The following is a 72,089-nucleotide window of genomic DNA, read 5'->3' as shown; positions in this document are numbered from 1 at the left end:
GCGCCTGGAGCGAGAAAGCACTGAGGTCATGACATGGCGGGCAAATCCAAGCCCGCCCGCCAGCGATCTGGAGCGTTGCTCATGAATGCATTATTTAGAGTTGGGGCACACCATGAATGGAATAATACAGCCCAAAAACCCGTTATTGTGACTGGCAGGTAACTTACTTTTCTGCCACCCGCTACTGCACTTTGTCCAAATTTGGGATGATTCTGCCCTAGGAGTCACCAGTGACTGGTCTACCTCTTCGGGTTTCATTCAGTAGACAAGCAGGCAAGTCAGTTATCAACAGTAAACAGCAATGCTGGATTCTAGGTGTTGAACTGTCAAGTCTTTTACAAAGGGTTGGCTTATTGCACATATGCATCACCAGACAATCACTTGAAAAAACTTTTGCCCCCCAGTTGACAAGTTTGGTTTTTAATCTCAGTATGCAGATGGCAGATCCCAGTTCTCCTCACAAGCAGTATTATGAAGCAGAGCAAGTGGCCAGAAAAGATCTGAGCGTATTACCATAATTCTGCTGAATAAAGCATGGACACATACACTCTATCCCATCAAACGATGGCTGCATAAACAGAACTGGAGCAGTTATTTGTCTTTCTGCATCCCAATAATATAGGCTCTCAGCCCCAGACATATGATTGTGTGTGTCTTCAGGGAATGCCTTTGAGCAGTTGTCATCCCAAGTCTTAGGGATGTTTCATCAGATATACAATCCACATCTGCCTTAGTGGAAGAATTTTAACAAAGAACTGGTGATGTACAAGCCTTGTTGATGTACAAGCCTCGTGGATGTTCAATCCCACTGCCAGGCTTATGCACTACCAACTGCTTAGTACCTGGTCCCTTCACACATGGGGGATTTCCAAAGAGCTACATTCTTCGCGTAGGTGATTTCCTCTCAGGATACTTAATAAAAAGCTCCCCAGGTAGCCCACTCCCGACACATGTGAAGATTTTCTTTTCATTAAAAGACCACCTTCCAACCTGGATTCAGGCATTCAAATTGGAGGATTCTCTTCAGAAATATGCCACAAGTCCTGAGCCACAAAGAATGATTGAAATGGTCACTCATGAAAGGTCAAAAGACATTAACTCTGTTTCTCTCTCCACAGATGTTGCCTGACCTACTGACTATTTCCAGCATTCTCTGTTTTTTATATCTGAAATATTCACTGTTATGTGGTAAAGGATTGCCTTTCTGGGGATGGTATTCATTGCTTGCCATTGGTTACTACAAAGGGTGTTTTATATTATTAAGAGTGCTTGGTACTGGCATATGGAAAAAGTAGAATATGTATTTCCCCTCGCACTAACGTTACCATTAAATAAGAAGAATATTTGCCTAACCAAATGTAAACTTCCTAATTCCATGATGTATTTCTAATAGTGAATCTACCTCTAATAATAACAATTATGCTGTAACAAAGCGTACGTTCAAGAAAACATATATGCCAAAATTTGATGAATGAAATGACATGACTTTACATTCACATTATTAACACTGTCTGAATTGCTTAAGTATAAGTAGCAAGTAATGATTTACAAGAAGCGTAGTCAGTACAATGAAATATCTGATTATAATAAAGGAGAAAGAAACTGAACTGAAAGAATTTCATTCATTTTCTTTAATTTTACCAGAACAGATGTTCTTCATAATCCTAGTATTGAGATTAAATCAGATCAAGTTCATTTGGGAAGATTGTGTTTAATGGAACATTTTGGGTGAAATGAGATACCACTCACGATAATCATTATTCTAAACCGCAATCTGAACTGTAAGTCCCTGTGCAATGTCATCTTCTTCTCAATTTAAAACCCACTATAATTTTCTCACCAACTGCTTCCACAATGTGACTCACAAAAATATCTGACTTATGTTAATTAGGTAGTTGCAGTGATTGTAGGTATAACCTTCCTACTGCCTTTAGGGGTCACGTGATTGTCACTGACGAATGAGCCCTTAGCGCGGGTAATCTGAGGGACCTGGCTTAAGTATGTAGTTTCTAAAAGAGCTCTGTAATAAAATTATCTGTTTCAAGTAAGAAACTGGTACATCAAGTTCATTACAATTGGTGACGGGGATAAATAGCTCCATCACTAGGCTTTACCTTGAGAATGTGAGTACATCAGTTCTTAAGGAAAGAAAGAAAAGTATACTCACCAGTCATGCCACTCTTTGGCAGAATCTACCCTTATGACGTATCCCTGGAATACTGGAGCCAGTACGTTGAGCACCTAGGTTTTTAGTTTGTGGCGAATAAAATAAACATGGAGGAGAAGCAGAAAACAATTCTTTTGAGTGTCTGTGAAAACAAGACATATAACCTCATCTGCAGTCTGACGGCCCTGGACGCACTCAATTCTAAATCTTTTAACGAGTTGGTAGACCTTGTGAAGATGCATTTTCAGCTGAAGCCATCAGTAATAATGCAGAAATTTAAGTTTTACTCCAGAGTAAGGACCTCGGGAGAGTCCATTGCAACTTATATAGTGAAGTTGAAGCAGTTGACTGAGCGCTACGGCTTCGGACACACATTCAATGACATGTTATGGGACTGGTTGGTTTGTGGCATTCACAATGATGCCATTCAGCACCGTTTACTTGCAGAAGTTAACATCGATTAGAAGTGCGCCATGGAAATAGCGCTAGCCATGGAAAGTGCTGAGAGGGACTCGTAGGCTTAACAGAGTGTGCAACATGGTGCCGTTTTTCTGTTGAGGTGGAAACCTACCGCCAGGTGTGGTGCGAAAACCAGAGACAGCAGCAAAGCGGGAGACAGTCTCTGCTGCTCGAAAAATGAGAAGGCTTAGTGGAAGCATTTCCACAGCAACTCCAAAGTTAATCTGTTACAGATGTGGGGGTAAGCATGTACTGGAAGCCTGCAGATTCAAGGAGGCAGAATGATATTACTGTCACAAAAAAGGGCATATTAAAAAGTAATCAGACAGCAGACCAAGGTGATTGAAGTGAATAATATAATAGAACCAGGAGCTGTCGATACTGATATCTATTTCCCATACAATGTCAAAGCAGTAAAAACTGAACCAATAGCTCTCATCCTTCAAGTGAATGGGAAGCCTCTAGTCATGGAGGTAGACACAGGAGCCTCAGCCACAGTGGTGGGAGAATACACATATAAATACCTAAATGAGGGTACCCAGCCACTAAATCTGGAGCAAACCACGGCTCAACTGAAGACGTGCACTGGAGAATCCATCCAGGTAAAGGGCATCGCCACAGTACCTGTGTCCTATAGACAACAGACAGCCCAGCTTCCAGTGATCATAGTGACAGGTGAAGGACCTAGTCCACTGAGCTGCAACTGGTTACAGAAAAATTAAACTCAGCCAGTCTGAAATATTTCAACTGAGAACAGGAGGAGTTCCTGAGCTGTTAAGGAAATACAACTGTATGTTTCATGACAAATTGGGAAAGATAAAAGGCTTACCAGAAAAAATATATGTAGATTTGGAGGCAACACTCCAGTTCTTTAAGGCCAGACCTGTGCCTTATGCCCTAAAGGAGAAGGTGGATGTAGGAGTGTGCTGTTTAGGGAAGCTAGGCATCATCCAGCCAGTCCAATTTTCGGAATAGGCAGCGCCCAAAGTCCATGCGATGAAACCTGATCAAACTATTCGCATCTGTAAAAGTACAAATTGACTGTGAACAAGGCAGCCAAACTAGATAAATATCCTATCCTGAGGATAGAAGACTGGTACGCAAAACTAGCTGGAGCAAAATCCTACACCAAACTGGACATAAGCCATGCATATGAACAGCTGGAGCTGGACAGCACGTCTAGAGGGTATGTAACAATAAACATGCACAAGAGCCTGTACCAATATACACGCCTACCCTTTGGAGTATCATCTGCCTGTGCAATCTTCCAAAGGACCTTGGAAAGCCTATTGCAAGGACTCCCCTGAGCAGTAGTATACCTAGATGATGTCCTGATAACAGGGTCAATGGAAGCCGAACATTTGGCCAACGTAGAAGAGGTTCTAAGAAGATTTTTGGAAGCTGGTGTATAATTGAAGAAAGAGAAATGTACATTCTTTGCACCAGAAGTCACTTACTTGGGCCACCGAGCAGATGCCATGTGATTGCATTCAGTAAAGGAGAAAGCCAGGGCAATCAAACTCCTTCTAGTGTCACTGAACTCAAGTCTTTTTTGGGCATGATTACTTATTATAGTCACTTCTTGCCAAACTTGTCAACAGTGTTAGCACCTTTACACTTATTATTGAAAAAGAACCATCGTTGGTCATGGAATTCACAACCAAAGGAAGCCTTCATGAAAATCAAGAAACTATTACATTCATCATGTCTACTAGTACATTATGACCCATCAAAAGGATTAATATAAACCTGTGATGCATCTCCTTATGGTGTGGGAACTGTGTTATCACACAGGATGGAAGATGGTTCCGAAAGGCCAATCGGCTATCTCCAGAGCCCTCTCTTCAGCCGAGAAGGGTTATTCGCAACTTGAAAAGAAAAGTGTATCGGTGATATTTGGAGTGAAGAAATTCCACCAGTATCTGCATGGACGACATTTCACAATTGTGTCGAATCATAAACTATTAATGGGTTTATTTAATGAGGATAAAGCCATTGCTCTGATAGCCTCAGCAACATTGGGCTTTGATTTTATCGGCACGAGTCCACCTTTATGCACTGTCCTGGTGTGCATATTGCAAATGCAGATGGACTCAGTCATCATCTTCCGTTACCAGATAGCATTGTACATGCTCCAGTGCCACAAGAAGTTGTGCTTGTGTTGAATTTCTTGGACTTTTTGGCAGTCTGTACGAAGCAAATAAGGAATTGGACAAACAGGGATCCAATTAAGTCCGAGACCTGGTGTTGCAAGGATGGTCGAATTCACCAGTCTCTGAAGAGATAAGACCATTCCGTGCCCGTAAAACAGAGTTAAGTTGTCAAGTTGGAATCTTATGAGGATCAAGAGTCATCGTCCCTTTGCAAGGAAGAGACCCACTCTTGACAGAGCTCCATTGTGCACATCCAGGCATCTCGAAGATGAAGATGCTTGTGTGAAGATATGTCTGGTGGCCAGGCATAAACAGTGACATTGAAAGCATGATCAAGCACTGTCTCCAGTGTCAGCAACAACAGAAGTTGCCCGTTTCACCTCCACTGCATCTGTGGGAGTGGCCTGGTCGACCCTGGGTTAGACTACATATTGATTATGTAGGTCCATTCTTAGGTACCATGTTTTTATTGATAATCAATACGCATTCTAAGTGGATGGATGTGTATGAAGTTAGATCAACATCGTGTGCAACTATTGAAAAGCTGCGCTAATGTTTTTTAAATACATGGCCTACCAGAAGTCATTGTTTTGGATAATGGTACTGTCTTCACTAGTACAGAGTTTCAGAGATTAATGAATTTAAATGGAATTAAGCATATTAAAACAGCACCATATCATCCCTCATCAAAAGGGTTAGCTGAAAGAGCTCTGCAAACTTTCAAATCAGGAATGAAGAGGTTACGTGAAGGTACTCTAGAAACTTGACTTTCGCATCTTCTTCTGAACTATCATACGATTCCTATGCAACTACGGGTTCAACACCATCTGAATTACTGATGAAACACCGCCATACAAGGTTAATCTGGTGTTTACAAACTTAGAAGGGAAAGTAGAGAAGAATCAAAGTAGTCAAAAATTGAATCACAATATTCATAGCAAAGCTTGAAGATTTCCTATTTGGAGATACAGTTTTCATGCGGAATTTTGTAAATGGACCTAGTTGGGTTCCTGGTATAACTGCCTCTGAAACTGGACACTTATCATTCTAAGTGGAAGTGGAAGACTGGACTGTTCAAAAACATGTGGATCATCTAAGGAGTAGAGAGACATTCCGACATCCAGCTATTCCGCCTGTAATTGACGTTGAACGTTTAATCCCTGAGGTGACAGATCAACCTAGATTAGACATATCTGATGTTTCTGTTGAGTTGTCTAATCCTGAACTGCCACTTTCTAAGGATGTACCTGATGCTGCAGTTCCTGATCATGTCGATCCAGTGGGAGAATCTCAAGTGCTAAAGCTATGCCGCTCTAACCGAATTAGAGAACCACCTCAGAGACTTCAACTTTAATCACATGCCCTGTGTCTATGTGTATATGTTGTGGATTAAAATATTCTGTGTAAATAAGAAATGTAATAAAACTAAAGGGGGAGGAAATGTAGTGATTGTGGGCATAACCTTTTCTACGGCCTTCAGGGGTCAGGTGATTATACTGACGAATGAGCCCTAAGAACGGGTAATCCGGGGGGCGGAGCTTTCTAATCGGGACCAGGTTCAAGCATGTAGCTTCTAAAAGAGCTCTGTAATAGAGTCATCTGTTTCAAGTAAGAAATCTGCCTGGTACATCAAGTTCATTACAGTAGTGGAGTTAATTTTCCACTTCATCACCTGCACCAACACTGACCACACTTCAAAGTTACCTCATTGGCTGCAAAGTACTTTGGAATGTCCTGAGGTGATGAAAGGCGCCATAGCAATGCAGGTCTTTCTTTCTTAAACTAATGGAATAATCGCTTGTGTTTTATGCCATTTCTCTAATGGTAAGCGAATTGTCAGTGATATACATTTCGGCAGACACTGCAGTATATTAGAAAAAGTTAATTTTTTTTCTTTACTCTTTCATGGGTTGTGGGCATCATTGGCAAGACCAGTGTTTGTTTCCAAACTCTAATTTCTCTTGAACCTAGTGGCTTGCTTGGCCATTTCAGGGGCAATTAAGAGTCATTGCTGTGGGTTTGGAGTCACATGTAGGCCAGACCGGGTAAGGCAGATTACCTTACCTAAAGGACATTAGTGAACCAGATGAGTTTTCACAACAATCAACACAGCCACCATTACTGAGAATAGCTTTATATCCCAGATTCATTAATCAAATTTAAAATCCACCAGCTGCTGCAGATTTGAATCCATGGCCCCAGAGCACTAGTCTGGGTCTCTTGATTAGCAGTCCAGTGACATTATCACCACTGTCTCTCCCAATTTTTTGGCTTGAGTAGGATGTAAGAGTAGGACATGAAAATTAAAACATTTGTGTTGAGTTCACACTAGAGGCCTATTTTATGAAGGGGGGTGGGGGGGTGGGGGGAGGGTGCTGGTTGTCAACAGCATGCCTGGAATTATATGCCACTTCTGTTTTCAGTATCTGGCACCATTACAATTAAAATTAAAAGTGTCGGTGATTCAGTGGAGCCGGAAGCTGTTCGTTGGTGAAACCTGCCATCAGTTGACAATTCAGCAGATACGGTTGGACCATAAAAGAGCCTCCTGGTCAAACAGGGAGGGTCTGCACCATGGCCAAAGCTTTCCTGCCCAACTATGTTTCCATTAACATAAAACTTGAGAGCACAAAGATGGCATGGGTATTTTTCAGAATTAAATTTCACTTGTAAATATTTCACGTTACATTGGTTTCACTTTATTTATGGGTGCATCATTGTTATTTGTTGAGACTAACTTTGTCAGAGAACTATATGTACTGACACACCTCATGGTTGGCACACATTGATGTTGCAGGCGAGTTAAGGGTTTTGGAAGAAGCAATGTTGTGTTTTTTTGTTTACTCTCTATTGAATGTTCATGTCAGTGTTCAGTGTAGTACTCACCACTGTGTGGGACATGGCTGAACTTGTAGGCTCAGCTGGTCCTCCCTCCTATGCATTGTAAAAGAGATTATCCAAGATCACTCACAGTGGGGGTAATTGAAATGTTGTAGGTGAACTCAAAGCCCTGCAAGGACTCTGCCAGCCAACACTCTAAGGTAGATACACATTTCAACAGTGTTGACACTGCCCTTTAGGCCCCTCATTTCCTTACTTTGACTGACTGTTCCTACCACAACACTCCACCCCCACCCCCTCCGCCAAGGCCCCACCACACCCAGGACAACTGACCCTTCCTACTTCACTCCTCCATGCCCCCAACACCACCCTCCGTCCTCCCTTGGATGCCTCTTAAACTCCTCCATGATCCCAACCTCACTCCACACTCTTCACTGACTCATCCTTGCCAGTTCCGAGCCTCCATGCAAGCTGCCATTCTCCTGCTCCCCTCCCTGGTGCCGAAGAGTTAAACGAGGAAAACAACTGACCTTCCACAGGACTGCACTAAGGTGACTGGTGCTCGCCACCTTTAAACTAGCCAGGAGCGAGAATATTCTCGTGCCCTGCTAACATCATCTGGATGATTGGGCGTAATTGACAGAAGTTTTTAGTTAATGAATATTCAGGGAATGGGAATGTATTACAAATATGAACCTGCCACAGGCTGATGTAAGGCTCAATACAACACAAACACGTTGCTGACTATCTCTGCATCTCAACCGGCTGTTGGGGAACTGATATTTCACATCCCATCTAATTAAGTCACCTCACACACCACCTTTCCCGCTCTTGCAGGCTCGAGAAAATCCCATCCACATCACACCCTCTCCCCCTGCCCATGTCATTTTCGACTAGACAATGATTTAGACATTCAGTGCTCTTCCTGAATAACGAATTGGGGTCCTGCACTGGCCTCAGAATCTAATTGCTATTTTGGTTGCTATCTGCTTCGGTGTCAACAGTACTACAACTTTCCCACAATCCATTGTTGGTACAAATTGGGAGGAAACCATCTCAGAGATATTTAAAGGGGGCTTCAGCTGTAGGCCACTCCTTGTGAACTATACCACAGCTCAACAGTGGAATTCTTGTTGCAGTAATCCATGGGAAATGGCAAAGGGAAGGACTGGAGCTCAGATATGATGCTGCAGGACTGACTAGAAAACAAGAGTTGTGAATGGGAGTCTTAGTTTAGAAGCTCTGATGAGGTCATTGAATTTTACTGAATTCTTACTATGAAATACAATTTAATCTCATACACATTTTCTGCTCACAACTTTCACATTTCTCCTGCTCCTGGTGGCTCTCTCATTGACAGTTCCACTCTCTCCCCTACTGCAAAGTTTGCTGTTACCTCATTGACTCTTGGTGCCTCCTTTACTGCTGCTGTTCCTGCTCCGACTGATTCCTACTCCTTCTCCTGCTCCTATTCGCTCCCTTGCTGCATCTCCCTCTTCTGCTGTCTCCTACTATCCCATATTTTGCCTTCTGCTCCTGTTGGTTTGCTTACCACCACTCTTGCTCCTGATACTCTTTTAATGATACCACTTCACCTGCAGTTTATTACCTGGGGTACTAGATTCCTCCTTCCCGCGCTGAGTTCAGCTTATAATAACTAGCAGAATTCTGATGGCTTACTGTTGATTATCTGGCTGCAAGTAGAGTTTACTTCAAGCTGGCTGCTGGTAGTAGTTGGTTGATTTCATGCTGATTCCATGTGGTTTGGTTATCTGCTGCTGGCTGACACCTGGTTATGGAGAGGTGGCTTCTGGTGTCTAGTAGCTGGTTAATGGTGGTAGCTGACTGCAGATTTGCTGGCTGATTCCTGGGGACTGACTGTGAGTGATGACTAGGTAAAGGTGCCTGGTTGACTTCTGGTGACTGGTAGCTGATTGCTGATCCCGAACTAACTTCTGATGAACAGCTACTTGTGGTGGCTGGCAAGTTGTAAGGTAGAAGAATAATGTCAGACTTATTGTCAGGTTGGTTGGCCTTCATGCTCTGTATGGCACAACTAATTACTGAATAAACTTTCAGTTACTTCAATGAATTTTATATTCTTAATTGTATTCTTAATTGTACGGTGTATTTATATGGATCATAAAGTAGCATGCATATTATAAAATGTTTATACATATATATTATATGTATATATATAAAATCTGCACCATAAACACTGGAAAACCCACTTTTAAAATTGCCTATTCGGTGATGCTCATATGATTGTATGCTTGTATCTATTGTCAGGAAGATATAATAATGTTATTGGAATTTATTGTAAACTAGCAGTACCTGTGTCTATATGTGTCTGTATGTGTGAGAGAGAGAGACTTAATTGGATTAAAAGCAGCTGGTCTGAAGTCTTTGATATATTAGAAGATAAGCTAGGTTTGAAATGCTAAGTAGGAAACATGGGTAAAGTTTAGAATGTAAGGTGTAAAAGGACATTTGCATTTTTAAATAAAACAGACTGGATTGTTTTCAAAAGAGGGAGTGAAATGTGTCACCTAGATGGGTGAAGTTCAGAAACAGTGGGCAGAATTTTACGGCCCCGTTTTGGCAGAGACAGGGCCGTAAAATGCGATGGACCATTATAAATCCCTTTGACGACAGCGGGAAGGTAAAATCCCGCTGTCGTAAAATTCTGCCCAGTGTGTTTATTTTCCCCAAAGATTACTGGTAAAATTGGTACTATGATAATTTTTTATGATCAGGCAGGTAAAGTCCAAAGTGGGAATTTGTATTCAAAGGGGAAAATATCTATAAAGGAGAGAAGGCTGTGTCTAAAGGCAGGCATTTTAAGATCTAATAAGAGTGAAAAGCCTTCCGCATCTACGCCTCAAGCTACTGCCTACAATGCACGGAAGTTAAGAAAACTCACTTTGAATTGGATTGTTCAGGGTATCATGTTTCTTTGCCTGGGTCTTTTAAGACCATAAGACCATCAGACATAGGAGCAGAAGTAGGCCATTCAGCCCATTGAGTCTGCTCCACCATTCAATGAGAACATGGCTGATCTGATAACCCTCAACTCCACTATCCTGCCTTTTCTCCATAACCTTTGATTCCCTTACTAATTAAAAATCTGCCTATCTCAGCCTTGAATAGACTTAATGACCCAGCCTCTACAGCCCTCTGTGGTAAAGAATTCAACAGATACATTAGCTTCTAAGAGAAGAAATTACTCCTCATCTCTGTCTTAAATGGGTGACCTCTTACTCTGAGATTATGCCCTCTAGCCCTAGACTTTCTCACAAGGGGAAAAAACCTCTCAGCATCTACCCTGTCAAGACCCTTAAGAATCATATATGTTTCAATAGGTTGCCTCTCATTCTTCTAAACTCCAATGAGGCCCAACCTACTCAACCTCGTAAAAAATCCATCCATCCCTAGGATCAACCTAGTGAACCTTCTCTGGACTGCCTCCAGTGCCAGCATATCTTTCCTTAGATAAGGGGACCAAAACTGTTCACAGTATGCTAGGTGTGGTCTAACTAGTCTCTTGTATAGTTTTAGCAAGACTTCCCTATTTTTATACTCCATTCCCTTTGAAATAAAGGCCAACATCCCATTTGCCTTCCCTATTACCTGCTGAACTTGTATGCTAGCTTTTTGGGATTCATGCACGAGGACCCCCAAATCCGTCTGTGCTGCAGCTTTCTGCAGTCTTTCTCCATTTAAATAATATTCAGCTCCTCTATTCTTCCTGCCAAAGTGCATAACCTTACATTTTCCCATGTTATATTCCATCTACCAAGTTTTTGCCCATTCACTTAACCTGTCTATATCCCTCTGTAGATGCTTTGTGTCATCCTTACCTATTTTTGTGTCATCCACAAACTTGGTAATAGTACATTCACTTCCCTCATCCAAATCACTAATATATATTGCAAATAATTGTGGCCCCAGCATTGATCCCTGTGGTACTTCACTAGTTACAGGTTGCCATCCTGAAAATGCCCCCCTTATCCCAAATCTCTGTCTCCTATTAGTGAGCCAATCCTCTATCCAGGTTAATATACTACCCCCAACACTATGCGCACTTATCTTATTAAGTAGCCTTATGTGCAGTACCTTATCAAATGCCTTTTAGAAATTCAAACATATCCCACCGAGTGGAATATAATTTAATAATTTTATAATTTAAAATCTATGTGCCTTACTACAAAGCTGCCTCAGGGAGATGAACAGTTTTCAAAAAATAAAAGATTTAAAAAATGTTATAAAACATGTCCGCTCATGTGACTCTGTCACATGAGCAGGGACATGTTATAAATGAAATGTAAAATGTTTTATTTTATTTTTGTTCACTTTATTTGCACTTTAGGAAATCTAAGCCACCTGTGGATGAGACTTCCTAAAAAGTGCAAAAGCCGCTTGGCCTTTTCGCTTGCCCGCCAACTATAAGGTTGGACGGGCAGTGAAAAATTTAAGTTAATTATCTTTTTAATGGCCTTAATAGGCCTTTTGATTGTCGTCGGGTGTGTTGCCAATTCCCACGCGCACACACTAACAGAAATTTCGCACGACACTCGCCCGATGTCAACGCGCATCATTTTACGCTCAAGCAGGTCGAGCGCGTTCCCACCGCCGAGGCAAAACTTCTGCCCATGAGGTAAGAGAACAACTGAAATTGATTCATAAGAAATTGGTGGGTCACAATTCAGAAACTACTCTCCTGGATTATGTATCAAATTTCAGTGAGAGATTGGGCACAGCAGGTGAGTTGGCTAGGGAGCATTTAAAGATATCACAGCCAGTGATGAAAATGAAAGCAGCTAGTAAAGCTACAGCTTGTAGTTTTGTTGCTGGGGACAAAGTATTAGTTCTGTTACCAATACCGGGTGACTCATTCAAGGCAAGGCTTAGTGGGCCTCTCAGGATTGAAAAGAAATTGAGTGAAGTGAATTATTTAAAAAAATACTCCAGATAGAAGAAAGAAGTAGAGGATGTGCCATGTAAATTTGCTTAAAAAGCACTTTGACAGGGAAGAGGACCAAAAGGAGGTGTTAGTTGTGGTAAGTAATGACAAAGAAGTAGAAATGCAGGATTCTAAAATTGATTTTCCTCTAATCAAACTGGATAATAAGGGGTACTTGAAAATTTAAATGTAACATTGATTTACCTTCCAGACATGTGTAAAAGTGATTTGGAGAAGCTATTGTTGTCACACAAAGATATTTGTGGAAATAAGTTGGGAAAGACGAATTTAGCTGTACATGATGTGACTGTAGAAGTTTCATTATTTCTAAAGTAACATCCTAGTAGATTAAATCTGGAAAAGTTATCACAAGTACAGAAATAAATTGAATTCATGCTTCAAAATGATATCATTGAGTCTATTTGCAGTAATTGGAGTTGGTGATGGATCACAAAGACTGTTTATGGAATATCGAAAGGTGAAACCAGTGACAAAAGCAAATTCATATCCTGTACCATAGTTGGAAGATTGTATTGGGAAAGTGGGACAATCAAAATTTATCACAAAGATTCACTTGCTAAAAGGTTATTGGCAAGTACCATTATTGGAGCGAGTAGAGGCGACGTTGGCTTATGTGACGCCAGGTGGACTCTATCAGTTTAAAGTCATGCCATGTGGTATGAAAAATGCACCTGAGGCATTTCAAAGACTTACAAACAAAGTAATTCCAGATCTGAGCAATTGTGCTATTTATGGGCAGGATCTTTAGGTCGGCGAGCGGGGGGGTGGGTCCCACTTGCCGACGCGTAAAATGATGCGGGATGACATCGGGTGGAACTTCCGACGTCGCCTTGCATCATTTCAATTTTCAGGTCGGCGGGTGTGCAGCCGAATCAGCTGTGCGCCCGCCGACCTGTCAACAGCCTATTGAGGCCATTGGCAAAGTACTTAACGTAATTAATGGACCTGCCTGCCCAACCTTAAGGTTGGTGGGCAGGCTGGGAGCCCTGGTGGGCTTAAGAAAAAGTATGAAACCTCATCGACGGGTGGGATGAGGTTTCATGAGGGTTTTAAAATTTTTAATAAAGGTTTCACTGAAAGTGATGGAAATGTCCCAACTCATGTGACAGTGTCACATGAGTGGACCTATCAGGGAAATTTTGTATTTGTCTCTGTAACATTTTTAAATTTGGAGCACTCTCAGCTGAGGGAGTCCCCTCCTGCCCGCACAGGGAGCGTACAGCGCTTCCTGCCGGACATCACGCTAAAAAAGCGGCAAGCGCCAAATCGGGGGCACCGATCGGAGGTGCACCTGCCTGCGCCTGCTCCTGCACTTCCCCCCAACGGGGGGAAAATTCTTCCCTATATTGACGACTTGATAGTTTTCAGCCTGATGTGGGAGGAGCATTTACAGCATCTGGAAGAATTATTTACTCGATTACAAGAAGCTAATTTGTTGGTGAACTTGGCCAAATGTGAATTTGCAAAAGCGCAAGTTACGTATCTAAGCCATGCCATTGGACATGGTAAGCTGGCTCTGAAAGATCAAGGCTATCGTGGGTTTCCCTGTGCCTACAACAAAACAAGAAGTTTTGAGATTTCTGGGCATGAGTAGGTTTTATAAGAAATTTGTACCAAATTTTAGCAGTGTGGTTGCTCCATTGACTGAACTATTAAAAAAGAACAAGAAATTTCAATGGTTGCAGGAGTGGCAGAATGCATTTGACAGTTTGAAAACTGTATTAATTACGACACGAGTTTTGGCAGTACCCAATTATGCCAAACAATTTAAGTTGGCTGTTGACGTAAGTGATATAGTCATTGGGACCGTACTGTTTCAAGAAGATGACACTGTAATTGAAAAACCGATAGGGTATTTCTCACTGAAGCTGAATGTACAACAGAGAAGATATTCAATGATCAAAAATGAGACTTTGAGTTTGATGCTAGCATTGCAGCATTTTGAGATTTATGTTGCAAACAATGCCTCAGAAATAATGGTTTATACAGACCACAATCCTTTAAAGTTTCTGGACAAATTTCGAGTCAGAAGTCCAAGGCTATTCAGATGGAGTTTATTACTGCAACCGTTTAATCTACAGATTATGCATATAGCAGAATGAGAAAATCTGATTGCAGATACATTATCAAGAGTTGAAGCTTAAAGGGAAAATTGGACATTTAAAACTTGGACATGAACTGAAATGATTTCTGTTAAGACGAAGGATTTGTATATATATTGTTACGTTAATGCACGCATCTGGTAATAGTGTTAGTAAAGGTAAGTATAGGAGATAGTATAAGATGGGTTAATAAAAATGAAGCCATCTTTTTAAATTAAGACAGTTCATTTTTCAACAAGGAGGGGGATGTCAGGAAGATATAATAATATTGTTGGAATTTATTGTAAACTAGTGGTATCTGTGTCGATATGTGTTTGTGTGTGTGTAACTTGATTGGATTAAAGGCAGCTAGTCTGAAGGCTTTGATGTGTTAGAAGATAAACTGGGTTTGAAATGTTAAGAAGGTAACCATGGGGGAAGTTTAGAATGTAAGGTGTAAAAATACATTTGCATGTTTTAATAAACCAAACTAAATTGTTTTCAAAAGAGGGAGTGAAATGTGTTACCTAGTCAGGTGAAGTTCAGGAACAGTGAGCAGGATTTTACCTTCATCGGGCAGGTATACGCCCGACCGGATCAAATGCAAAATAGTGTGTGATGATGTTGGGTGAGCGTCCTGATGACATTGTGCACTCACGTGATATTTCGATTTTCAGGCATGCATCAGAGTCAGCAATGCGCCCACCGACAATTAAGAGGGCTATTAAGCCCATTAATCAATTAACTCAGCAGTATTTTTTGTTGCCCGTCAAACCTTACGGTTGATGGGCAGATGAATCGGCCAAGTGGCCTTTGGGTTTTTAGAAAACCTCATTTTCCATATATCTTTGTTCATGTGACTGAGTCACATGTGTGAACATTTCCCTCATTTTTAAAATCTTTATTTTTGATTGTAAATTTCTTCAGCTCCCTGAGGAAACTCTGTGCCTTCAGGGAGCTTTAAGTGTGCACTCCCCTGTGCATGCACAGACTTTAACGCTCCTCCCGCCACCCCCCACCCCGGCAGTGTTGAACTCCTGATGCAGCTTTCATGCTGGCAGCATGAAATTGCGTTTGGGGCCCGATCACGGGCAGCAGACTGTTTCCTGGCCGCTTGCAGGCCCATCCGTCGTGCCCGCCCGGCGAGTGGAAAGTCCTGGTCAGTGTCTTATGTTTCCCAAAGATTACTGGTAAAATTGGTACTATGATCATTTTTTATGGTCAGTGAGGTAAGGTCCAAAGACATAGTGAAACAATAGGAATTTGCACTCAAAGGGGAAAATATGTGTAAAGGAGAGAAGGCTGTGTGTAAAGGCAGGCATTTTAAGATCTTACAAGTGTGAGAAGCCTTCAGCATCTATACCTCAAGCTGCTCTCTACAAGGAACTGAAGTTAAGAAAACTCACTTTGAATTGGATTGTTCAGGGTATCATGTTTCTTTGCCTGGGTCTTTTAAAATCTATTCATTTTTCTGTTGCATTAGTGGAGGTGTAACTGGGAGTCAGATTAATTAGGGGATTTAGAAGTTATTATAGTAGTAATTTGTAGCCATATGCTTAAAATCATTTTTCTTATTAATAAATATTTAGTCTAGTTTTGTAAACACTTATAAGACTCGGTGGTCTTATTACTACCGAATTCAAAGACCACATCTCGAAAAATACAAATTGCAAAATTAGTTGTGGTAGTTGTTTCAAGTTTCTCTCTCAGATTTGAACAACTCAGCATTTACTATTGGTTGTGCCATAACACTATAAAAAAGCTTCCTGTTGACATTATCACTGCATTTAAAACTCTATTCTAAATTTCAATGCTTGGATTAGCATGGGATTTGCAGCTTTTTATATTCCTGATATCAACATAATTGGAACTCTATCAAAAAGGCTGCTGGCCTTGGAGAAGGTTCTCCAATAATTTTTCGACTATTAATACTTCTTACCTATAGGCCTATTGATAGTCAGCGGTTTTACATGAATGTTCCCTGTTGTACAGAATTCTCCTAAATCTGAAATATCTTTCCATATGTTGGCAGAATTGCTCCAGAGAGATTACAGAGGAAATTTACAAGAATGTTGCGGGGCTTGAAAATTGCAGCTATGAAGAAAGGTTGGATAGACTAGGGTTATTTTCTGTAGAACAGGTGAGGCCGAAGGCTGGGGGGATGGGGATGGGGGGGAGGGGTGACCTAATTGCGGGGCCGAGATAGGGTAAACAGGAAAGACCTGTTTCCTCTAGCTGAGGGGAAATCCACTAATGGGTCCTCCACTACTGTGCAATGCAAGCCTACCTTCACCAGTCAATATACATGTTAGGATTTGTATAACTCCATGTGCTATAAGATCAGCAATCTTGTAACTGGAGCTCAAGCCATTTGCTCACCTTGCAAGCTTGACACAGAAATCAAAACTATCCTGTCGGACAATGGCTATCCTGATCAGATCATTGTTCACTGTGTAGCACACAAACTTGCAAATGGGCATCAGCTTTCAACACCCTTTGAATCAATGCATTCCAGATCAGAATAACTCATTGCATAAAAACTATATCGGCCTTTCGTAATACTTAATGTTGTCATAATAGCACTCAAAGCAATTTGTCAATGATTATTCATCCATAGGTATTCTGTTTGCAGGACTAATAGTTTTTGCCTAAAAGAGATAATGGTTGGAATTTTCAATTCTGTCTCAGGGACCCAGCTGCCGGTCTAGTTCCAGGTCCTGACTCTGCATGGTGTGTTTTACACGCGCCAGCTGGATTTTTAAATGGACAGGACAATTTATGGCAGAGATCAGGCTTACCAATCAATCAAGGATGGGGTGGGCTCCTGCAGCTGGAGGGCTAATGGAAGTCCCTCCAGCCCTCAGTGATCAGCAATCCCATCAGCTCAGGTGGGAGCTGCGGATGTGAACATGGAGAGTGACACGGAGTATGCCAAGTAAGTTTGCTTTTGTTCTTTGAAAGGCCACTTCTGCCTTGTCATCATCCTGGAGCGGCAACCTCTCTAGGAGATGGCCGCAGCTGCAGCCTTGATGCATGCCGGAGTACCCTTCCCTGATCCATTGCATGCACCCATCCAAATCCATAACACTGGCCTCAATGACTGGAAATTCCAGTTGGCATGGGACTGTGCCCTAATCTATATATGCTCTGTTTATTTGTTCATTATCACCATAGCCTTAACGGGGCCATTTGCACCATCTTGCTTTTTCTCTGGCTTTATTCAAGACTCCTTCAGTCCACACCTCAATGCTATCCACACATCCAATTCTTCTTCTTCCTTTTGATGTTTTTACCTTCAATTTCTCTTTCCATTGTTGCCATAATTAACAATAATTGGCCGTAATTGGTTGCCCGCCACATCCTGGTGGCAGCTGATCTGACTCCAACTTCACGATCATAGCAGGGACTGGCACTAAGGCCAGCGGTGCAAAATTTCACACCCACCTGCCTCCAATCTCAGTCCCGACCTATTTAAAAGTCCCAGCCAACACTTCAGGTTGGAAACCCACAATCAGAACTCAGGACAACTTGAAACATTAACTATGATTCTCTCTCCACAGTTACTGCCTAACTTGTTGAATGTTTCCAGCATTTTCTGTTTTGATTTCAGGTTTTCAGTATCTACAGTACTTTGTCCTTGTATTAATATTTTTACCTACTATACTATAGTATATTTTCCCCTAAGACTCATGCTAAGGATAGTGTATTAAGCCTTTGTAGAATGCTGAAATATCAAAGATTAACAGGCAATTTATTCAACACAGCAGTGTTTCTGCATCATCCACAATTACAGTTATCAAGAAAAAAATTAAGTCTCATTGTGAATTTTATGTACATTTTAATAAAGGAAACCTCCTCTCCTGACTTGTTCCCTTCCAAGATATCTACCTCTGTCCCTATGAGAGTGGCCTCTGTTCTGTTCTCGATTAAAACGTTCCTCACCAAATTTTGGAAGGTGATGCTCCTTCGCCATTGAATATTTTCAGCTTGGTTGATCAAATTAAAGCAAAGCTCCTATCATCTTCCTTGAGTTTTAAATGAATTTGATTAATGTCTTTCCAGTCAGGATACTTCAATCCAGCAATCCAAATACATTCCTCTTGCTGGCGGATTTTGTCCTTCTTTCTTACTGCTTCCAGGGTACCTCTTCTATCAGCACTTAAACAGAATGTGCTCTTGGACAACTGCCTGAATTTGGTTTGGGAAACTTGTGCACAGTAACAGCTCCACAAAATGCATAAGGCTTTTTAATTTTATGGGCTTTTGTACTGGTGGGGGTGGGGGTGAGAGGGGTGGTGTTGGGTGAGGGGGGCAGTGCACGTGCAGTGCTCTAGTTTTCTATACCCTCAATTTTTAATGCCCAGGTCTTCACTAGAGTTTCCAAGTCACAGGCATAGATTCCCACCGTTAGTGAGTCATATTTTGAGCCTGCAAGATGTTTTTTCAAATTTCCGTAAACCAATTCTTTCAGCTGTTGGCATGAAGCATCCACTCACTTGTTTAATGTTTCAAACATTGTCATGTTAAAGCCCACCTCTGAGTTGACGCTGAACATGTTCTCTACACCATGGTCTTATTTCTGACTGTGCCTAAATCTTTTTTAACTTGTATTAAATCAGAAGACGTTACTTTCTTTTTCAAATATGTAAGTCTAGTTTCCTGTAGACACTTAGATCACGACTTAGCATCAAAAACAGACAAGTCTATTTGTATGTTAAAATAATGGTAGATCAAGAGATCGCCTTATTCACAGCTTCTGAGACATTGCCTCGTGCAACCGTGATAGAGTTTTAAATAGCAATATTCCCATTGTCTGCTTTTCAATAATTCTCAGCATCAGAACAGGGTTATTTTGCAGTTTCTATAGTTTGTTTTTAAAATCTGTAACTTTCACAGCAATGTCTCTGTGATTAATTTTATAAATATTAATAAGACCCAAGAGGACCATCGAATAGTGAAAGACTATTAGCCCACATAGCGTGCAGTCATTAACTCAGACATCACTACCTCAGGCACCATAAAAGCAAAATGACCTCAATAGCACCTTCAATGATAATGGAAATAATCAGCATATATTTTATCAGGGATAGAGAGCCAGCTACATTTTTTGGCCTGATAATTGTTAGGTTTGTATGCACGTTCATATAAATGTATTAACTTTTGCAGCAACCTGTACTTGTACAGCACTTTTAATGCACAAAGGGACAAAGGCCACGAAATTCAGCTCCATTCTGCCTGCTCTACGGAAATCCTAAACTCAAAAAATGTTGACCGGAACATTTCCAGTGCAGCCTAGCTGGGAGTCCTGTCTGTGAAGATGCAAGAGTGGGCGTGCTGTGCATATGTTGGAAGTATACAGCATAGGTGCTCATGACATCAAACAGCATCAAATGATCATTTGGTGCATAATCTACCATTTTGGGCCTTGCAGGCTCTATTAATGCTGTCTTGTAATCGCTTTCAGCTGGACATGCATCCAGCTGCATAAGAGAATCCCCTCTCCCACCCCCAACACCAACACTATTTAAAAGGATTGATGCGGATTATAATTTTGGCCCCTTTTTGGGACTGTTCCGGAGCAGGCATACCCCTCAGAAGATCACTTTCACTTGAGGTTGAAAAATACAGGCCTCACAGGCACATAAATGGATCTAAAGAGCTGATCCAACTCTTCCTGAAGTAAAAAACTACCAGAGAATATTACCATCCTCCTGATAGCCTTTTTAACAAATTTTAGCTAGATTATAACAACCCAGATATTATAAGGGTCCGGGCATCTCTCCTCAATAATGTACCTCTTCACTGAAGGGTGTACAGAGACGGGTTTTCGAGTTTGGATACAGAATACTATATGAGACAATATATTTTCTAAATTATATAAAAGTTTATTAGAGAACCGAACATGCAATTCACTTTTGATGGCAATTGTAACTTTGATACTTCCAGGATAAGTAAATATAACCTTGTTTCTGTTAGATAATCAAGTCTTATTAATGTTACAGCGAGATAAAATCAATATTTAAAGCAACATTTACCTTAAATCCCTGAGTAGAAAGCTACCGAGTCTAGCAAGACACCTCTATCCCAATTAAGGAGAGAACTATCAACAGTATTCTATAGCCTTTATCTCGAGAGACACTGGAGTGAATCCAACAAATCTAAAAATCCTACTGTGTGGTTCTAATATTTATATCATAAAAGAACTGAACCAGCAGGAAGCATGTTGAGCACACATGCTGGACAACATCCTTTATTTTGGCCATCATCCTTTGCCTTAGTCAACTTCCTTTGAGCAAACAGGATACTGAGGGGTGCAGACGGTAGTTGCTCCCTTGCTACACTCAGTTTCCAGAATTCAGTTTAGAAGTGATTTAGGGGCATCCTTAAGGTTAGATTGGTAAATTGTGTTATCTTACAGTTTACCAGTGCATTGCTGAGGTGATGTAGAGGCTGATTCCTGTTTTGTCATAACTGTCTTGTGTTAGAGGGTGTCTATGCCATGGGACATTTTTGTCCTTGTGCACACAATTATGCCCAGGTATGTTTACAGCTTCTTGTAACTTTGCCCAGCAGATGAACTCTGCTTTTAATCTGTAATGCATACTTCAAAGGAGAATCACTCTTTTTAATCTTATAACTCCTTATTTATAGCTGGATTCTCTTAGAGCTCTGTATTTATATCTAGATTCTCTTATAACTCTGTATTTCTAACTGGATTCTCTTAGAACCCTGTATTTATAGAGTCATAGAATTTATAACTGAATTCTTTTATTCTTCGTATTTATAATCTTCAGAATGATCGACCTAAACGGAGTTGGTGTATTTGATGACCGCTTTGGTGCCTTCGGAGACAGTGTGTTTGGCCAGTTCCCCCAGCAGCATGAGGCGGACGGCGCTCTGGATCTCCCTGGCCGAAATGGTGAGGCGCTCTTGTAATGAATGAGTTGAGAAGCTTCGGAGGTGATGCGCTCAAAAATGTCGACAACGAAGGAATTCATAACACTCATGGCCTTGGATGAGATCCTGGTGGAAGGGTGGACCTGGGGCAGCACCCTGTACACATAAGTGGAATAGTTGTGCTTGCGAAATTTTCTCCGCTTCTTAGGCGGCTTCTTGGTGACTTTAGTCAATGACTGCATTCCTTCACAGGGTCACCATTCAATTTTCAGGTCAGGTGCTTTTTATTTACTTTTGCTAATGCAGAGTTTGTAGAAATAATGTGTTGAGTGTTATTGGAGGGGCCCTTCAATCCTTTTGGATTTACAAGAGAGTGGTGTTGAATTTTGACAAGTAGGTCAGAGGAGTTGGAATGCCTGTCAGGCTGCTTCAGTAATGTGGGCTTATAGTTGCAGTTTCTCTTGGGCAGCAACGTCACTTGGGAATGGAGCACAGGCTACAGGGAGAGGGGAGCTGTGCATCGAAGGAGGAGGAGAAAAAATCTCAGTAGATGGCTTTACCCAGCGAGGGTCTTTATGAAGCACCTCTCCTACCTCCATGTCAGCCAGCAGCAGTGTTTGAGGCACTTGCATTCCCCAAGGAGGTGGTGACTGAATTGTGCCACCTCCTACCATTCAAACTGTAGCTGCACAGCAGGGTGAGGACAGGAATGCTAGTGGCCATCAAGATCATTGTGGTCCTCAATCTTTACACCAGTGGATCCTTCCAGACTGAAGCAGGTGATATTAGCAACCTCTTGCAGTTTGCTGTCCATCGCTGCATTGAGGAGGTGATGCTATAGAAAGAGATAGGGCTTTGTTGTCTTCTCACTGACCAGGCAATTGCCTTTGTCAAACTAGTTGTCTGCTGCATCCTCCACAACTTTAATATAAAGAGGATGTAGACCTTGCCACTAGGTCTTCAGATATCAACTTGGGAGAGGGAGGAGGTGTTGGAGGGAAAAGGGAGGAGACAATTGAGGTTTGGTGGCTTCAGATAGGCTGTCCATGAGTGGATAATCAGACTGTGGATCCCATCTCCACATCACAGTTGCTCCACAATACTTCACCTTTCAATCCATCTGCTGTGGACTATCACTGTGTCCCTTGGCCAAAATCCTGAAATAAAAGCCACCACCAAAAAAAATTCCATAACAACCATATCCAACAAGACTTCCAATAATACACACAAAACTGAACTATTTAGACTTGTGCATTCCTTTTCTGCCTGTCTCGCAGGTTCCTTTGCCTTCTAGTGCTCCTACATAGTGTCACCCCAATGGCTGCAGCATGGCTGTTAGAACACTGCTGATGTTCACTTGGGAGGGAGACTGCAGATGGTTGCAGGATGACCTTGAGCAGTTCCGGGCCTTGAAGGCCTGGTTTCAAGGTTCACCAGCTTGGCATGAGTGGCAGCAGTCTAGGCTGGCTGGCTGACAGGCAACTGCAAGGGGGCACTGGTAGAAACACAAATTCTATTATCCTGAGAGAGGACAGCAGGTTTGTGCATCACAGAGCCATTGTGACTCTCTTAGGACGGCGTCTCAGCAATCCTAGTAATGCGTTGGAGATCAGATTGCTGAACTGCTGAGAGCCTGCCCGCTCCTTAAAGAACTGGTAGCAGCAGCCATGATGGCAGCAGTCTGAGCCTGCATGGCACCAAGCTAGGCTCCCATGGCAACAAACCTGGATGCCATGACTTTGTCTGAGCTTCCACTGCAGTACTCAGACATTGGTAGCTTTTACTTGTGCTGCAATGGAAGCTGAGACATTGGCCACCTGATGCTGAATCATGGCTGGGTCCACAAGTGTGTTGATGGAGTTGAACACCACTCACATGCTGGAAAGGATAGACTCCAAGTCCTATGAAAACCTGCCTGCCAAGTTGGAGCCGGAATCCTACATGCTCCTCGACAATAACATTAGGTTCTGTGATAGGCCTGCCAATGCACCAAACATCTTGGCATGCATGCTCATTAGCGATCTTGTGCATGCAGCCCCATCAAAACCTTCATCTGTGTCTTCTGCAACAAAACTCATTTGTGACCTTACCCTCCAGTGAGCTGGCACACAAACTATCCTTTACCCCTGACCTGGCTGCAACCCACTCTGCCTGGTGACCTCATATATGGTGACCACGACTCTATAATACCCTCTAAAGTTTATGCAGTGCCGGTACCTGAGCTTGTGGCTGTGATTGTAAAAGCAAGTAACGATGCTTCTTCATCTGAGGCCTGGTGGAATCTCTCGCCCCGCCCCATGGTGCTCCACTGGCTGGCCCGGGGACAAGTCATGGGTATCTGAGAGAATAAATGCAGAGGGGAGGTTGGCAGCGAGGCAAAGTGGATGGGGTTAAAGCAAGGGGTCTATGAGCGCACCATCTGCAGCTTGCACTGCATACCAGCTGGCATGATGCGGGTGAAGTGGGATTTGAGAAGGTGCTCAAGGCAGAAGGATACATCCTATATGTACTCAGCAATTCCAGAAGCATCAGCCTCAGTCACAGTTGACCCCATGATGCAAAGCACAGTTTCTTGCAAAGGGCTTAGGAGATGTAGGTATGCCAGACCCCTGCTGCTTCTGTTGTGCTCCCCCCAGTCCAGTGAGAGAGAAGGAAGAGTGTCAATCAAAGTGTTGCAATGTATTTGGGAGATGTGCCTGGCATAGCGGAATAGCTGGAGGCAGGTGAAGCCATTGAGAGATGGATGTGAGACAGGCAGCATTGGCAGTGTTTGAGGGTGAGGTGGAGTTTCTGAATGCTACGCATAGGTCATACTGCTGATGGATGTGCAGTGGGGTGCGGTGCCTTGAATACTGAGTGATTGGTGGTGTGTTGGTTAGGAGATGTCCTTTGAAAATGGTCTCACTGATCATGATTACCGGTGTGAGGTTATTGAACTTCCCAGTACCTGCAGCCAGATCCTTGGGCCTCCCTGACCAGCTGCTCCTATTACGTCTGGTAAACAGCGTGAAATTATGCACCCATCCACGTCATCCTCACCCCATATCAGGGCAAAAATTCTGCCCGCATTGTCTCTCCTCCTTTTCACCTCCATCAATAAGGCCTCCAGTGGGACATCCAAAATCCTGGGAACCCTCTCTCTGACCTGTTGCACCATTTTCTGCACTGAAACTTCCAACAAAGCCTTCTTGAGGCTGTTCAAGAAACTCTGGTAGCCTGAGTGCAGTTCCCCTTTAAGAGAGGCAGGCTGCCTTTAAAAATTACAGGCTAGTATGCATGTACCTGGGTCCCATATTGAGCATGAACCAGTCAGCAGCACATTTTGCGCTCAGCTGCATGTTGCAATCTTGAAGATGAGCAGGCGGCATGAAGCTTGTGTGCTGCTGTCTCAATGGGAATCATGTGTCATGATTCCTGCATTCGATACAGGACCTCATCCAATTTTTCCCCCCAAGGGCTCCAAACATCCACTGTGGTGTAATTTCTGGGCCACATCTACATACAGCTTCTGGTTTTGACCCATCCAGAGATCAATGGGTTGCGGAAGCATCATGAGGAGCAGCCTTTAGTGAATTGGGTGGCAGTTTCAATCTGCAGGAACTAATACCAAAGAAGACAATAGATGCCAGCTCTTAATCTACTCTCTAGGTTTTTTCAAAATATAAATAGACTTCTCTGTTTATGATGCTGATCGCTGGTCTATTTATCTACATGAAACTAGAACCACAAATTTGGAAAAATAAAAGTAGATCCATTGGTTCTGTTGTAGGGTAACTGAGCTGTACTATTAGTGATAGAGTTGATCTGCAGACACTTCTTGGGTGGAAACATTAAGGTTATTTACAATATACTCAGCAACAACCACACATATGCTTTTAACTCCAGCTCTAAGTCCACACTGACTACTGAGGTAGCCTGTTCTATTCTCCTATTGGTTACTACAGATCATGTGATCTTCCTTAACAAGTATTATTCTTAAAGGTACATTACACACTAAACAAAACCATAATTACTACAGGTTCACAGAAAGGTATTGAGTTGATAGTGTGATGGGGGCTGGAAAGTGGGTACAATGTGCCTTGCTATGTCAGTGAATTACTTCCAATACTGTAAAGACAGAAATGTCTCCCCTAATCTCTAGGGTTTCAAGGCCAGATCCCAAATTGGGACACAGAGTGGTCTGCTGGATGTCAGGGCAGCATGCCAATGCAGAAAAACTGCAGGCCAGGGCACTATTTAGGGGGTCCCTTACCCCAGTGTCACCCCTTTTCTACTTTGCTAGCCTAGTACAGGTGGGTGGAGACTCACACAAAGGTATCCTAAAAATACAAAGGTGGGATATGGCATATCCAGATCCTGACTGAGACAACAACCACCTGGCAAACTCTTACTGACTTTGTAGTTGTATCAGTCTGAGTGAAATGTACTAAGACAAATGAAAAGTTCACTGAGTCAAAGGATAGAATGGAAATGGAAATCAAGATAATCAGGAAAATTATCTGTTAGATCAAAGAAGTTGTCTGACGACATGACATGTAAAAGAGTAAAACAAGGTCTACACATCTAAGTGTACTACATTTACAGACAGGGTACAGATGTCCCAGAATAGCTGGGGAAAAGATAAAATAAGGCAGGCGAGCAGTAAAGGTGATAATACTCTTAAGGAAGGCACAGAAAGCTTTGTGCTTTCTCTAGGGGCAGAATTTTCCCGTTGGCGTGTGGGGGTGGGATCTGCATGCTGACATGTAAAATGATGCACGGTGATGTCAGACAAGCGTCCCAACGTCACCGCACGCCATCGCGATATTTCATTGGGCAGACGTATGATGATATCCGGATGCACACCCGCCATTAATTAACAGGCCACTTAAGGCCCTTGAGGTGCCAATCGACGACGATGTTTCAGCGCTCATGCGATCTTTCTGTCGGTGCATGGGCGCAAAGGGCAGGAGGTAGGACACATTTGTATAAACCTCATCCACGGGTGGGATAAGAGGGCTCAGCGGGGCTGCGAGGGTGCTCTGTCAATTATTGATCTTTCAAAGCTACTGATAGTTGCCTGTGTGATCTGCAATGCTTCAGAACGCATACCAGTTGCTTGGACTGGGGACTCACAACCTTCAGGTCAGCACTCTGCAGTGAGGAATCTTTTCTGGGCCTGCAGGTTTCAGGAAGCCTTCCCTTAGCCTGGGAATGGAAGTTGAACTGTCCACTGGAGGCACCTCCTCTGAGGAGGAAGGCGGGGCTAGAAGGGGGAGGAGGCCAGGAGTGCACATTCAGCCTTTAGGGGAGCCACCTTTGGGAGGACAGGCGCAGGCACAAGGGGTGCAGGACCAAGAGGTAGTCCAAGGCAGAAGGGGTCGCAGAAGACACCATTATCCTGCTGCCAGGGTATACAGGCGGCGAAGTAGCTGCCTCAATATGTCTGAGGTGCAGTGCTGAAGGAGACTCCATCTCTCAAGGGAGACAGTCAACTATATCTGTTGGATGATTGGGCCTGAGATCTCTGTGAACTGTGTGGGTGGACACCCCCATGCCAGTGGGGTCACAGCTGCCCTCAAATTCTATGCCTCTGGCTCCTTCCAGGGCAAACCTGGGCTGCAGGCTCCATACTTGATTACTGAGTGCAAAATCAGCCTGGTTAGGAACATTAACTAAGGGCCTTGTTAATAAAGCTGAATGCCCCACAAATCACTCATAACATTATTGGTAACCATCCACCTGCAGAACAAAAGAGGCATGGTAACATGGCTGAATTTAATATTATAACAAAAGGAACTTAAGAAAACAAAATGAATAAGGTGTTAAACATCACACCAATTCATAAAGATCTCATCTCTGGCCAACAGAAAAGCACCAGTGAGAAACCCATGGCGCGCCTAAGGTGCCTTATGTTTAAGCTTTTGGGTGCTGCATCTTGATGTTGCCCCCTCGCTGGGAGTGGAATCTGAGACAGCTGCTGACTCTGCTGTCCTGTTGGCCTCAATGACCATGGCGGCCGTCCTCAGGCCCATGAATCCTATGCTGGCCCCGCCTGGGAGGGAGCTGTCAATTCCAAAGCTGGCATCTCCCCAGTCGTCGCAGCCTCACTCATCGGATCCAGCGGTCACTGGCAGAGGGACGGAGGAGCATCCGCCCTCATCCTGAGCGCCCTGAGAGGAACCTGCAGAAATGACAAGCAGCTGCTGCGCCGACATGAGGTCACTTCGGACCTCCCTGCTCACCAGATGGGCACCGAGCTGGGGAATTTGGTGCCCAGGCCATCTCCCACACTGGCACTGACCAGCTGAGGCCAATGCTGATGTGAGGGCTTGCTGGTCCCAGCGCATCCTCAGGAAGCCCTGATTGGTCTCCTGGAGTAGCCTCTCCACGAGAGTCGCCACTCTCTCCATGGAGGACACATGGCACTCAGCCATGAGGTTCATTCCATCAGCAACACCAAGCCAAGCCACCACGGACACCAAGCCAAGCATAGCCTCATGTATCTCCACCAGATGCTCCTGCACATCTGTCTGCATTTCCTGCATTTGCTGTGTTGCGGACGACTCCAGAAGCACATCATCAGCCACCGACTGAGCATGTGCCTGGTCCCCTGCAGTCCTCCGACTGCTGGGGCCATAGGCACTCTCTGTCTCTGCCAGCTCCTCCAGCGATTGTGAAGTGCCCTCAGCGCCGTGCCCCAGGACACTAGCTGATGTTCGAATTCCCACCGAGGTGCTAGTACCTGCGCTGGTGCGTACCTGGCAGAGATTGTGTGACGCTGGTGAGTCCGTGACTTCAGGGCCCTCAGGTATGAGAGGGGCCTCTGCTGCTCCTCCTCCCGGCCCCGCTCTGCTGATGCTGAAAGGAAGAACAAGGACATTGGATCAATTAACGTGGAGAAAATGTCAATGTGCATCCCTATCCCCCAGATTATTATGCGCTCATCCTTCCATAAGCAATGGTCAAGCCATGTTGCAAACTTCAATCACTTCAGCACTGCCATGGCTGTTTGGAGAACAATGGTGACCTCACTGCTGGGCACACATACCTGCCCGTGGCACCCGAGCCTCACCGACACCAGCAGAGCTGGGCACATGGCACCTCTCCAGACCTTGAGCCTCCTGCTCAAAGCGGCTGAGAATCATCAACTGGGCCGGCCCTCCGCCAGTCCTCACCCGCTCAGCAGCATTATGTGCATTCTTCTCCTGAAAAGGAGAGAAGAGCATTGATTAGTGCTACTTGTACCTGGCCTCTCTTCACGGACGGCCCACCCCAACTAGAGTGGGATGTATCAGGGCTCCAGTGCCTCCTCAGCCCACTGCTGCCGAACACTCACACAAAGATGCCAGGCCTGTGTCCCCCGCCCCACCCTCCCCCTTGGACAAATGCTGCCTACATCACATTTGGCACCACACGGTCTAACCTTCCATAGTAAGGAGGCACAAGCACGTGGAGCGCAGAGGACAGCAGATCGATCAGTGCCACGCCACCTTGAAGCTCCCCTCCCAGCATCTCATCACCCTGACTTTGAATTGTGCTGGAGTTGCAGCACTGCGCCTAGGTGCAGCTCCTCCAGGTTGCCCCCAAAACAGTAATGTGGATCTCAGTGTACCACATGCTGCGGGTGCAGAACCCATCTCTTCACCACCCCCTCAGGGTGACCTCAGCATGGGCAATATCTGCTGGCCCACCCAGCGAAGGACACATGCCGTCAATGATTCAACGCAGTCACTACACTCAGACTTAGGGAGGGGGGTGCCGGGGGGAAAGCCTACCTGCTGGGTTAAGTGACCAATGCCAACATGGTACTCACCCTTCCCAAGTGCAACAGGTTGTTGAAGCGCTTGCGACACTGGATCCAGGTGCGTCGCACCACATCGTGGGAGCTCAGAATCTCCACCACCTCATCCCAGGTATGTTTGATCATTTTTGGGGGGGGTGGCTTCCTCCTCCTGTCTTGGGGTACGAGCACCTCCCGCCGTGCGGCCACCTCCTCGAGGAGGCCAGCAAGGCAATCGTCCAAAAACGAGGGGCACAGTGCCCCCCTGCCCTACCCTCCTGCCTGGCCTGCTCACCAGCAGCACTCTGGGGACCCTTTCCAGTAGCCATGTTTCACAGCCTTTAAAAGGCTGCAGGAGCTTTTTAAAACAGGCCGCCATTGGTCCGCCTCTGCCCGCCCACTCCCGCTGTCTTCGGGAGCTGAGTTTCACGCTGGGCAGGCCTTAATTTCCCCCCACCATGTAAAATGGCAGCATGGACCCAATCACGGGCGGCAATCGGGTCCGCGCCCACCCTCACCCACTCCTGCACGGCCCACTCGACAGGCAGAAAATTCTGCCCTAGATATCAGGGAGATGAAAGAAAGTGAGACAGAATCTATTGTGTAGTACGTGTGTTCTCAAAATGTCCTGCCACTGGCATTATATTTATTATTCAGCCTTCATTTGATTGTCAAATTGTTATTTTTATCATTTAATTTAAGTTCTATCCTTGCAATATAACAATACATTTTCTGAGTGGAGGTGGGAAATCAGATGGAAATTGCTCTAGTCTTTTCTCCACCCATTGTCTGCTGCTTGGGGCCTTTCAGCAAGCCTAAACTTTGACCTTTTTAATGTTACAATGTATGGTACTGAGATGGAAATCAGGGTAGTATTGATTTCTGGGAATTTCTCACATAGGAACGTGCTGTATGATTCACTCAATCTTATAAAATGGACTTTCGGAATCATGAAAATTCTGGGCAGACAGAATTCAAGAGTTTAAAACATTGGGCGGCCGCAAAGTGAACTTTAACTTGGGTTTTGGGGAGGGCTACATTTTCAAATATGTTCATTTTTGCCCTAGGTTTTAGACTGAAAGATTTTATTGCTATGCTCAAAAATCTGCAAAAATACAAATTCTAACACGCGTTGTTTTATTTGGAAGGGGAAGGGGATGAATACACAGATACAAAGCAGGTTCAATTTCACCTTAGACTCACTGCCTGCATTCATCCTTACCCAAATAGTCCCAGGATCTACAGACATAGCTTTTTAAAATTTGTTCTTTCATGCAGGTCAACATTTGCTGCCCATACCTAATTGTCCTTGAGAAGGAGTTGGTGAGTCGCATTCTTGAACCGTTGCAGTCCATGTGGTGTAGGTGCAACCACAGTGCTCCTAGGAGGGACGTTCCAGGCTTTTGACCCAGCGACAGTGAAGGAACAATAATATAATTCTGAGTCAGGATGGTGTGTATCTTGGAGGGGAGCTTGCAGATGATGCTGTTCCCAGGCATCTACTGCCCTTGTCCTTCTATGTGATAGGTGTTGCATGTTTGGAAGGTGTTGTCAAAGGTCCCTTGGTGAGTTGCTGCAGTGCATCTTGTAGAATGGTACTCACTTCTGCCACTATGCATTGGTGGTGGAGGGAGTGAATGTCAAAGGTGGTGCATGGGGTGCCAATCAAGCGAGCTGCTTTGCTTTGGATGGTGTCGCGCCTCCCGAGTGTTGTTGAGTTGCACTCATCCAGGCAAGGGGAGAGTATGATATTACACGCCTGACTTGTGCCTTATGGATGGTAGCCAGGTTTTGGGGAGTCAGGAGGTAAGTTACTCGTCCGCAGAATTTCCAGACTCTGACCTGCTTTTGTAACCACAGTATGCATATGGCAGGATCCAGTTCAGTTTCTGTTCAATGATAACCCCTAGGATGTTGATAGTGGGAGATTCAGCAGTGATGATGCCATTGAATGTCAAGGGAAGATGGTTAGATTCTCTCTTGTTGGAGATGGCCATTGCCTGGCACATGTGTGGCACCAATGTTAATTGCCACTTATCAGCTCAAGGCTAAATGTTCTGCAGGTCTTGCTGCATATGGACATGGACTGCTTCAGTATCTGAGGAGTCTAGAATGGTGCTGAACATTGTGCAATCACCAGTGAACTACTCCACTTCTGACCTTATGATGGAAGAAAGGTCATTGATGAAGCAGCTAAAGAAAGTTGGCCCTAGGACAGTACCCTGAGGAACTCCTGCAGTGAAATCCTAGAACTGAAATGATTGACCTTCAACAGCCACAACCATCTTCCTTTGTGCTAGGTATGGCTCCAGCCATTGGAGAGTTTTCTCCCTGATTCCCATTGACTCCAGTTTTGCTCCTTGATGCCGCATCTGGGACAGGATTTTACAGCCTGCGGGCAGGTGTGCGCCCGACCCGATCGGGTGTAAAATAGCGTGCGATGAAGTCAGGTGAGCGCCCTGACATCATCGTGCACTCGCGTGATATTTCAGTCGGCGGGCACACCGCTGACTCTCGCGTACGCCCACCGACAATTAAGAGCCTATTAAGGCCCTCAATCAATTAATGAAAAGCTGCTTTTCACTGCCCGGCCAATCGTACAGTTGGCGGGCGGGCGAATCAACCAGGCGGCCTTTGGATATTTTAGGAAACCTTGTCCACAGGTGGGATGAGGTTTCCACAATTAAATAAAAAATAAATTAAATGCTGTGACATACTTTTTATTCTGCTAATGCTCCTGTGACTGAGCCCTATGAGGGGACATTTTTGAAATCTTTATTTTTGCTTTTGATATTCTTCAGCTCCCTAAGCTGCTCCCTGCCTTAGGAGCTTTCAGTGCACTCTTCCCCGCACATGCACAGACTTTTGTGCTCACACTCCTCCCACCCCCACCCCAGCAGGGCAGAACTTCTCAGCTCACCTTTCACACTGGCTGGCCATTAATTGGCCAGGTAAGGACAGCAGGTTTCCTTCCCTAAAGGGCACTAATGAACCAGATGGATTTTTACAACAATCAACAATGGTTTCATGAAACTAGCTTTATATCCCAGATTTTTCATTGAATTTAAATTCCACCAGCTGTTGAGGGGGTTTTGGCCCCATGTCCCCAGAGCATCAGCCTGGGTCCTGGATTGCTTAGCCAGTGATGTTACCACTACACCACTGCCTCCCCTGAGCTATCTAAGGAAACCTTCCTTGTTTCACTGGGAGGCTGTGAGGGATTTGTTTTATCAATTTAAATCCAACTTTCAACCAGCTTATCCTATGGGGACTTCACTGCCAGTGGCAATCGAGTGCACCACAATGCTGAACTATTATGCTTCTGAATCATTCCAAATGATCACAGGGGACAATAATGATATCAGTCAATCTCCAGTTCACAAACGTATTTATCAGGTTACAGATACAGGTAACATTTTCAGTGGAAACCCAGCAAATCCTGCAAATGTTTTTCATGTCACAGCATTCCTCAAAGTTCAGGGTATTATTGATGGCATTCCCGTGGCCAGTTGAACACGACCTTCCCTGCCCTCAATGCTCCACACAATCCCATGGTCTTTCTGAAACTTAGCTTTTTCATTCCAACAGTTAGCAGATAGTCAGTGCTCATGGTATCATGTAAGGCATAGTCTGTTTCTCAGGCAACAGATATAACACCTTCATTTTAAAAAGTTCCTTTGTATCTGTGTTATTTGAAGGCGTAGGCAGATATTAAGAGTGACTAAGCCAACCCTATTCAACTCTAGTTAATCATATTATTGAAGCAGCCATGAAGAGCAGCTGAGCAAAGATACAAGACCCATACAGCCACCAACCTCAATATGAAATATAATATGGGCATCTCAGTACGTTCAGTTGCCTAAATAGATCTGAGACATCTTTCAAGTAAACATCACCAGGGTCTCTGAAATTATCGTGTTCTACTACTTTCTACATAACTTTGCCATCCATAAAGTCTTTAACTGTGGAAGTGTTGGAGAAGGAAGATGCGAGGGATCAAAAGAGTTGGAGATAGACCATATGAAGGCAAAAGAAGGATGGAAGTTGTAAGCAAAGTCAATGAAATTTTCCAGTTCCAGGTGAGAGCGAGAAATGGGATCATTACATCATCAATGTGCTGCAAAAAGAGGTGAAGGAGGGGGCCTAAGTAGGACCTATCAGTTGCATCTAACTGTAGTTGAAAGGACCTCCCTCTGTGGTTATTCTACTTCACACATCTCTGCTCTCACACCTTCTCTCCTCTCCTGGAACTAGATAGGATTCCTCTAGCCCTCACATTCCACCCCATTTTTAATGGGTCATCCACTGCCATTTCCACTACCTCCAGCATGATGCCACACTAAACTCATCTTCTGCTCCACTCCCATTTCAACATTCTGAAGAGACCGTTCCTTCCATGATATCCTGGTCCATACCTTAATCAACCCTATATCCCCTCCCCTTCCCATGGCACCTTTCCACTAAAGTGCTGGAGATGCAATATTGGCCTAATTATCTCCTCCCTTCCCATCAGCCAAATCCCCAAACACTCCTTCCAGGTGAAACAGAGATTTACTTATACTTGTTTCAACTTAGTATACTTTATTCACTGCTCACGATGTGGTCCCCTCTACATTGGGGAGACCAAACATCATGCAGAATTGTCCCAGATTTGCACAAAATGTAGTGGCAGGCAGGGATAAAGTTGTTTTACCCGCCGACCGCAATGGCGGATTTTCATGCAGTGTCGTCCCATTCCCGATGCATCCCACGTTATTAATAATGCATTCCCGGGAAACACGCTGGATTGCTGGCAAGCAGGCTCAAATTTGCCTGCCCGGCCCACCGTGATCTCAGTGCTTCCTTGCTCCAGCACCATATTTAAAATGCACCAGAGCGCAGCCTACTTCATGTCAACTGAGCAGGACTGTTCCAGGCGACAGATAGCTCCAAAAACAAAGAAGATGGCAGCCCCTAAATTAAATGACGCCTTTCTGGGGTGTCTGCTGGAAACAGTGGAAGGCCACCGCGATGTCCTCCACCCCAACTCTGCCTGCAGGAGGTTCACCAGGGTCACCAATCAAGCCTGGGAGGCAGTGGCCGTGCAGGCAGCACCACCGGAGAAAAAGGAGATCAGTCATCTAGTGCAGGAAGAGGGTGAATGCTCTCATCCGTTCCACCAGGGTAAGTCAACCACCTCATCACTCTCAACTCACACACTCACAAACCCATCACACATCCACAGGGACCTCACACCTCGAGGGACAACACCACTAACTCTCACACACACCCTCACATCTCCATCAAACTTATATCCTCTGGAGCTCACGTCCTCATCCCATTCAGGGCTCTGCTCACCAAGCAAACATTCCACGCAGTGCTATGCGTCGGGCTCACACTCTCTCCATCTGTTTTCATGCAGGAGAAGCTGGCTCACAACAGTAGGGAGAGGTCCCAGACCGGGGGTGGAGTGGCCCACATTAGGCCCCTCAGTCAATTCGAGTAGAGTGCCATCCTGCTGACTGATGCCAGGACCGTGCCTGCTGCCATGGTGAGGTCAATGGCAAACACCCATGTGAGGATCCTGCACCACATCATCCCTCTCTCAATGCAAATGTGAGTGCTCTCTCCCCTGATTTTGACTCTGCTGCCATGCACTAATTATCTCGACTTTGGTTCACAGGGAGCTCTGCCAACTGATTGACACCCTCAACCAGCCAGTCCCTCAACTCCATCCATGTCCTCACCTCCAGCCAAGAGGACTCCTCCCCCATTGGAGAGCTGAAAATAAGCAGCTTGGATGACCCAACACAGCGCTTACCCACACCCTCCACCAGCAGAGAGACACACATCTCAGTGGGACCTAGATCTAAAGCAAGCACGGATTCACAATTTGGTGGTCCCCGCACAGACACATATCCACAGTTCCCTGGCACTCAGAGGACTGCTGGGGAAGAGGCATCTGTGAGGTCTCAGTCACATGACGAGCCTCTGGATTCAACCTTCCAACGCATTTTGGAGAGGCAACAGAAGGTGGGGGAGCACCACGCAGAGCTGTTGGAAGCCCTCAAAAGAGTGGCAATTGAGTTAGATGAGTGAGTCCGTCTGCTCTCTGACAAAGTGGTGCCCACATGTGCATGTATGGAAGTCTCCAAGGGAAGCATGACAGATGCCATGGAGACCCTGGTCTAGCAGAATGCGGAGATGAGCGCAGACCTGCACTCCATCACGGTGGCCAAGGGGGAGTTCCGGCAGTGGCAACGCGAGAGGGGAACAGGGCACCCTGATATCCCTCCAGGTGCTCCTTCCCCTCAAGGAGTCAGGCCGGGGTCCTCGAGCACCTGAAGGGAGGAGGAGTGGTAGCTGGCCACCCCTGGGTCTTCCAATCATGAATCTTGGGGGCTGTCTGCTCCCACCGAGTCCCCTTTGCCTGTAACCCCCTCAACCTCGTCCTCTGTCACCGCAGAGGGAGCAGCTGGCCCACAGGAGGACCACCAAAGCAAACCGGGGTCCTCAAGGCCTTAGCTCTCAAAAGGAGGCACGCCAAAGTCATCAGAGGCAACAGGGCCAACCATTGCACAAGCTGTCTCCAGCCTTGCTTGCGATGTCAGGGCAGCACCTAGAAGAAGTGGTAGGCCTAGAAAAGTTAAGAAATTCTGATCACAAGTGGTGTCATTGGTGAACACATTTTGTCACTTAATAATCTGAAAATATATTCACTGTCACTGAATAATGTGTAAAGTTGTCTTTCAGCTTCATTGACAGGCTTTGCGAATCTTGCATTCTTCCCTGTAACATTCTCCTTCCCCCATACTCCCTCGTCCCACCTCCCAAATTCACCACCCCCCCCCTCCCCTTCCTCTCCCTGTCACAGCTGGACCTCCCTCTCACCTATCATTCATGGCAGCCCATGGCCAAGACCGTGCTGTTCTGAAGCAGACCCAAGACATCAACAGAGATGTCTTCCGTGAGCTGCTTTGTGGCAGAGCCATGTCCATGAGAATCCGCCCAGCATGTGATGCACGTGTCCCTCCAGGGTCCATATCTGTAGGGCTCCAGCATCTTCTGCTCCTTGGATGTCTGTGACCTGAGCAAGGCTCTAATGGTAAGGCCCAATTTCTACACGTCACACTTGTCAAGACATTTTCTGCACCAGTGTGTTTTCCCACTGGCGTAACAGTAAATCTGGTGTCAGAGGGGGGGCATTTCCGAACATGTCTTACTTTTCATCCCATTAGTGTGATACAAATCCGGTTCGGACCGGCTTCTAGCGGGTGCCATGGCAGACATCATCAGATGACCCTGCTGCCCTATCATGCTGGCACGAAACCGATTTTTGGCCCCCTTGCCATTTTGATTCCACCCCCACCAGCCATGATGTCCAGCGGCAATTATGACTGTAGTGAGACCATGTGCAGTTGCTCTCTTCACTTGATCCCTTTGCATGCTCAACCCAGACAAGAAAGCCTTTTGTAGGTTGGCTCCTAGAGCTTAATAGTAGTAGTCTGAACATTCATGAGGAAATAGTCTGACTGGACTTAGAAACTCTATCGTCAGAGGCTCTACTGCAAATAACTCAGGAATTGTCACTGTCGCCATATTCAGGGTTCATGCAGGAAGTGCATGAACAGTTGCTGTCAGACATTATGAGATTTTTAAAAAACTCACTAATAACAATGGCTGGCACTCAGGCAGGCAGCTTCTTTGAATTGCAGACCTTGTGCAGTCCAAAATTTTTGTGCTCTTCAGTTGAGGAAGAACCAATGTTGATCTTCCACTCAGAAGCTTTTGTCTCGTGCTACCATCTCCTGCTCATTCATAATTTGTGCATCAGCCAGGATCAGTGTACCCTCCTCAAACTGACTATCAAACTCCTTTATAATGGATGTGACTTTGCTGATGCAAGTTACATAATGAGTGAGTGGCACAGGTTGCTGAGAGGTGCTGGATTCTTGGGCACCATGGAAACCTGAAGCTGGTTTTGAAAACAAAAAAATTAGGATTATTTTAAAAATTTATTCACGGGATATGGGCTTTGCTGGCTGGGCCAGCATTTATTGCCCATCCCTAGTTGCCCTTGACAAGGTGGTGGTGAGCTGCCTTCTTGAACTGCTGAAGTCCATGTGGTGTAGGAACACCAACAGTGCTGTTAGAAAGGGAGTTCCAGGAATTTGACCCAGCAACAGTGAAGGAACGGCGATATATTTCCAAATCAAGATGGCGAGTGACTTGGAGGGCAACTTACAGGTGGTGGTGTTCCCATCTATCTGCTGCCCTTGTCCTTCTAGATGGTAGTGGTCATGGGTTTGGAAAGTGCTGTTGAAGGACCTTTGGTGAATTTCTGCAGTACATCTTGTAAATGGTGCACACTGCTGCTACTGTGTGTCAGTGGTGTAGGAAGTGAACATTGGTGGATGTGGTGCCAATCAAGCTGCTTTGACCTGGACGGTATCAAGTTTCTTGAGTATTGTGGGAGCTGCACTCATCCAGGCAAGTGAGAGTACTCCATCACATTCCTGACTTGTGCCTTGTAGATGGCGTACAGGCTTTGGGAGTCAGGAGGTAGGTTATTCATTAAGGATTCCTAGCTTCTGACCTGCTCTTGTAACCACAGTATTTATATGGCTAGTCCAGTTCAGTTTCTTGTCAATGGTAACTCCCAGGATGTTAATAGTGGGGGATTCAGTGATGATAATGCCATTGAACATCAAGGTGCGATGGTTAGATTCTCTCTTGTTGCAGATGGTCATTGCCTGACACTTGCGTGGAGCAAATGTTATTTGCCACTTGTCAGCCCAAGCCTGGATATTGTCCAATTCTTGCTGCATTTGGACATGGGCTGCTTCAGTATCTGAGGAGTCGCGAATGGTACTGAACATTGTGCAATCATCAGCGAACATCCCCACTTCTGACCTTATGATGGAAGGAAGGTCATTGAGAAGCAACTGAAGATGGTTGGGCTGAGGACACTACCCTGAGGAACTTCTGCAGTGATGTCCTGGAGCTGAGATGACTGACCTCTGACAACCACAACCATCTCCCACCAGTGGAGAGTTTTCCTGATTCCCATTGACTCCAGTTTTGCTAGGCCTCCTTGATGAAACACTCGGTCAAATGCTGCCTTGATGTCAAGGGCAGTCACTCTCACCTCGCCTCGGGAGTTCAGCTCTTTTGTCCATGTTTGAACCAAGGCTGTTATGAGGCCAGGAGCTGAGTGGCCCAGGCAGAACCTGGTGTCAGTGAGCAGGTTATTGCTAAGCAATTACCGCTTGATAGCACTGTTGATGTCCCCTCCCATTACTTTACTGATGATTGAGAGTAGACTTATGGGGCAATAATTGGCTGGGTTGGATTTGCCCTGCTTTTTGTGTACAGGAAATACCTGAGCAATTTTCCACATAGCCAGGTAGATGCCACTGTTGTAGCTGTACTGGAACAGCTTGGCTAGGGGCGCAGCAAGTTCTGGAGCACAAGTCTTCAGTACTATTGCCAGAATATTGTCAGAGCCCATAACCCTTTCAGTATCCAGTGCCTTCTTGATATCAAGTGGAGTGAATCGCGTCGGCTGAAGACTGGCATTTGTGATGCTGGGGACCTCCAGAAGAGGCCGAGATGGATCATCCACTCGGTACTTTTGGCTGAAGATTGTAGCAAATGCTTCAGCCTTATCTTTTGCACTGATGTGCTGGGCTCCTCCATCATTGAGGATGGGGATATTTGTGGAGACTCCTCCTCCATTACCATTCACAACTGGATGTGGCAGGACTGCAGAGCTTAGATCTGATTTGTTGGTTGTGGGATCGCTTAGCCCTGTCTATCACTTGCTGCTTATACTGTTTGGCACGGAAATAGTCCTGTGTTATAACTTCACCAGGTTGACACCTCATTTTTAGGTATGCCTGGTGCTGCTCCTGGCATGCCCTCCTGAGTTCTTCATTGAACCAGGGTTGATCCCCTGGCTTAATGGTAAGTGTGCCATATGCCAGGCCTTGAGGTCACAGACCGTGTTCGAGTACAATTCTGCTGCTGCTGATGGCCCACAGTGCCTCATGGATGCCCAGTCTTGAGCTGCTAGATATGTTCAAAATCTGCCCGATTTAGTAATGTGGTAGTGCCACACAACATGATGGAGGGTCTCCTCAATGTGAAGACGGGACATTGTCTCCACAAAGACTGTGTGTCGGTCACTCCTACCAATACTGTCGTGGACAGATGCATCTGCGGCAGACAAGTTGGTGAGGATGAGGTCAATTATGCTTTTCCCTCATCAACTGCCGCAGACCCAGTCTAGCAGCTATGTCATTTAGGACTCAGCCAGTAGTGGTGCTACCGAGCCATGATGGACGTTGAAGTCCTCCACCCAGAGCACATTCAGCCCCCTTGCCACCCTCAGTGCTTCCTCCAAATAGTGTTCAAAGTGGAGGAGCACTGATTCATCAGCTGAGGGAGGGCGGTACGTGGTAATCAGCAGGAGGTTTCCTTGCCTATGTCTGGCCTGATGCCATGAGACTTCATGGGGTTCAGAGTTGATGTTGAGGACTCCCAGGGCCACTCCCTCCTGACTGTTTGCCATTGTGCTGCCACTCTCTGCCAGTGGGACAGGACAGACCTAGGGATGGTGATGGTGGTGTCTGGGACATTATCTGTAAGATATGATTTCATGAGGATGGCTACGTCAGACTGTTGCTTGACTCGTCTGACTGGTGCTTGACTCATCTGAGAGACAGCTCTTCCGATTTTGGCACTAGCCCCCAGATGTTAGTAAGGAGGACTCTACAGGGTCGAGATTGCCGTTATCATTTCCAGAGCCTAGGTCGATGCCGATGCCAGGTAGTCCTTCCGGTTTCATTCATTTTTTGTGACTTTGTAGCGGAGAGGACATTTTAAAAGTCAACGACGTTGCTGTGGGTCTGTAGGGCAGACCAGGTAAGGATGGCAGAATTCCTTCCCTAAAGGGCATTAGTGAACCAGATGGGTTTTTTTACAACAATCGACAATGGTTCCATGGTCATCATTAAACTTTCAGTTCCAGATTTTTTTGTTGAATTCAAGTTCCACCATCTGCCGTGGCTGGATTCGAACCTGGGTCCCCAGAGCATTACTGTGTGTCTCTGGATTACTAGTCCAACAGTAATACCACTATTCCATCACTTCCCCCTAAATGTGGACTGCAAGGCATGATTATAAATAATGCTTAAATAGCCAAAATGTGTGTCAGGTTAGCGCGCAGCAAAGTGATTGTGCAGAGGAAGAATAACACAGGAAGACTGCACTAGATCTATAATTCAGGAAGGTCCCTAGTTGTTTCTCTTTTGATGCTTAGAAAGAACTAGTTTGTGAAGATTTAGCAATTTGCCTTAGTCTTGACTTATAATGATTTATTCATTTACTTGGTCTAGCGAAAGATTGGCTAGCTTTGCCTTGACAGACGTCCTGTGACTATTAATTGTTTTCTCCTCATCTGCTCCTATGCCCTTTGGCTATTTGAGGCATCACTGAGGCAATCTACGACATCCTGCCAAGCAGAATATATAGTTTTCCTATCAGGAGGATACCCTGGATTTCCAAACAGACCTTTGCTGAGCTTCTTCCTCATCACCTTCACAGCATCACCCAGAAATGAAAATGTTCTGTGTCATTATCTTGCCCTTTTATGATCAAGCAGCCCTTTTAAATAACAACAATACCCTTCCAAGACCTGCAGCTAAGTTACTATTTCCAACTCTCGATAGACATTGAGCTCTCAGCTCCAGCCTCAGTTTGAACTAGGAGATTCCTGTGAATAAAAATATTAGAACCTAGATGGGTTGAAAAGCTTCATTAAAATTAGTAAGATAGGGCAGGATTTTGCCGTCGGCGAGCAGGGTGCGGGGCCCACTCACCGACGCGTAAAATGACGCGGGATGACGCCCCATTGAAATTTTCAGGAAGGCCGGGGCGCAGCAAAATCAGCTGCGGGCCCGCCGACCTGTCAATGGCCAACTGAGGCCATTGGCAGGATCATTTAAACAATTAAAGGACCTGCCCGTCCAACCTTAAGGTTGGCGATCAGGCTAGGAGCCCCGGCGGCAAATAGAACAAACATGAAACCTCATCCACTGGCGGGGTGAGGTTTCATGCAGGGTTTTAAAAAGTTTAATAAAGTTCTGGTGTAAATTTTGAGCACGTCCCATCTTATGTGACATTGTCACATGAGGGGGACATGTTAGGGAATTTAATATTTTTCAACGTAAAAGCGATCTCCCTGAGGCAGCACTTAGCCTCAGGGAGATGTGCGCTCTTTCGTGCGCATGCTCGAAAGAGTGCACTCTCGCTTTTGAGGAATCCCTCCCGCCCGCACATAGCGCTTCCCGCCAGATTGGCCCGCCCACTTAAAATGGCGGCGCGACCCGCTTCTCCAGTGGGGATCGGCTCCCCGCCCGCCCGGCAGGCAGAAAATTCTGCTCATAATATTTTATGGAAATACAATGGACATCAAAACTAAGCTTTTGGGAGGTTGATGTTTGCTTACCTGCAGCCCTGTGCCACCCACTTAGGATTCCCAGTCGGAGAAAATACTGATTGAAGTTAGCTATGCTGTCATCGTATGGGATCATCTGTGTTTTCTCTGACAGCATCCTTCACAATGTGACAGCCTTCCACCTCTTAAGATGAAGGTTTAAGCCATGGGTCACAACTCTGTGATAAGCATCGCCTGGCATGGCTCAGGAGCCACACTCTGGCATGGCAGTCTCTGCTGCATTTGCTGCAGAGGAAGACAGTGGGCTGAGAAGGTGCATAATTCACTGGGCTCTGTTTTCTCTGGGCCCTTCTCGGCCAGCTGAACCTCTCGTTTCTGTTCACCTCTTCCAATGTCCTTCCAAACAGTCAGTCTCCAGGGATCATGGCCATCAATGACTCTCTCTAAGTCTGTCTCCCAAAAATTGGCCATGTAGTTGATAGTGAAGAGGGTAGCTGTTGTCTCCAGAATGATATGAATAGTTTGGAAGAGTGGGCGGAAAAATGGCAAATGGAATTCAATTCAGAGAAGTGTGAGGTAATGCATTTGGGGAGGGCAAACAAAGCTAGGGAATATATAATAAATGGGAGGATATTGAGAGGGGTTGAGGAAGTGCGAGACCTTGGAGTACATGTCCACAGGTCCCTGCAGGTGGCAGGACAGGTGGGTAAGTTGGTAAAGAAAGCATATGGAATACTTTCCTTTACTGGGTGAAAGATTGAATACAAGAGCAGGGATGTAATGCTGGAACTGTATAAAACGCTGGTTAGGTCACAGCTGGTCACCACATTACAGGAAGGACATAATTGCTCCGGAGAAAGTACAGAGGACATTTACAAGAATGTTGCTAGAGCTTGAAAATTGCAGTTATGAAGAAAGATTGCATGGCTTGGGTTATTGTCCTTTGAACAGAGGAAACTGAGGGGTGACCTAATTGAGGTGTACAAAATTATGAGGGGCCTAGACAGGGTAGACAGGAAAGACTTGTTTCCCCTAGCTGAGGGGTCAATTACCAGGGGCATAGATTTCAGGTGATTGGCAGAAGGATTAGAGGGGACATGAGGAAAAACTTTTTCACACAGAGGGTGGTGGGCGTTTGGAATTCACTGCCTAAATTGGTGGTTCAGGCTGAATTGCTCAGCTGATATAAAAGGTACCTGGATCTGCACCTGAAGTAATGGAACCTGCAAGGCTACGGACCAGGTGCTGGAAAGTGGGATTAAAATGAGCAACGAGCTTCTTTTTTCTCTTTTTATGGCTGGCACAGACACAATGGGCTGAATGGCCTCTTTCTGTGCTGTAACTTTTCTATGGTTCTATAGTTGACAGTGTCAACTTTTCATATCTCATTTGCAGTTTCCTTTTAGCAGAGGTATGGGCACCCAGGAGATCATGACCCAGTGGCCAGTTCACTACAAAGATCTTTGGATATACAGCCATCATCCTGCTGGTGAACATGGCTGAGTCAGCGCAGATGTCCTTGGCTTAGCAATGAGTGTATGTTGGTGGAATTAGCATGCACCAGGATCTCTGAGTTAGTCACCTTGTCCTGCCAAGAAATGCTGAGGATAGGACTGAAACAGCAGAAGTGGAAACCATTCAGTCTTTTCTTGTGTATAGCATAGTTGTCCAGGTCTCAGTATTGTAGAGGAGTGCACTGAGGGTGCAGGCTTGGCAGATCACAGTTTGGTGTTCTCAAACAAGTTGCTGTTGTTCTGCACTCTCTTACTCTGCTTCGACATAACAGCTGCAGCTTTTGCAATGTGTGTGTTGGTTTCAGCATCAAGTGACAGATTGCTGATGATTGTAGAGACTAGATTTGAGAAGCTATCAACAACCTTCAGTGTCACATTGTCAATGCTGATAGAAGGTGCAATGGTAACATCCTGAACCATGACATTTGCCTTCCTGATCATCAAACCAAACTCTTTACAGGCATAAAAGAGTCTGCCCATTTGCTGCTGAAGGTGTTCCTCAGTATGGAATGCTAGTGCAACATCATCAGCATAAAACTCTCTGATGCTGATTACCCAATTGTGTTCAAGAAACTGTTCAAGAAAGTCAATGAAGGGAAATTGTGTACAAATCTTCAAATGAAACCCTGCCATTAAATTTGGCATGCCTGCAACCAACTTCCCCATTAATGTGATTGGTGGGGGATGGGGCTGTGTGTGTGTGGGAAGGTGTTATAATGCAGCAGTTGGTAAAGGCTGTTATTTAAAATCCCAGGGGGAAACTTTAAACAACCGTCATAACCTATATTTTAAGTATTATGCTTGAGTTGCAGCTCTAAATTCAGGAATAAGACCACCAGTTCTTGAGAGGTTTCTATATCAAACTAAATGAGACATTTATTAATTTACAACAAATTAAACATATACACATGGCTACAAATTACTACTATCGTAACTTTTAACAAATTTCCAAATTAATCTCCACTAAGGCAACCATAACCAAGACTTAACCAGACACCAGGCAAAGCATTTTCACCTTACACATTCAAAATGAGGTTCCTTTCAAATCGGTTCATTTGCAGACAGTTGTAGGCTTACAGGCTTAGATCTTATGTGCCTCTGCCCTGCAAACACAAGCTCCTTTCTGTTATAGCCAGTCTTTCTCTTTGAATGTAAATTCTCATTGTATCACCAGGCCCTTTAAACCCCTTTCATTGTACCAATTTTATTAGTAATGTAAACATTGCTTGGTGTCCCCTGGATAGGTGCAAGATTTCACTCCCACTCTTGAGTGATCTATTCAACAAAATATATATGTACCCTCTACCTACTGTTTAAATCTCAAAACTACTATACATCAAAGCACCCAGACTAGCTGGCTTTAATCCAATTAACACACACACACAGACTAAACCTCTATTTAAAAAATAATTTCCAACACGATTATATGCATTAATATCTCTTCCCGACATCACCTTTCCTGATGAAAAATGAACCATCAAAATTCTGAAAGACAGCTTCATTTTTTTAATAACCCATCTCACACTATTTCCTATTCTTATTACCCTATTACATCTCCCAATGCATGCATTAACATAACTATATATATTTATATATATATATATATCTATATATATATGTATATATATATATATATACACAGACAAGTCCTTGGTATCAACAGAAATCACTCCAGTTCAGCGTCCAGGTTTTTTTTAAACGTCCAATTTTCCTTTAAGTTTCAAACTCTTGATAACGCATCTGCAATCAGAGTCTCTCTTCCAGCAACATGTATAATCTGTGGATTAAATGGTTGTAATAAAAGACTCCATCTGAAAAGTCTTGCACATTTGTCTCGAAATTTGTCCAAAAACTTCAAAGAATTATGATCAGTATAAACAATTGTTTCTGATGAATTGTTTGCAACATAAATTTCAAAATGCTGCAATGCTAACACACAACACAATGTCTCTTTTTCGATCATTGAATATCTTCTCTGTTGTATATTCAGCTTCCGTGAAAAACACCCTATCGGTTTTTCAATTCCAGTGTCATCATCTTGTAACAGTACAGCCCCAATTCCTATCTCGCTTTTGTCAACAGCGAACTTGAATTGCTTGGCATAATTGGGTACTGCCAACACTGGTATCATAGTTAATACAGTTTTCAAACCATTGAATGACCTCTGACACTCCAGTGTCCATTGAAACTTTGTGTTCGTTTTTAATAGTTCAGTCAATGGAGCAACCACTCAGCTAAAATTTGATACAAATTTCCAGTAAAACCCACTCATGCCCAGAAATCTCAAAACTTCTTGTTTTGTTGTAGGCACTGGGAAATCGGCGATAGCCTTGATTTATGCATCTCTCAGAGCGACCTTACCATGGTCCAACGGTATAGCCTAGATACGTAACTTGCACTTTTGCAAGTTCACTTTTAGCCAAGTTCATCATCAAATTACCTTCTTGTAGTCGAGGAAATAATTCTTCCAGATACTGTAAATGCCCATGCCTGACTAAAAACAATTAGAGCATCAATATAAACAACACAATTGCTTAGACCGCCAATTACTTTGTTTGTCAGTCCTTGAAATGTCGCAGGTGCATTCTTCATAACAAATGGCATGACTTTAAACTGATATAGTCCACTTGGCATTACAGAAGCTAATATTTCCTTTGCCCTCCCTGTCAACGGTACCTGCCAATATCCTTTTAGCAAGACAATCTTTGTGATAAATTTCAATTGTCCCATTTTTTCAATGCAATCTTCCAACCATGGTATAGGATATGAATCTGCTTTTGTGACCGCATTCACCTTTCCATAGTCCACAAGCATTCTTTGTGTTCCATCCAGTTTTGGCACTAGTACAATAGGTGAACGCCAGTTACTGCAGCTAGACTCAATGATATCATCTTGAAGCATGAAATCAATTTCTTTTAATGCTTGTGATAACTTTACTAGATTTAATCTAGGAGGATGTTGCCTTATTGAAGATGAAACTTCAATACATGCATCATGTATAGCTAAGTCTGTCCTTCCCAGCTTATTTCCACAAATACATTTGCGTGACTGCTTTTCCAAATCACTTTGACTCTTGCTTGGAAGATAATTCAATATTTCATTTCAATTTTCAAGCTCCCCCTCATTTTCCAATTTGATTAGAGAAAGTTCAGAGTCCTGTACTACTACCTCTTTCTCATCATCTACCATCACTAATACCTCTTTTTGTTCCTCTTCCCTGTCAAAGTGTCTTTTAAGCATATTTACATGGAGTATTTATTAAATCATTTACTTCACTCAATTTCTTTTCAATCCCATAAGTCCCACTAAATTTTGCATTTAATGAATCACCTAGTACTGGTAACAAAACTAGTACTTTCTCTCCAGAAACAAAACTGTAAGTTTTAGCTTTCTTATAAGCCTTCACTTTCATCACTTGCTGTGATATCCTTAAATATTTCCTAGTCAACTCACATGCTCTATTCAATCTTTCTCTGAAATTTGATAAATAATCCAGGAGAATGGTTTCTGAATTTTGACCTACCAATTTCTCATTAATCAATTTCAGTGGTCCCCTTACTTCATGACCATAAACTAGTTCAAAAAGGCTAAAAGCAGTTGATGCAATAGGAGCATCTCTAATAGCAAATAACAAAAATGGAATTCCTGTATCCCAAACCTGTGGATAATCCTGACAGTATGTTCTCATCATAGTTTTTAAAGTTTGATGCCATCTTTCCCAAGCTCCTTGTGACTCCAGATCATAAGCTGTTGGCTTAAACTGTTTTATCCACAAACTGTTCATTTCTTCCTTAAACAGCTGTGACATGAAATTTGATCCTTGATCTGATTGTATTTCCTTAGGTAAACCATATCTTGTAAAAGAAAATGTAGTTAACTCCTCCACAATCCTCTGAGATGTAAAATTTCTTAAAGGTATATCTTCAAGAAACCTAGTAGACACATCCATTATTGTCAGTAAATACTGATTTCCACTTTTAGTCTTAGGGAGGGGTCCTACACAATCAATCGTGACCCTGGTAAAAGGTTCTTCAAATGCTGGTATTGGGATTAAAGGCACTGGCTTGATCACTGCTTGTGATGTTCCTGTTACATGACATGTATGACAGGTTCTACAGAATTTGACTACATCCCTATGCAATCCTGGTCAAAAATAAATGCCTCTGTGTTTTTTCCTGTGTTTTCCTAATTCCTAAATGACCCCCCATTGGAATTTCATGACCAACTCTCAGTATCTCATTCCTATATCATAATGGGATAACAATCTGATGTACCTCCCTCCAGCTTTCATTTGCTGAGACATGATCTGACCTCCATTTTCTCATTAAAATATCTTCCTGAAGGTAATAATATACTGGAATTAATTTTGCTTCTGTTTCTGAATAATCTTTCTGATATGCCTGTTTTAATTGCAAATCATTTTTTTTGTAACTCCACTAACATCCTTGAGTTAAACATTTCAGCTGAATTGTCCTGTATTCTTCCCTCCTGAACAATGTTATCAAACACAGCACCAGCTAATTGGATTTCAACACGTTCTTCCTGCCTTTGAACTGCCTGCCCTTCTTGTTTATCTTGCTCTTCACTATGAGCCTTTGATCTCATTACAACAGAATCAGGAAACAAACCAAGATGCTCCTTCTGCAACATCTCTGTTGAAAACACTTCTACAGGCTGCTCAACTACCATAGGTGTTACTCACATTTGTGATCCAGCTGTATCATTACCCAGAATAAATTGAACTCTTGCAATGGGCAATTTTTCCACCACTCCAACTATAACTTCACCTGCCTTCCATTTGCTCTTTAAATTTACATTCTACAATGGAATAGATTTAACATCTCCATGAACCCCACTTATTATTACTTGCTCCTGCAATACTCCCTTTGAACAACAACTATCATTATCCCACAACATTAAGGATTGACTAGCCCCTGTGTCTCTTAAAATTTTAACATCTTTACCTACTCCACCCTGTACACATGGAAAGACTGTCCCTTCACACACAAAGCATTTAAGCATTTTTGCAACCTGCTCCTCAAAATTTTCTTGCATAATCTGTGAACACATTCCCACTTCTTTACCTATTACTGATTCTACCTGTTTTACCTGTACACAAACCATTGGTTTCTCTTGTGCCTGAGTCTCAGAACCCACAGTAGTTTTACTTCCAGAGCATTTCTGCACCCCAAAAATTTCACCAGATTTTCCCTGCAATTTCCAACATACTGACTCTGTGTGCCCCACTTTATTACAATGAAAGCACCTTAATTTTCGCATGTCATTCTACCTTCAGCACCTTCCTTTTTATTCCAAGAAAAAAAGTTCCTGTGAACTTCCAGTGTAATGACCCAGCAGTTGGTAAAGGTTGGTTTTTAAAATCCCAGAGGGAAACTTTAAACAACTGTCATAACCTATATTTTTAAGTGGCATGTTTTGAGTTGCAGCTCTAAATTCAGGAATAAGACCACCAGTTCTTGGGAGCTTTTATATCATCTACATGAGACATTTATTGATTTACACAAGTTAAACATATACACATGGCTACAAATGACTACTATCATAACTTTTTAACAAATCCCCAAACTTATCTCCACTAAGGCAACAGCAACCCATAGACTTTAAGTAGACACCAGGTAAAGCATTTTCACCTTATGGATTCAAAATGAGGTTCCCTTAACTTTGGTTCCTTTGCAGACAGTTGTTGGCTTACAAATCTGTTTTCTGTTATACCCAACACTCCCCTTTGAATGCAAATTCTCATTGTATCATCAGTCCCTTTGAACTCCATCTCTTCTAACATTAAAACCCCTTTCATAGTACCAATTTTATTAGTAATATGAGCATTGCTTGGTGTCTCCTAGCTAGGTGCAAGATTTCACTCCCACTCTCGAATGCTCTATTCAACAAAATGCAAATGTACCCTCTACCTCTGTGTTTACATCTCAAAACTACTTTACATCAAAGCACCCAGACCAGCTGGCTTTAATCCAATTAACAAACACACAAGCTAAACCTCTATTTAAAAAAAATTCCAATAACATTATATACATTAATATCTCTTCCTGACAAGGGCGGGGGGGTTGCGGGGGGGAGGGGGTGCGGGGGATGAAGCTGGTGGGAGGGTGGTCCTCAATGCCTCTGGCACCTGAGTAGGATAAGAAAATAACAAACCATTAAATGAATAAAGGTCACTCAGCCCATCAAGCCCTTTCAAGGGAGATCCTTTGAGGAAATTCAGCTCCCAAAACATTGAGTCATAAAAATCATACAACACGCCAGGTTATACATAAAGGTTCAATTTTTTTTAAGAACCAAACACGTATATATTTTGTGAATATATATGGTACTTTAATATATTTAGCCAATTCAGCATTATCAGGAGCTTTTCAATTTTCTAATTTTTTCAACAGTCTGCTATTCTGAGGAGAACATTGTGGAGTGAATTACATTTTCCAACTAATTACAGATTTCTCCTAAACTCAGCTGTCACTTCGAAACTCAGGACAACTAAATTTTGCTGATGCGATTCTGAAGGTTAAAGTTTAATCGAGTTACTTGTAATCTACCTTGTCTGTTTGGTGCCTCATAATCCACAATTTAACTGTACGAGTTGTTTATACTCACTCAACTACCTCTCTTGAAACATATAGGCAATAAAATTGTGTTGTCTAGGATTTATTGTCGTTTGAGCCTGTCAGTCGGGCTCTTAGGAAAGATAAATCCCCAAACAACAAAAGGGAAGAAGCTGTTCACAAACCCAATTCCGATGAATAAACACAGATCCATCAGGGTTGACACAAGTCCCTCTTCCAAACTGAAGAGGAAGGAAGGCCCCCTGTTACTGTCAAAGCACAAATATTACAAATAAATAGACCCAAAATTCTACGGCCCTCCCACTGCACACCATTTGTAGCTCCAACTGGCATCACGATATGTCAAGCCACGGCCTTGTAAAGTGTGGAGGATCCATCAACATAGGTAGTGGTGTAAGTAGGAGTGGGGACCCGTTTTGCCAGGAGTATCTACCCCAACAAGACTCTTGATGAGATCAGGTGTACCAGGCTGTCAAATGATAGTTGTGGGTCCCACCTACTGGGTCTTGTTGGGATCATGCAGTTGGACCTCCAGAGAACAATGAAGGTAAATATGTATATTTTAAATAATTTAAATGAAGTCCCTTTACAAAAACGGCACTGTTTATTTCTGTGGAGGACTGGCATTTCCCCAAGCTGGCCCCATTCCAGTGTAGTTAAGGCATGTCAGGGAGATAGGCACCCCAGCTGCCTCTCCAGGTATACATATACCCACCAATGATATGTAAATTGAGGGACTAATTTTGGTGGAGTCAATGCCAAAGATCCTATGCAGGCAGGGCATTTCCATAAGATGAAGTCACTACAGTCCTCAGGATCTCAGGGGACATATTTTTAATAGAGGAACATGTCATACCTAGCACAAAGGAAGATGGTTGTGGTTGTTGGAGGTCAATTATCTCAGTCCCAGGACTTCACTGCAGGAGTTCCTCAGGGTAGTGACCTTGGCCCAACCATCTTCAGCTGCTTCATCAAAAAACCTTCCTTCCATCATAAGGTTAAATGTGGGGACGTTCGCTGATGATTGCACAATGTTCACGACCGTTTGCAACTCCTCAGATACTGAAGCAGTCCATGTCCAAATGCAGCAAGACCTAGACAATATCCAGGCTTGGGCTGACAAGTGGCAAGTAACATTCGTACCACACAAGTGTCAGGCAATGACCATTTGCAACAAGAGAGAATCTAACCATCGCCCCTTGACATTCAATGGCATTACTATCACTGTATCCCAAACCACCAACATCCTGGGGATTACCGTTGACCAGAAACTGAACTGGACTAGCCATGTAAATACTGTGGTTACAAGAGCAGTTCAGAGGCTAGGAACCCTGTGGCGAGTAACTCACTTACTGACTTCCCAAAGCCTGTCCACCATTTGCAAGGCCCAAGTCACATGTACGATGGAACATTCCCCACTTGCCTGGATGAGTGCAGCTCCAAAGACACGCAAGAAGATTGACACCACCCAGGACAAACCAACCCACTTGATTAGCACCCCTTCCACAAACATTCACTCCCGATGAACAGGGGCAGCAGTGTGTACCATCTACAAGATGCACTGCAGAAACTCATCAAGGCTCCTTAGGTAGCACCTTCCAAAACCATGACCACTACCATCTAGAAGAACAAGGGCAGCAGATAGATGAGAACACCACCACCTGGATGTTCCCCTTCAAGTCACTCACCATCTTGACTTGGAAATATATCGCCGTTCCTTCACTGTTGCTGGGTCAAAATCCTGGAACTTCCTCCCTAACAGCACTGTGGGTGTACCTACACCACATGGACTGCAGTGGCTCAAGAAGGTTCACCACCACCTTTTCAAGGGCAATTAGGGATGGGCAGTAAATGCTGCCCTAGCCAGTGACGTCCGCATCCCTGATTGCACTGACTGCTCAGGAATAGCCCGGGAAATGTTTACTTCCAATGGGTAATTCCCTTCCACCCATGTCCCTTCAATAAAGTCTCCAACTGTGCATTAAATTTGAAGACTTTGGAAGGTTCCGACTCTCTTACCTGGATAGTCACTCAGGAAATGTTCAAAGGAAAAAAATTAGCTCTTACTCCTGGGTAAACTATATGTAATCACTCACACTGACCTACTGACTCCCCACACCCCGACCTTTTAACCACCACAAACCCCAACTGCTACCCTGAACCTTCCCAACTACACCCATGACCCTCTAATTCCCCGACCCTCTGAACCCCTACCCGACCTGACTACCCCGTCAATCCAACTACCTCCCGACCCCGCCCCCCCGATTCCTCCCCAACCACCTGACTATCCCCCGACCCCCTAATCCCACTACCCTCACCCTCCGGCTACTCCCCAATCTGACTATCCCCCGACTTCCCCTACCACCCAACTACCCCCAACCCGACTCTCCCCCCCAACCACCCGGCTAGCATCTAATCCGACTACCCCCCAACCACCTGACTGTCCCCCAAAATCACTTGAACTCCCAACTATCTGACTACTCCTGACCCCCCCTGACTACCCTCAATCCAAACACTCCATGACAACCCAACTAGCCCCCCCCAACTCCCTGGCTTCCCCCAACCAAATGACTGCTACTCCTGAGCTGACTCCCCACCAATCACCCGAGTACCCCTCAATCTGACTATCCCTTGATACCCGTCAACCAACTCCGACCTGACAACATCCCCCTGACCCCCCACACCCTCTAAGCCGCCTGCCTGCCATCCCACCCCTTCACCCACCCACCTGTCACCCTACCCTCACATCTACTTACCTTATGTAGCTTCTCTCCATAGCTTCTTGAAGTGGCTTTATGACATCTAAACTCTCTACTTACCAGAATACGGCAGCTAGCGCAGTAAAAAGAAGGCGCAGTTTCTATGATGATTCTTTCCTTTGCTCCCTGTGAGGATTGTGAGTTTGGACGGCCCCTCCATTGGAAGATGGGCCCGAAAAATCCAAGGTAGGTAAGTAGGTTACTTTTTGCCTGATCTGGGTCGAAAATAGGGATTCCCACCCAGGTGGCAAGATTTGGGCCGATGTGTGTTCAGTGCTTTCTTCCTCCTACAGCTCCAATCTTTGCTGCTGAATAATGTAGTGCAGAAAATAGCGTACCACCATCGCTCTTGAGATCCTGGCTGGAGATCACTGGAAGGGCTCCTCTGTATCTCTGTTCAGACACCTGAAGTGCTTCTTGAGCATGCTGATTGTTTGCTCAATGACACATCAGGTTGTTATATGGCTTTTGTTGTACTGCTCTTGTGCTTCATTGTTTGGGTCTCTCAAGGGTGTCATTGGCCATGTTTGAAATGGATATCTCTTGTCTCCTAGCAGTCACCTCTTACGTCTGCTCCCAGGTCGAAGGAGGTCAGGCTGCTTAGACTGATACAAAATAAAAGCACCATAACAGCTCCACAGGAATTTTGTGCACACCTGCATAAACCTGTTCCTCTGGTTCCACACCAGCTGACCATTGATGCAATGGAGCCCCTTACAGTTTACAAAGACTCCTGGTTGACCCAGGATGCGCGAATGACAAGCGTGTCCAGTTGATGATGCCCTGCACCTGTGCAAGTCAACCAGAGACACAAACACGAGTGCCCACTCATTCGGACTAATGTCATCACAGGCAGGATTGACCTTTTTGCCAGTCCCGGTAAACAATCCATCAGTCACCTTCCTTAGGTATTCATGTGCAGTCACATGAGAGATAGAGGAGACCTTGTGGCACAATGGGTAGCGTTCCTGCCTCTGAGCCAGAAGCTCCGGTTCAAGTGCCACCCTCAGGCATGATGGCCAAGGAAGGTACATTTGTAATGTGGCCACCAGGTTTCAAATTCTTCCAACACATGCCAGCGGCAGGTGGTAAGAGCAGGAGAGATGCCTGGTCATCCATATGATGGAAAGAAAGTTGGAGCATCGTTATTCATTGTTCCAGACCACATCACGCATGCAAAAATGAAAGTTGCCATAGCAATTTGGACCATCTAAGTGATCAGTAATAGACCACCACCAACACATGAGAGATCCTGGATGTCTCCAGTAGCTCCCTGGAAGAATCTGAAGGCTGCAAACTTGAGGGCGGTAGTTACTTTGGCAGCCACTGGTAATGTGTGGCCACCAGGCCTATCGTGAGTCTCCTTCTAGGAGGCTGAAGATGTCTGCCACCTGATGTGATAACCTCAGCCTCCAGAAGCACCACATTTTCAAGAGGTCAAAGAATCTGAGCGTCTACCTATACATTCTGTTATGCCCCATGCGACCTCAGCTCCTAGGCTGCTGACGCCATCTCTTTCAGATCAACTGCAGCTCTTTCCACAATAGATTGCTGCTGCTGATAATGATTGTGTTGCTCCTTGTCTGAGCTCCAACCTAAAACAACCATCCTGATCTTGTGAGTCTCAAAACCTCCAACATCCACAACGAAAGCATGCTTATGACCTCAACAAACCATAGGAGAGGTAAGAAAGCAGCAGTGAGCTCTGAGTATTTATTGATGTCTGTATTCATGACTTTTAACTAACCCCATGATTGCCGCATAATCTTCTCATCTTCCTGTCAATGGCGCCTTTTGAGATGTAGTTATATGCGCGAAATATGCCTGAGTTAAACCCGGAAGTCAACATGTTGGAGCCGGCTCCAGATGCTCTGACATTTTTACTGATTTCAACAACCTTCATGAGCTCCAGCCACATGCTCTTTACTATTAAACCTCCGTACATTGGGTATGAATATTGAATAACCACTGAAAGTATCCAGTCAACATAAGGCTGTTATCAACTAGACCAGAAGTCATGAGTTGCATGTTGAGGAGTTTGATTATTAGCTAATTAGGATAGTATACTCTGCTTTCAACTTATTTAAATAAATAATTATGGGTTAACAAGCCAATTCCCTGGATAATATGCTGCCCATGCATATGGGTTGGCACGGACAGGTGGGCAGGAATGGGCAGGCCATTTTTATAGGGAAGGAGGTAGGTACACACAATTTACGGGTGTGGGGAGTGCACTGCGTGCATCAGGGATAGCTCCCCACACCCGTAAATTGTATGCCCCTCCTCTTACTTATTCCCTCCCACCTGGCCTCCAAAATTAGCTCCCCAACATCCCTCATCTCCCCCTTCTTGAGCTGCTCAATCCTTCTCCACCCAAAAAGACCTGACTTACCTGGCTCCAGCAGCCATCTTCTCTTCTCCATGGGCCTGCTTGCAGTTCCGGCAGTGCCCACTACTGAGCTCTGATGCTGCCGGTACTACTGGCTAGTAGCTCTCAAGGGTGGCACTTCCTCTCAGTGAGAGGCGAAAGCCCCACTATCACCTGGGGGAGAATTTTCTCGCCGTCGGGGGAGTTGGGCAGGAGCGGGCGCGGGCGGGTGTGCAGGCGATCGCCGCCCACGATCGGCTGTGCGCCGCCATTTTACGTGGGCGGGCCAATTAAGGCCCGCCCAGTGTGACGTGCATCTGGAAGCGCTGTGCACTACCTGTGCGGGCAGGGGGAGTAGGCTGTGTATAGAAATCTCCCTGAGGCGCAGAGCTGCCTCAGGGAAATCAGTTTGATTTTTAAAAATTTTAATAAAGACAAAAAAAAAATTATTTTAAGACATGTCCCCTCCTGTGACAGTGTCACATGAGCTGGGACATGTCAATGACTTTTTTGAAAAATTTTTATTAAACTTTAAAAACCTTCATGAAACTTCATCCCGTCCGTGGATAAGGTTTCATGATAAATGCGAAGGCCGCCTGGGCTCTTCGCCTGCCCGCCAGCCTAAAGGCTGGTCGGACTGCTCAGTTAAGTATTTTAATTGATATTTAAATGGCCTTAATAGGCCTTTGACAGTTCGACGGGCGTGCAGCCGACTCCAGTGCGCACTGGCCGAACTGAATGTCTGAATGACACGCGTGCGTCATTTTACGTGTCGGTGAGCGGGGCCTGCCCCTGCTTGCCGACCCAAAGGTTCTGCCCTTGGTTTAGTCAGTATGTTATGGCAAGCAATATGCCCCCACGGAAAATCCAATCCTTTGAGCTACATTTTGGACTTCTTGGATCCAATTTTAACTTTGAGAGTGGGTTAAAATCTCACCCCTTATCTCCAAATTGTCAGATGAAGATTCTCTACAGAAAAGTTACCAGAACATGAGATTCCTAAGTTATGAAGGCTGTGATTAAGCTTGCGTTTATTGGGGAAAAAAATGTAGTATAGGGCCATGATCCAAGTTTTTAAACTGCTGATAGATGAGAATAATGTTAAGATAAGCAGTGCATTCAACATCAAATGTGAATGTGAAGCTGATGCATATTTTTAACAAAATGTGAAATGATAACAATAATTTTGTGTTCATAGATATATAGGAACATATCTTCAATGTTGATCAACTGAAAATAAGTGCATAAATATCCAGTCAGGAATAGGACTGAAGGGAAATTATGAATGATGATCATCTCAATCATCTTCTACCCAGATTCGTTCTTTGTTCATGCTTATTGATCTGAAAATTGACTCCCCATCCAGCAAAACCTCAAATTTAAATCACTCATTCTAGTGCTTAGATCTCTCTTCGGTCTTGCTCCCTCTTTATCTCTCATGGACTACAATCCTCTGAAAATTCTGTGTTCTTCCATTTCTGGACACTTGTGTATCCCCGGTTTCATTCACCTGACCGTTCATGCCATCTCCATCTTGGTTCTAACCTCTGAAATTCTTCCCCAAAGCCTCTGCCCCTCCTCTTTTAAGATCCACAGTAAAATCAACCTTTTTGACCAACCCTTTGGTCACGTGTGCTAATATTTCCTTATGTGGCTAAATGTCAAATTTAGTTTATTCCTGTGAAGCACTATGAGACTTTTAACATATTAAAAACTCTGTATAAAATGCAAGTTGCAATTATTCTTGTAAAGCTACCACTAGTGAGGAGTCATAACCAGTCATGACTCATCTCTCTCTCTCTCTATTATTCAGTTTGTAAAGTCAGCTGTTCTCCATCTATTCCTTTGTTAATAAAAAATCAATTCATCACTGGCACTGTCTTCTGAAACTTTTGATGATACTGATGTGAGTGCTCAGTGCATACATAGGCACTTTATGTGTGATCATTAGATTAGACATGCCCAAACTATTAGAACCATAGGAAAAATAAGAAGACTGGAAGAGGAACAGAAGTACACAATTTTACCTCTCATTCATGGCTGAACTTTACCTCAATTTCATTCACCTATCTCTTCCCCATGTCCCTTTATGCCTTTACCTAACAAAAAATCTATTGATCTCAATCTTGTAAGACCCAGCAACCACAGCCTTTCGTGTGAGAATTTCAGATTTCCGCTACTTTTTGTGTGAAAATCTGCTTCCTAATTTCATTCCTAATTGAACTAGCTCTCATTTTATGATTATACACCTTTGGTCTGGATTCCCCATCAGAGAAAATAGCTGTACTGTATCTGCCCGATCGAAACCCTTTATCATTTTCAATACCTCGATTTGGTCACCCCTCAATCTTCTAACGCAAGAGGATACAAACCAAGTTTTTGCAACCTGTCCTCACAATTTAACCCTCTAAACCCTGGTATCATTCAGTGAATCTGCATGGCTACTTCCCTGAGGCCAAGCCTCCCTGAGGTTCAAGACCTAAAATTGAATTGTAGCTATCTTTTCTCAATTCTGTCAACCACAGTCATTTCTATATTGATTTTTGCTTACTGTCCTCATACTGCATTTGTTACAGTCTGTTTCTTCACAACATCTTCCACAAGCAGAACATTTCAAAGCCAAATATATTTCCATTATTTTTCCACCTTTAATTTCACTAAATCAGGACTATAAAGGATGAATGGGACAATGTAATATTAATAAAATCGTAATTACACAGGCACAGTTATCACTTTTAACTTCGAGATTGTAAGCAGAATATGCAACTGTCCTGATATCCCCTGAGCATCTATTGTATAGATAAAGCTAATCAGACATTTTATGGATTGCCAATGATGTGCGCTAGTGCTGAATTAGGTAAGCAAGGTCAAATTAAATAAGGCCAAGTTGCACTTGGCTCTTAGAATGAACAGGCTTAATGGGAATGATGGGCTTCTCATGTTTGATACATTTTTGTGTCCTCGATAGACACTTTGTGTGAGTCCTAGGGTGGAAATTTCTGTGCCCACTGGCGTCAGGCGTGTTTGTGGCATGAGCAGACAATATGGCGAGAAGACCAAAAATCGGTTTCATGATGTCGTGAAACCAGCTTGCAATCGCTCGCTCAGCCGTCAATGATGGGCTGCGTTTCCCGCCACCGGACATCAGGAACCTCAATGTAATAGATCTACATATCATTATAAAGCCAGCCCACTGGAATCATCCCCCACACTGGATCGTCCGAGCACGTCAGCGTGATTGCACGCTGATATGTTTCATAACAGCATATAAAAGGTGTGCACTTGGCATCCTGCACTTTGAGGGGAACTCAGAGGTGAGTGCACAGTAACATTGCGCAGCGCTTGCGAGGGTCAGAGTTCATGGTTGAGGCATATTGCTGGGGGGTGGTGCCAAGGGCTGGTCTGCACTTGAGGTGTCTTAGAGGGCACGCAAGGGCTGCCCTGCAGTTGAGGAGACTTGGGGGGGTGGTGGTAAGGGCTGCCCTGCAGTTGAGGAGACTTGGGGGCATGGTGGTAAGGGCTGCCCTGCAGTTGAGGAGACTTGGGGGGGTGGTGGTAAGGGCTGCCCTGCAGTTGAGGAGACTTGGGGGCATGGTGGTAAGGGCTGCCCTGCAGTTGAGGAGACTTGGGGGGGTGGTGGTAAGGGCTGCCCTGCAGTTGAGGAGACTTGGGGGCGTGGTGGTAAGGGCTGCCCTGCAGTTGAAAGTAGTGCGAAAGCACATACGGGGTGGGCGGGAGGAGAGAAGCGGCCACGCATCAGGAGAACCTTGGATAAAGTGACCAACCCTCTGCAGCTGAGACAGTTCAGACGCAGCCACATTGACATGCGTGGAGTTGGCCCTCTAGCTTATCTGCCCACCGAAGCAATACAGAGGCATGAAAGTGCCACCAAGTGCTCCAGAGCTTTTCAGACCTCAGGCACAGGCTGCAAACTAATGAGGGTTTTAGTGGACTACAGAACAGTTGGCTGACTGTGCACGTTGTACAATCTCATTGCTAAAGTTGGTGATGGAGCAGTCACTGCTGGACGTGCTCACAGCAATGTCATCATCCCAGTTTGGACCAGTCTCCCCCACGGTTCAAACTAATAGCGCAGCCTTGCAGTGTGGGTCAGGAGAATGCCTGTGCCTGAGCTGAGAGCACAGCATGCAGTCCAATGGGCAAAGCTGCTGCCAATCAGTCAGTTGGAGTGGGGCAGAGGTGGGTAGTGTTTCGGGCAGCCATGCAGTGCACTAAACTCTGGCCATCTAAGTGGTGGCCAGCACTCTATGGTATGCATTAAAGGACCTTCAGACTTAACCTTAGAACACGCAAGCTAACCCATGCATCTCTCTCTTTCATCCTGCAGGAGGAATACATCAGGAGTGTGGAGCCTGGTGACCTAGCTGTATGCCTCTTGATGTACAGAGAGTGAAGACGATGGAGAAGAAAGCAACAGAGGCACCTGGCTGCGCAGAAAGGAGCAGCAGCCTCAGGAAGAAAGGGCACCTGGAGCTCCCACACATGCCACCAAAGAGCCACAGCAAGCTGTCGCTGGTTAGCGCCTAGCTAGACCCAGGCTCTGTAGACACCGGCTTTCATTCTCGCAGATGACTGAGAATCAGTGTCGCCGAAGACTGTACATGTCCAGGGAACTGGTCAGTCACATCTGCCAGTTACTGCAGAATTTGGCACTACAGGGACATGGAGGGCATCCACTGCCCGTGGCCGTGAAAGTGACCGCGATGCTAATTTACACCAGCGGCTCCTTTCAGGTCTCCACAGGTGACCTCTGAGGGACCTTACAAGCCTCTACCCATAAATGCATCCATGAGGTCAAGAACCATCTTTGCAAGGGCACACAACCTTGTGCATTTCGTCTGGGACCAGGACAGCCCGGATACAAGAGCGATTGGATTTGCCCAGATCTCGGGTTTCCCACAGGTGCAGGGTGCAGTCAACTGCACTCATGTGGTGCTCAGATCTCTGTCGCAACAAACGGAAAACTATGTCAACTGTAAGGGCTTCCATTCGCTGAATGTGCAGCTGGTGTGCAACCATCACAAATCACTCGGTCACAGTTTCCTGATGTCTTCCATTGTCCATAGATGCTGCAGGGATGGCTTCTCGAGTACAAGGGCTACCCACAGAAGCCGTGGTTGATGACACCCGTGTGGCGGCCTCAGACTGCAGCAGAGCGAAGGTATAACGAGGCTCATGCTGCAACTTACAATTTGGCGGAGCAGACAATCGGGATGCTGAAAATGAGGATCCGGTGCCTGAACTGGTCTGGTGGAGCCCTGCAATATAGTCCACAGAGGGTGTGACGCATCATCGTTGCCTTCTGCACCCTTTGCAACCTGGCGCTGCAACAGGGAGAGAAGCTGGCTGAGGAGGAGCTGGCGGTCTCCTCCAATGAGGAGGATGTTGACGGGGATGAGGGTGAGGAGCTCCTCAAAGGTGATGATGATGGCGATGTGGCCTTCACACTGGCCAGATGAGGCAGGGCACTCAGGAGGCTCTCATAGCTGCTAGATTTGTGGAGGATGACAAGTAGTGAGGAAACACCATAGATCCTCACATTGCATCTGTGAATGTTTGACTCCAGTCTGGCTTATGGCAGCACGAATACCTTCTCTGTGAATGCTCCTATCATGGAGATGCAGTGAAGGCCCTAATAGTCACTCGATTCCAAGAGGATGATGACAAGATGCAGTGAGGACACCCCGTAGATCTTCATAGCCTCTGAGAATGACTGACTCCTGTCTGGCTGAGGGCAGCTCGCTTGCACTCTGTGATCAGGGTCCTTTCCTGGAGACTCAGCCATGAAACTTTAAAAGTATCTGGTCCTTTGTCAGCCTTCAGCACCTGACCCCTTCGGGAGCACAGTGTCACTGGTCATAGATTCTGACGAGATGGGAGCCAGCCCAACCCTTAAAGGTGCTGAGAGCACCCAGAAAGAATGACGGAACTCTGTGACGCCTGCCCATGACATTCTGGCAGCTATGGCAAGCACCATTGAGGTGCAGGCATCAGTAATGTGTCCAGGGAGTGTGAGGCTGGACCATCACGTTGGTCTGAAGGCTGCACAAAGCACAGGGAAGAGGCCCTGGACTGAGACACCTGCTTTTGTCTTGTGCAGGAACCAAGGTTTCTGTTGGATCCAGTGCCCTTGGTTTGCTGGGGCTAAAGGATCCGGGTTGCACGCTTTGTTTGGGGTGACCACGGTATTGAGACAGGGAATATCAGGAGGCCGTTATTAGAATAAACACATGTTGTTTATTTACAATCTAAGTCTACAACTATACTTATGTATTCATAACATAAAAACTCTGTCTTCACTCCTCAGTGACTAACCCAAGACTTTCCCATATAGAGGTAGCCTGCGCTACTCTGCTATTGGACAATAAGATCATGTGACCTTACATTACAATACTTGTCTTAAAGGTACGTTATGTCTCAAGTTACTACATCCCTCCCTCTTTACTGAAATATACATTTTATCATTTTTCAGTACATCAAGTTATTTACACAGTTCAATTATTTGAAAAGTCAGTCTCTCTGGGGGTTTCCTTAAGCGTGTAGAACATCTCAACTCTGCAGCTTTTGAAGTTTGTGTTGGAGTCTCCCTTAACCCGTAAATTTGTTTCTTCAACTCTTTCAGGTACAGTCGGCCCTTCAAATACATTTCTCCTCGATTGAGTTCTTTCAACAGGAAATATTGATTCAGTCTCAAGCACTGGTGGAATCGTTTCTGGATATTTCACTTCTCCACTTCATATGCAATCCACATGTCTTCTTATTATTCATTCTTCAACTTTGACATGGTAGGAAAGAGGCCCCATTACAGCACTTATTTCAATGAACAACCATGCTGGTCCTTCTCTAAAATTTTTCACAAATACCTTCTCTCCTACATGAAATGTTCTGTGCAGGCTATGGCAATCATGTCCCATTTTCTGATTTTCCTGCCTTCTATCTACTTTCATCCCTCCCCCCCCCCCCACTCCTCACCCCACCAAGTTTGCATAATTAGGCTCAGTCTCGAATGGAGTTATGGCTCATTAACAGTTCAGCAGTTGTGACACCTGTTCTCGAATGAGGAGTGGTTCAATAGTGGAATAGAAATCGTGCTAATTTAGTCACTATCGAATCTCCAGGCAATTTCTTCATACCAAATTTAAAGGTCTGAGCTGCTCTCTCAACAAGTCCATTGGAAGAAGGATGGTATGGAGGTGTTTTCACATGAACATTATCACTGAGGGTTGTTAATCGGTTAAATTTAGCACTCGTGAATACTGTTCAATTATCATATAATAGGACTTCAGGTAGTCTATTTATAGTGAAACTTTGTCGTAGCTTGTCTATTGTCGCTGAAGATGTGGGTGACCTCACTTCATATATATCCATCCATTTTGAAAACGCATCTATTATAAGGAGAAACATTGCTCCTATAAAAGGTCCCACATAATCAATGTGTACTCGAACCCATGGCCTTTTTGGCCATTCCCAGGGGTGCAATGGGGTTGTTGCAGGTAATTTTTGCACTTGTTGACACTGCATACAGCTTTTTACTAGGTTTTCTATCTCTCTATCCATTTCCAGCCCCCACATGCAGCTACATGCTATTGCCTTCATTTTAGAAATTCCGGGGTGTGAACTATGAAGCTCAGATAACAGTGGTTTTTGTCCTTTTGGAGGAACAATTACACGAGTTCCCCACAACAAAATACCTTCCTGGCTGGTTATCTCGTATTTCTCTGGAGATACGGTTCATTTCATCAGATTCTTGTGTTTTTGACCATCCAGAAAGAATTTGATTTTTCACTTTGGGTAAGACTGGATCTCAGTTCGTCCAATCTTTAATTTGTTTAGCACATGTTGGTGATGAGTCCAGGAAGTTTAATGACAAGACGTATTCCTGAGGAATTGGAACATCCTCATCTTTTACCTGCATGTGTGCATCTGCATTTGCAATTTGATTTCAGGGTCTATAAATAAAAGTATACTCGTATGCTGCCAAGATCAATGCCCATCTTTGTATTCTTGCTGAGACTTTAGGGGGTATAGCCTTGTCTTCATTGAATAGTCCTAATAATGGCTTGTGGTCCGTTATGATAGTAAGGTGCCGACCTTGCACATATTGGTTAAACTTCTTAACACCGAAAATGATCGCCCGGCCTTCTTTTTCACTTTGTACTTTTTCTCTGCAGTACTAAGTGTTCTCGACACATAACATTTTGGTCATTCTGATCCATCATGCATTCGATGAGAAAGCATTACTCCCACTCCATAAGTTAATTCATCACACGTTAATGTCAACTCTTTCTTTAGATCAAAATGTACTAGAAGTGTAGATGGCTGTAATGACTTTTTAACTTTTGTGAAAACTCCTTCTTGTGGTGTTTGCCATGACCATCTCTGATTTCCCTTAAGCAAACGATACAACGGTGCCAGTTCTGTGGATAGATTAGGCAAGAAGTGTCCATAATAGTTCATCGTCCCCAAAAAGGTTTTCAATTTGGATGTATTCTTTGGCTCTGGGGCTTCTTTAATTGCTTTCTCTTCATCCACTTTTTCTTCACGTGGATGTAGGCCTTGTGAATCAATCCTGTGACCTAGGTAAGTTACCTCCTTTGCCTGGAATGTGCACTTTTTCTTTCTCAATCTCACTTCAGCCCGCAAAAAACATTTCAGAACTTCTTCCAGGTTCATCAAATGTTCTTTTTCTGTGAGTCCAGTCACGATAAACTACAACTTGGGGCAATCCCTGTGACAAGATTTCCATGGTTCTTAGGAATATGGCAGAACAGAAGACACACCAAATGGTAAACAGGTGTATTGATACAATCCCTTATGTGTATTTATGGTGACAAACTTTTGGGATGCCTTCTCTAATTCCAATTGCTGTTAGACACAAATCTAACTCTGTGTAAACCTTTCCATCTGCCAATTTGATGTATAAATCTTCAATTTTAGGAATGGGGTTTCTACCCAAATTCGGCATTTTATTAACTGTTAATTTATATTCCCCACATATACTAATGCTTCAGTCAGGTTTGAGAACAGATACAATAAGACCTGTCCACTCTGAAAACTGCACTGGTTGTATCTCTCCCAGTTTTTCTAACCTGTTTAATTCTGCTTCTACCTTATCCCACATTGCATAAGGTACTGGTCTTGCCTTCATAAATCTTGGTTTACCTTGGGATCCACATGAAACTTTGCCTGTAGCCCTTCCATTTTTCCAAGTTCTTCCTTGAAAACTGAGACATATTTCTGTAATAACCATGAAAGTTCATTAGTTATTAGTTGGAAGATTTAATTCCATGCCAATTTAATTTCTTTCAGCCAATTTTGGCTGAGAAGACTAGATCCCTCACCTGCTACCACCATCACGGGTAAATCTCTGTTTGACCTTTATAATTTACTGAGACTTTACATACACCCTTGACTTCTATGCTTTCTCCTGTATAAGTCTTTCATTTTTCAACAGTTTCTTCTAAATTCAGCTTACATTCTCCCTGATTCAAGTATTGAAAAGTGTGCTCTCTGATCACCTTAGTTGCTGCACCAGTATCCACCTCCAGTCTGATAGGTTTTTCATTCACACTCATGGTTACAGAGATAGGCTCTGTTCTTCCTACCTTTAAATTATGTAGTGAATAGATAGCAGCATCTATTACTTCAGGCTTTTCAATACTGTTTATCTTATTGGGTTTTTGCCTTTGTCTGGCATTCTGCCTGATTCTATTTTTACAATGTCTTATGAGGTGTCCATATCAATGGCAGAAGAAACATTCAATCTTTTTAAGTCGTGTTTCATTATGGGGCTATCTACTTCCATCTCTGTTAGTACGATGCCAAGCTTTTGCTGCTGAGATCTCCTTTTTAATTTGTCTCCTAGCGGTGGCTGCTTCCCGCTTTGGAACAAAACTCTGCACTTTTGGGCTCTTTTTGGTTGAAGCTCCGCAACCAACATGGAGGACGGCACCATTTTTCGCTGCTCAAATGGCTTCTGAGTCTTGCACTGCACCTTCCATTGCAAGGGCAATTTCCAACGCCTTCGGAAAATTGAGATTTGTTTCTGCCATCAATCTCCTCTGGATCGCACTTTCATTTATACTGCACACTAACTAATCTCTAAGCATATCATTGATTGAAGTCCGGAACTCGCAGTATTCAGTTAATTGCTTCAAATTCCCTACATAAGAAGCAACAGTATCCCCCACAGCTCTGATTCTTGAGTTGAATTTAAATCTTTCTATCGTCACTGATGGCTTGTGCCGATAATGATTTCTTACGAGGGTCACTAAATCATTGAAACTTTCCGAGTCTGGGGCACTGGGCGCCAACAGATTTTAAATTAATCCATATGTCTTACTCCCACACATGGACAGAAAGATCGCAAGCCTCTTCTGCCCTCCGGCAATGTCGTTCGCCTGGAAGAAGAATGCGAGGCGTTCAAAATAGTGAGACCAGTTGTCCGAGGTTGGATCGAAAGGCTGTACTCTCCCAAATTGCAGCATCTCTTAGGGAAGTAATTCGATGTTCAGAAGGAAATTATCTTTAACTTACAAACACCATGTGAGGTATGGCCTGATTTCGATACTTCTAGCTTCCTTCGTTTTTCTCTCTCACTTTTTACCCTTTTTTTTTTTACTCGTGATTTTTTTGTGCTTTTTCTCTCATCGCCAGTTTGTTGGATCCTGTGCCCTTGGTTTGCTGGGGCTAAAGGATCCGGGTTACACGCTTTGTTCGGGGTGACCACATTGGTGTAGAGACAGGGAACATCAGGAGGTCGTTGCTTGAATAAACACATGCTGTTTATTTACAATCTAACTCTTCAACCATACTTATGTGTTCACAACCTTAAAAACTCTGTCTTCACTCCTCAGTGACTAACCTAAGACTCTCCCACATAGAGGTAGCCTGCGCTACACTGCTATTGGGCAATAAGATCATGTGACCTTACATTACAATACTTGTCTTAAAGATACGTTATGTCTCAAGTTACTACAGTTTCACATCTGAGTGACATGAAAACTGTTTGTCAGAACAAGGAATCATAAGCACGGAGAGATCCTTGCGAGTTTATTTACAATAGTGAACATTATGTTTGAGTGATTAACACCAATGCCCAGGCTGTGCAAGTACATGTTCTTAACCTTCCTAACCCTGTCGCTACGTCTTGATGCTCCCTGGACATCCACAGCGGAGGTGGAAGCAGTCTGCTGACTGTAATGCCCTGTCTGTGATGAACTTGCTGGGCATCCTCTGACGGGCCGAGACCTGTAGGGCCTGAGCCTGCTTTCAGGGTCCTGCCGTGCTGCAGTGGCACCCTCCTCAGCCCGTGGAGCTGAAGCTGCTGGGGTCACAGGAAGAGGGGATTCGGATGGACCGGACTCTCCCGGAGTCACCTAGGTGGATGGCCACAGGGTGTGCACCTGCTGATCCTCCTTCCTATGGGTACCCAAGGGCCCCTGGCTGACTCCTTGAGGAGAACGGGTAGCTGGAGTGAGATTGAGCTGCCCCACACCTGTCTCGAGTACACACTGTTGGAGACCAACTATGGTGTCAGCAATGGATTTCAGCCCGCAGAGCAGTGCAGGACCATCCTGGGCCAAGGTCTCCATGGCGGCCACCATCCTACCAGTGTTGAACTTGGTGCATTGGCATGCCGCGCTATCACCTTAGACTAAAGGTGGATGGACTCCTCCATTGTGCCTTGCAATCTGAGGAGTGCTGCAACATCCCTTCCTGATGTTCCCAAGCTTGCCTTTGCAGCTCCAGCAACTGTGACATGACCGAGTCCAGAGGCTCGTCATCTAACTTGGAGTCAGTAAATTTCTGGCCTCCAGCAGTCCTCCGAGTGCCGGGGACCTGGCAAATCCCTGCCTCCGCCTGCTGTGGATCAGAAAGTGCGATGTGCTCACCATATGGTGTTCCTGAAGCTACTCTAAAGCTAGGTCCCACTGAGGTGTGTGTCTCTGTGCTGATGGAGGGTGCGGGTGAGCGCTGTGACGGGACATCAATGATAGTGCCTTCAAATTCCTCTTCAGAAGTTTCTTCGGGGCTTGATTAGAGGCTCTGGGTCAAGGACTTTGTCTGCTGTTTCCCAGATGTGCCTGTGAAAGCAAGGAGAGATAGTTAGTACATGGCAGGGGACTGTGAAACAGGACACATCATTCACAGTATGGTTGTCTGATGGATGTTGCACTGCTGGATCTTCACTTGGTTGAGCAGCACCGAGCTCACCGTCGGCACAGGGAGGGTCCAGATAGTCGCTGGCCAGCTGGATGGCTCTGTTTTCAAAGTCTATGAGGACCTTGATTTCAGGCATTCCTCCACCAGTTTGAGACCTCTCCCTCTTGTTGTGTGCCAGCTTGTCCTGCATGAATAGAAATTGGGAGAGTGTAAGCAGGATGCCTGCCAGGCCAGATGATAAGTATGCCTGACAAGTGTGGGTGGTGAGTGGTCCCATGGACCGAATGAGGACAATGAAGGTGTGTGTGAGAGAGTGAATGGTTATGTCCCTTGAACTGGCAGTGAGTAAGGGCCCTGTGGATGTGTGATGGGCTTGTGAGTTGAGAGTGATGAGAAGAGTGACTTATCTTGGCAGGACAGAGGAGATCATTCATCCTCTTGCGGCACTGGGTGGCTGTCCCCTTTTGCGGGCCTTTGGTGCTGACCTCGGCTACCACCACCTCCCAAGCTGGATTGGTGATGTTGCTGCCCATCCTGTGGCCAGAAAGGGGGTAGAAGACATCACAGCGGGCCTCCATGCCATCCAAAAGGCACTCAAGGGACGGGTCATTGAGCCTGGGCCTTCTTGCCTTTTGGGGCCATGTCTTCTGCGCAGCAGTCCTGGGCTGGGAGCGCTGAGGTGTACGTATGGCAGCACGTTAAATATGGCACTTGGCATGAAGAAGCGGTGAGGTAATGGCATGCTGGGTGAATGAGAGCCCGACCGCCATCGAAACAGCGTGTTTCACGGGAGTGCCTAATTAATGCGGCGGGATTGGGACGATACGACGTGAGAAGCCACCATTGCGGCTGTCAGGTAAATATTTTTTTCCCGCCTGCTGCTGCATTTAGTGCAAACCTAGGACGATTCCACTCCTAATCATTTATACGTTTAAAAGTGTTGTGTTGTAAAGCTTAAAAAATATACTTTAGCTTGTAACCAATTTGAGGTGAACCTTAGTTTTCTCGGGAGGGTAATTTTAACCTTCACCACCTAGACAATATCCTGGCAGAGCAGGTGGTCTGTCCCTTGTATAACCTGTCTGGTTTGTATCCCATCCAAATCAGGATGAAAATGTACATTTTTCTTGAAATTTTGAAACTAAAGATCATCCTCATGAAAATTACTTTCAGAAATGTTATTGTGCAAGCTCTTAACATATGCATATTAAATTTTACTCTATACTGCTTTAGTTGAGGCACTAGCCCAGTTACGATAATTTTGACTTTGCAAAAAATAAGAGGAGTTGGGTACAGGAGAATTAAATCGTGAACGTTAGCCCACTAAAAAAAGATGAGTTGGGAATAGGCAAGATATTTAAATTAAATTTTATAAATCTTAAATTTGGCTTTAACCCGTCCCATGCTTTGGGACACCTGGCAGCTGAAGCAAGGTGAGAGCAGCTTTGAGGAGAAGATTTAATGCACTGCTTGTGAACCAGGAGGAGCAGGAGTGCTTCACTCTGACACCCCCCAACAAAGCCCCTGGCCCCTCCCATCAGAACCTCCCCTCATGAAAATGCCCCAGGGATAGGGGATCAGACTCCCCCCGCCCAGGATCATGGATCGGAACTCCCCCAACCCCGGTGGAACCTTATCCCTTGGGTCTGGTATCAGATGCACCCCAACCCCCCTCACCCCAAACCCCCATCCCGCCCCATGCTCCCAGTCCAAGTGCAGGCTGCCAACTTTCTCCTGCACCCTGCTCTCGAGTACTCCCCACGTGACTGGAAACCAAGCAGGCTGGAATCTGGTCGGGAACCTGTCAAGGAGAAAAGTTGCACACTGTGGAATCAAGAGCATGTAGGGAAACCCAATTTCTGTCTCTCTTGTATGCAAATCTACTTGTCCGCCTAAGTCAACATCAGGGCCTAAGGGCAGAATTTTGTCGTTGGCGAGCAGGGGGCGGGGCCTGCTTGCCGACACGTAAAATGATGCGGGATGATGTCGGGCGGAACCCCCGATGTCACTGCGCCCCATTTAAATTTTCAGGAAGGCGGGGGCGCAGCAAAATCAGCTGCGGGCCCGCCGACCTGTCAATGGTCAATTGAGGCCATTGACAGGATCATTTAAATGATTAAAGGACCTGCCCGTCCAACCTTAAGGTTGGCGAGCAGCCTGGAGCCCCGGTGGCAAATAGAAAAAACATGAAACCTCATCCACAGGCAGGCTGAGGTTTCATGCAAGGTGTTAAAAATTTTAATAAAGTTAATCTGTAAATTATGAACTTGTCCCATCTCATGTGACATTAATTTTTAATATTGTTCAAAGTGGAAGTCATCTCCCTGAGGCAGCACTTAGCCTCAGGGAGATGTGCGCTCTTTCATGTGCATGCACAAAAGAGCGCACTTTTGCTTTTAGGGATTCTCCCCCGCCCGCACAGGAAACGCATAGCAGGGATTGGCTCCCCGCCCGCCGGAGATTGGGTCGGACCCGCCCACCCGACAGGCAGAAAATTCTGCCCTAAGTGTTTCTATGATAATACAGCTCAGGATAATTTTCAGGCTCATAACTTTTAAGTCTCTTTTTAAGCAATAATGTAATAATTAGCTACAACAGATTTGTGAACAGTTTTGCACAGGGGGCAGAGGTTCTGCAGAGGTTGACTGAGTAAAAGGTCCCCCTTCAGTGAGCTGAAGAATATGTTGAGTTTATATAACATACAGATACCACCATTAGCAAAAAAATCACTTTTCTTAATTTTAACAAAATGCTTTTCTCATAACCGGAAGCATCAGAAATGTAAAAGTGCAATTGACTCTCTGCTCAGATTCAGGGAAGCAAATAATGTTATTGCATATGCAAATCACATTTCAACACCTACTGAGGGAAAATGATCTACTTGTGACAAAAAGTAGCATGTGGGCTGTCAGGCATTTCTGGTTAGTTTCAGGTGAATATCCACTGAGAATGATTACATATCACAAGCCTTTATTTGTGGAATAGCAAATTTCAGTGAATAATAACATATGGACAATGAGATGGCCTCTTAACCTTTATATTTATAAGGCTTCATGTGGATTATGTTCTTGTAAAAGACATTAAATGCCTCCACCTTCCAATAACTTGAGTCAGTCTGAATGTGGATTTCATTCCTGATGTGATGTTAGCAGCAAAGAAATTAATGGAAAATAGGCATCAACAAACGGTGCCAATTTATGAGATAGCAGTCTCTTCTATCCATTAGGGGTCAATTTTCAGTTTGTGGATCCATTAAGTAAAAACACAATATGATGAGACAGAATCAACAGAGTTTTATGAAAGGCAAATTGAGTTTCACAAACCTATTAGAGTTTTTGAGGTTGCAATTAGCAGAGTAGCTAAGGGGGACCCAGTAAATATATTTGGGTTTTCAGAAGCCATTCAATAAAGTGTCACACAAGATGAGGGCTCACTGTCTGCCATGTTTCTCTATTTGACATAAACACACCAATCATACGACAAGGATTGGTGAAACAATAATGTGGATTCTTTATTTGAAGGTGAGACTATATGCATACAATGCTAATTTGGAGAAAATGTATACAGGTCTGATCTCAACAACCGCTGCTGTGAACCGAGTTCAAGTCATGAGGTTATTACATCACATCTTGTCTCGGTTGTAATGATCAACAGCAGTTTAAAATATGTTCTCTTAAAGGTACATGTACATCATATCACAACACCCTCTTTTTGTTTAAACTAGAGGTTTAACCTTAAAGAATTAAACTATTTCCATGAAAGCAAAAGAAATTAACATTGGCCTGAATTTTTCTGTTGGCGATTTGGGGGCGGGGCCCGCTCGCCGACAGGAAAATGACACGGGATGACGTCGGGAGGAAGCCCCGACATCATCCCGGTCCCTTTAAATTTTTAGTAAGGCGGGCGGACAGCGAAATCAGCTGTCCGCCAGCCGACCTGTCAATGGCCAATTAAGGCCTTTGACAGGCTAATTAAGATCATTAAAGACCTGCCCGTCCAACCTTAAGGCTGGCGGGCAGGCCAGGAGCCCCAGCGGGCTTCTGATAATATATGAAACCTCATCCATTGGCGGGATGAGGTTTCATGTTCATTTTTAAAAGCTTGAATACATTTTATGTGAGATTTATTAACATGTCCCATCTCGTGTGACATTGTCACATGAGGGGGACATGTTAATAATTTTTTAATTTTTCTATTTTAAAAGTTTTTTTACCTGTCACTAATCTCCCTGAGACAGAACTTTGTCACTGGAAGCAGTGTGCTCTTTTGCACGCATGGGGATTCCCTCCCCTCCATCACAGGAAGCGCATAGCGCTTTCTGTCGGGCAGGCCGCTGGGCGGACCTTAATTGGCCCGCCCACTCAAAATGACGGCGGGCCGCTTTTCGCTGGCGGGGGTTGGCTGTCCACCTGCCACCGAGTCAGTGGGGACCGCACGCCCACCAAGGGTAAAATTCTGCCCATTGTCTCAGAATATACCATTATACAAAGCAATACATTTACAAGTCTCTGAAACATTTTGGCAGTTTGCTTATCAGTCCAGGCACAGTTACGGTGTTCTTGGTTGTAGACTAGTTATATGTTTTCTGAAGGCTGCTTGGGGTGCTTTGTTTATGTTATCTCTTATATCGAGTTCTATTCACAATAGGATTTCTCGGTGTTTCTGGTTGTGGTATTGTTCTGATTTGGTATCTGTTTTGTCATACTGTCATGCCATTTGGTGTTTGTACTTGATTCAGTCTTGGTTCTGGCCATATGTTGACGATTTCTGCTGGATTCCTTGTGCCATTAGTTGGGTACTGGACTCAAACTTTATGTCCAATGTTCAGTTTGGGTAATTCGATATCCTCAACCCTGTCCTGGGCATTTTTCATCTTCCCCTGT

The sequence above is a fragment of the Cetorhinus maximus genome, chromosome 10 (genome assembly GCF_964194155.1).
Source record: "Cetorhinus maximus chromosome 10, sCetMax3.hap1.1, whole genome shotgun sequence".
In the NCBI taxonomy this organism is placed as follows: domain Eukaryota; kingdom Metazoa; phylum Chordata; class Chondrichthyes; order Lamniformes; family Cetorhinidae; genus Cetorhinus; species Cetorhinus maximus.
Note: the sequence above shows the minus strand (reverse complement) of the source record.